We start from the raw sequence: 72,089 nt of genomic DNA, 5'->3' as shown, positions 1-72,089 counted from the left end.
TCCCGCGCCATTATGATGTCATAGAACTTTTCATCATGCCACGGGACCTTTAAGTGATACGTATATGCAATTTCTTTGTGATTTCCTTATTTTCAGGGTTGTTGGGATCTAATAATGATGTTAATGATGATTGTTAAATAACAAAAAAGATTCCAGGGTCATATAATAATCTGTGAAGATCGAGATGCAAATGTTACCATAACCAGTTTTCTTAATAAGAAACAACATCTTGTTCCTAGACGTTACCACTGATTTTTTTTATATATATGAATGAAAGTGTAGATGAATTATTAAGCTGTAAGGTTACCTGAAGGAGGCCTTCAGGAAAGCTATTGTCTAAAGGGACAGGAGGAATTACTTTGCATCTTGTGACTAAGGTTACCATTATTGCAGAGTAATCATGAATAGCTTACTTGCTTGTGCTGTTATGAGTAGATTTAAGAGCACATGGATGTAAGATCTCTAAAAACTCTTTTCCAGGATAGGTGATGTGAATTCATAGTAAATGAAAAAATAAAAACAAAATTGAATGGTTTAATTATGTTCTCTTATTTATTGCTTATTGTTTTTGTTTGTTTTTTAACATTGGAAATTCAGTCTTACCCTGAATAGGGAGGAGTGGAATGAAATTGATCTAGTTTTAACTAATTTCACATCAACTGAATTTTATCAATGTTCTCAAGTGTAAACATCTAAGAACTAAGAATTATGAGAATTATACAAGTTTGCCTTAAAACGACATTAGAGAATTATATGAGCATGTCTTAGAGCGACCTAAAATTTAAGTAAAATTGAAAAGAAAATCTATATTTGAAAAATTTGAATACTGTTAATATTACGAAATGTTAACCAATCTCAACAAGTGCATAAACAAGTAGGATGATTATAGATCATTGTGAGATTGTTTTGAAGTTTTTCAATTACTGTAATTCATGAGAAAAAGAAGATTGAAATTAAATGCTTTGTATAGTCATAAAGATAATGCATTCAAAAAGAATATTTCTCTGTTCATGGGTTGTGTTATTATTTAAAAAACCTAGTACATGAAAGAATATTGATTGCAGATTATGATAATGTAAAAGAGAAGTTATAATTTATTAAGGTTATAGAAGAGTCACAAGTGATCATGGGTCCTTCGTGCCAGGTGGCGAGTCCGGTGGTACAGTTTACCGAGGCGTGAAAGTTCGAACGCAAGTGCTTGGCCAGCAACTGCCAACCTGCTGACAGCGTACAGTGACATCGTTTTCCAGATGGTCGTGGTTGTTATAAGCATGGTCGTGGTTGTTATAATCATGGTCATGGTTGTTATAATCATGGTCGTGGTTGTTATAATTATGGTCATGGTTGTTATAATCATAGTCGTAGTTGTTATAATCATGGTGGTGGTGGCTATGATCATAGTCGTGGTTGTTATAATCATGGTCGTGGTTGTTATAATTATGGTCGTGGTTGTTATAATCATGGTCGTGGTTGTTATAATCATGGTCGTGGTTGTTATAATCATGATCGTGGTTGTTATAATCATGGTCGTGGTTGTTATAATCATGGTCGTGGGTGTTATATTCATGGTCGTGGGTGTTATAATCATGGTCGTGGTTGTTATAATCATGGTCGTGGTTGTCATAATCATAGTCGTGGTTGTTATAATCATGGTCGTGGGTGATATACTCATAGTCGTGGTTGTTATAATCATGGTCTTGGTTGTTATAATCATGGTCGTGGTTGTTATAATCATGGTCGTGGATTGTTAATCATGGTCATGGGTTATTTATAATCGTATTCATGATTCATTATAATCATAGTCATGGTTGTTATAATCATGGTCGTGGTTATGAGTCCTAGTTGGTTGTTATAATCACGGTCGTGGTTTGTTATAATCATGGGCGTGGTTATTATAACACATGGTCCTGGTTATTATAATCTAGGTGGTTGTTATAATTATGGTAGTGTTTGTTATAATCATGGTCGTGGTTGTTAGAATCATGGTCGTAGTTGTTAAAATCATAGTCGTGGTTGTTATAATCATGGTCGTGGGTGATATAATCATAGTCGTAGTTGCTACAATCATGGTCGTCCTTGTTATAATAATGGTCGTGGTTGTTATAATCATGGTCTGGTTGTTATAATCATGGTCGTGGCTGTTATAGTCATGGTCGTGGTTGTTATAATCATCATGGTCGTGGTTATGATCATAGTCGTGGTTCTTATGATCATAGTCGTGGTTGTTATAATCATGGTCGTGGTTGTTATAATTATGGTCTTGGGTGTTATAATCATAGTCGTGGTTGTTATAATCATGGTCGTGGTTGTTATAATCATGGTCGTGGTTGTTATAATCATGGTCGTGGTTGATATAATCATGGTCGTGGTTATTATAATCATGGTCGTGGTTGATTTATAATCATGGTCGTGGTTTTATAATCATGGTCGTTGGGCGATTCATAATCGTGGTTGTTATGATCTGGTCGTGGTTGTTATAATCATGGTCGTGGTTGTTATAGTCATCATGGTCGTGGTTGTTATGATCATAGTCGTGGTTGTTATCATCATAGTCGTGGTTGTTATAATCATGGTCGTGGTTGTTATAATTATGGTCGTGGTTGTTATAATCATGGTCGTGGGTGTTATAATCATGGTCGTGGTTGTTATAATCATGGTCGTGGTTGTTATATTCATGGTCGTGGGTGTTATAATCATGGTCGTGGTTGTTATAATCATGGTCGTGGGTGTTATAATCATAGTCATGGTTGTTATAATCATGGTCGTGGTTATGATCATAGTCGTGGTTGTTATAATCACGGTCGTGGTTGTTATAATCATGGTCGTGGTTGCTATAATCATGGTCGTGCTTGTTATATCATGGTCGTGGTTGTTATAATCATGGTCTGGTTGTTATAATCATGGTCATTGGTTGTTATAGTCATGGTCGTGGTTGTTATAATCATCATGGTCGTGGCTGTTAGATCATAGTCGTGGTTCTTATGATCATAGTCGTGGTTGTTATAATCATGGTCGTGGTTGTTATAATCATGGTCGTGGTTGTTATAATTATGGTCGTGGTTGTTATAATCAGGTCGGGGTTGTTATAATCATGGTCGTGGTTGTTATAATCATGGTCGTGGTTGTTATAATCATGGTTGTGGGCGATATAATCATAATCGTGGTTATAATCATGGTTCGTGGTTGTTATAATCAGGTCGTGGTTGTTATAATCATGGTCGTGGTTGTTATAATCATGGTCGTGATTTAAATCATGGTCGTTGGTGTTATAATCATAGTCATGGTTGTTATAATCATGGTCGTGGTTATGATATAGTCGTGGTTGTTATAATCACGGTCGTGGCTGTAATCATGGTCGTGGTTGTTATAATCATATGGTCCTGGTTGTTATATATCATGGTCGGTTGTTAGAATCATGGTCGTAGTTGTTAAAATCATAGTCGTGGTTATAATCATGGTCGGGTGATATAATCATAGTCGTGAGTTGCTATAATCATGGTCGCTTGTTATAATCGTGGTCGTGGTTGTTATAACTGGTGGTGGTTGTTATAATCATGGTCGTGGTTGTTATAGTCATGGTCGTGGTTGTTATAATCATGGTCGTGGGCGATATAATCATAATCGTGGTTATAATCATGGTCGTGGTTGTTATAATCATGGTCGTGGTTGTTATGTCATCATGGTCGTGGTTGTTATGATCATAGTCGTGGTTGTTATGATCATAGTGGGTTGTTATGATCATGGTCGGTTGTTATAATCATGGTCGTGGTTATTAAAATTAGGGTCGTGTTATAATCATAGTCATGGTTGTTATAATCATGGTCGTGGTTATGATCATAGTGGTTGTTACAATCACGGTCGGTTGTATGATCATGGTCGTGGTTGTTATAATCATACGGTCCTGGTTATAATCATGGTCGTGGTTGTTATAATTATGGTCGTGTTTGTTATAATCATGGTCGTGGTTGTTAGAATCATGGTCGTAGTTGTTAAAATCATAGTCGTGGTTGTTATAATTGGTCGTGGGCGATATAACTCATCGTGGTTATAATCATGGTCGTGGTTGTTATAATCATGGTCGTGGTTGTTATAATCATGGTCGTGGTTGTTATAACTGGCGCGGTTATTAAAATCATGATCGTTGGTGTTATAATCATAGTCGTGGTTGTTATAATCATGGTCGTAGTTATGATCATAGTCGTGGTTGTTATAATCACGGTCGGCTGTTATAATCATGGTCGTGGTTGTTATAACTGCTATGGTCCTGGTTGTTATAATCATGGTCGTGGTTGTTATAATTATGGTCGTGTTTGTTATAATCATGGTCGTGGTTGTTAGAATCATGGTCGTAGTTGTTATAATGCGGGCGTGGTTGTTATAATCATGGTCGTGGTTATTAAAATTATGGTCGTGGGTGTTATAATCATAGTCGTGGTTGTTATAATCATGGTCGTGGTTATGATCATAGTCGTGGTTGTTATAATCACGGTCGGTTGTATGATCATGGTCGTGGTTGTTATAATCACATGGTCCTGGTTGTTATAATCATGGTCGGGCGATATAATCATAATCGTGGTTATAATTCGTGGTTGTTATAATCATGGTCGTGGTTGTTATAATCATGGTCGGGTTGTTATAATCATGGTCGTGTTGTTATAATCATGGTCGTGGTTGTTATAATCATGGTCGTGGTTGTTATAGTCATGGTCGTGGTTGTTATAACTGGTGGTCGGGCGATATAATCATAATCGTGGTTGTTATAATTCGTGGTCGGTTATAGTCATCATGGTCGTGGTGTTATGATCATAGTCGTGGTTGTTATGATCATAGTCGTGGTTGTTATGATCATGGTCGTGGTTGTTATAATCATCGTCGTGGTTGTTATAACTCGCGGTCGTGGTTGTTATAATCAGGGCGGTTGTTATAATCATGGTCGTGGTTATTAAAATTATGGTCGTGGTTGTTATAATCATAGTCGGTTGTTATAATCATGGTCGTGGTTATGATCATAGTCGTGGTTGTTATAATCACGGTCGTGGTTGTATGATCATGGTCGTGGTTGTTATAATCGACGTCCTGGTTGTTATAATCATGGTCGGGTTGTTATAATTATGGTCGTGTTTGTTATAATCATGGTCGTGGTTGTTAGAATCATGGTCGTAGTTGTTAAAATAGTCGTGGTTGTTATATTGTCGGTCGGGTGATATAATCATAGTCGTAGTTGCTATAATCATGGTCGTGCTTGTTATAATCATGGTCGTGGTTGTTATAATCATGGTCGTGGTTGTTATAATCATGGTCGTGGTTGTTATAGTCATGGTCGTGGTTGTTATAATCATCATGGTTCGTGGTTATGATCATAGTCGGTTCTTGTGATCATAGTCGTGGTTGTTATAACTGGTCTCGGTTGTTATAATTATGGTCGGGTGTTATAATCATGGTCGTGGTTATAATCATGGTCGGGCTGTTATAATCATGGTCGTGCTTGTTATAATCATGGTCGTGGTTGTTATAATCATGGTCGTGGTTGTTATAATCATGGTCGTGGTTGTTATAGCCATGGTCGTGGTTGTTATAATCATGGTCGGTTGCTATAATCATGGTCGTGCTTGTTATAATCATGGTCGTGGTTGTTATAATCATGGTTGTGGATGTTATAATCATGGTCGGTTATTATAATCATGGTCGTGGTTGTTATAATCATGGTCGTGGTTGTTATAATCATGGTCGTGGGCGATATAATCATAATCGTGGTTGTTATAATCATGGTCGTGGTTGTTATAATCATGGTCGTGGTTGTTATAGTCATCATGGTCGGTTGTTATGATGATAGTCGGTTGTTATGATCATAGTCGTGGTTGTTATAATCACGGTCGTGTTTGTTATAATTATGGTCGTGGTAATCATGGTCGTGGTGTTATAATCATGGTCGTGGTTGTTATATTCATGGTCGTGTGTTATAATCATGGTCGTGGTTGTTATAATCATGGTCGTGCTTGCTATGATAATGGTCGTGGTTGTTATGATCATAGTCGTGGTTGTTATAATCATGGTCGTGGTTGTTGTAATCATGGTCATGGTTGTTATAATCATGGTCGTGGTTATTAAAATCATGATCGTGGTTGTTATTTTCATGGTCGTGGTTGTTATAATCATGGTCGTGGGTGATATAATCATAGTCGTCGTTGTTATGATCATAGTCGTGGGTGTTATAACCATGGTCGTGGTTGTTATAACCATGGGCGTGGTTCTATAATCATGGTCGTGGTTGTTATAATCATGGTCGTGGTCATTATAATCATGGTCGTTGTTATTATAATCGTGGTCGTGGTTGTTATAATCATGGTCGTGGTTGTTATAATCATGGTCGTGGTTATTATAATCATGACGTGATTGTTACAGTAAGGGTCGTACCTGAGACTACCACAGGAAGAATAAACCCCACACCTTATCTCAATAAACCCAGATTAACCTCACCTAATCAACAGGATTAGAGACCATTAGGATTGTACCACCAATAGCGATACATTTCACACTGGATTAATAACAAAACATTTAATCACATTTCCAATAGCTAATGTCTTATGGATATCTTATCAAGTTGGGAGTCTTACATGTCTATATAATTATGTTTTATTCTTTCAAATATTTATAGTTCGTTGTGTATTGTATTGTATGGTATGGTATGGTATGGTATGGTATTGTATGATATTGTATCCGGCTGACAGCATACAGCGAATGAGGGTGCGCCAAGTCCATAGACTTGCATGGTTCATTAGGGTGCGCCAAGTCCATAGCCTTGCATCGTTTTCCATTGTAAATAAAATGGTTAATTAATGCCTTCCTAAAGAAACTATCGACATGGGACCAGGTTTGTTCCACTCTACGAATTTTTTGCGATTTTTCCACCAACTTTGATGAAAAACGATTGTGCCGTTTTGGCTGCCCAGAACAGACAGACAGACAGACACACGCCTAGTCCTATAGTATATTAGAATATAGTAAAAAAAAGGGGCCCAACCCCCCATAATTGTAACAAAAGGTTTCACAGATGGTTTAAAGTCATGAATTATATAACAAAAGTCCTCTTCTATTGGATGACAGGAAAGTCTCAAAAACTGTCATTTTCAAGATAGTCGTCAGTCAGAAATTTTTTTTAAATTTTCTTGCTTTCAATGTAGAGTTCATTTCAAGTCAAGTCACAGTATTACTGTATTTTACGGCATATAAGATGCACAGCCATATAAGACACACCCCATTTTAGCAGGAAGTATTTAGGAAAAAACTTGTGTATTTTCTTCCCGTATCCATAGTTTTCTTAAAACAATATATACAGTACCAGTAAATGTGGAGAATAAATAAAAATAATACCAATAAATAAATTAAAAAAAAAATACTCTACTGCCAAACCAGTAAATAAAAACCAAATGAAAGTTTAACACAGTCGCCATTTGCATAGTGATATCCCCGTTAACTGGAACAATTCGTGCAGAGCACTTCCGGGAATGAGAGATTTCAGAGTAACGAGACGACTCTCCCAAAACCGGAAAACAAATATCCCTCATCCCCGAAATTTTCCGGGTAATGGAAAAATGTTCTTGGAAGTTCCAGAAATTGCCCATTACATCATTTCTCGAAGCTGGGAAAATATCCCTCATCCTTGGAATTTTCCAGAATTTTCAAGGTAACGGAAAGTTTATCTCGGAACTTCCAGAAAATGTGCCTGATTTTCATCTTTCAAACCCGGAAAAAAGAACTCCCCCAACCCTGGAATTTTCCGGAATTTTCCCAGCATCAGGAACATTTTCCGGAATTATCCGGAAAATATGCCCCTTGGAAATTCGTTCCCAAAACCGGAATTTTCTGGAAAATTCCGGCTTTGGGAAAGATTTTCCTAGAAAATTTCACTTTCGGCTATCGGAGAGTTATGCTGTATAAGGGGTGGGGATGCTTAACAAAAACTTTCAGTACCGAGAAGAGACATGGCGAGAACACAGATGTTATTTATGGGTCACTGATAACTTGATGCTGTAGTGCAGAGCTTCTCACGTGGTTGTGGTATGAACTAAAAATCCCTAGACAGTTTAAAAATTATATTATGTTCAAATGATACACCTTTGGGGAATCATTGATGACTGACCCACCGGTGATTTTTCAAAGAAAACGATCTTAAAAATTCCCCATAGTTAAAAAGTGGTTATTTTTAAAGAAAAAACAAGCGGCAGCAGTGTTGTTAGAGAACCTCAACAAACCTAACTAAAGAAACCTACCTAACCTTACCTAACTTCCTAGCCGTTGGCATATTAAACTTACTGTGATATGGTGTAATTTTTCGTTTTTTATAGCATGATAGCAGCTGCCCAGAGCATGTGGATTGTGGTCGTACACTGGAGTTGCTCGGAGCGTCAATATGATTGGCTGTTTACATGTGGGGATAAGGCATCACCTGAGCATAACCGCCGATAAGACAAAGTGGTGCGGGCCTTAGCTGCCTAATTATCAACCAAACGAATTATTTTCCAAAGAAACGATTATCTAACCAAAGCTCACTGATATAAAACATCAAAACGTATTGGCTGCACTTTACCGTACAGCAGGAATGTAAACAATACCTGTGAGGTTAATCCTGGGTAATGATGCAGTTTACAGCAACCACAGAATTATATAAATTCGCTGCACTCAATTGATAGAACTATTTTTTTCTATGATCATTTTCTTATATTACACTTCCGTCCCAAATTGATAATAAGGAAGTTACTGAATTTTAAAAAGAATAAAATCAGAGCACCTGTTGCCCCTACCCTGTTGCTCAAATTTCGTTTGTACGTTCGCGTACCTCCCGTGCATGTGCCGGGGGGCAGCCACCAATCAAATCGGGGGTGGCCCAGGCCAATCAAATCTAGGATGGGAGCGGCAGCCAATCAAATCCAATAAAAAATCTCAACTTTTAATTCAACCAATTAGCGTTCAATATTCGGTGTGCGTGCTCGGATGCGGGACATTTTTAATCAGTTGAATAACGAGCTGGGTGCGATTTCGATTATTGGAAGTTTAGAGAATAGAGGAACCCACGACGCATTCTGGTCCCTGACTCAGACTCTGACCCTGAATCGGAGTAAGGTAAGAAATACTGTAACGGTTATTTATATTCTCGTGGAGGCTGACCACGCGACTCTAGGGTTATTACATAGCGTTTGGGGGTCTGGGGTCGGGGTCCCTGGTGGGGGGTTAGGTAAGGTTTAGTTTGGTTATATGGTATAAGTTAGCAAGTACAGAGTACCGGGAACTCAGAACACGCCAGCGATAGAGCTATTATGTGGGGGGGGGGAGGCTAAATTACAAATGAGTGATTTCCGACAAAAACGAAGGTCAAACTTGAACTAATTGCATCAAAACTCACCAGAAAACCATGTAATGATTGTTTATCAGACCACAGCTTACAGCCCAGAGAAATACAACATATATAACAGTAAGTAGATGCCCTCGTGGTAACCCACATAAGTTGACACCCTACAGTGACCCAGGAGACCTGACCCCGGCCACATAGTACTTGAGTTAACCGGGTGATATGACCTACAACCACACCTTTCCAAGACACACCCAGCTTAGTGTTAATTGGGAGAAGTCATCTGCCGGCTAGTGACCACCAATATATAGGCCTAGCACCCCCTTCCACCGGGGACTCCTGATTCAGATTCCATTGAGACGCCTCCCACAACACTATCGACGGAAGACGGAGTCACGCTCGTCATTAGTCGAGGTGGGTAGGGAGACTTCCCTCCCCAACACCGCGTCTCCAGCTAGCAGAATCTCCCATAGGAGACATAGTCCAGCGGCACCTGCTAGTCCTCCCTCAGGTCACGTGAATCTTTGTCAGAGCTATCCAAATGGTGAGTTACTTACGGTGGGAAGTGTATTCATTTCATGTTTGTGTCCGAGAGTCAGTGTCTAGTAACGTAAATATAATGTTCTAGTGACTTCGATATAATATTCTATTAACGTGTCTGTGTCATTGAGTGAATAATAAATAACTGTACCATTAAAAGTGGTATTTAAAGAAAGGTGTCCCCTAAGAACGTATATATGTTTACAGATAAATAACTAACCGGCCACGCTACCCAACTTCCTAACTTTAGCCTACGACTAAATATTCTATCTATGCTTACATCTAAATCCCCCCATTACAACCACGTTTTTTCTTAAAATTCCATGGTTGTTGTAATATGCTTATTTCCCTAATCCTGTGCATATTCTTTAATTTCCTCTTTCTTGGGCATTATTTTATATTTTAAATATGTAAAATTATGTATCATTATAAGGCTTATCACTTGTAATTGTCCACTAATAACAAAAAAGGTAAAGGTGTAGTTTAGGGCTAACACCAGGAGTTTGTTGATTTTCGTTATTTTTGCTTTACTCATTGTTTTGGTGATTTTATGTATATTAAAAGAAACGAAAAGTTTCTAGTATAATTTTAAGTATTTTAATTTTTGTTTTATTTACTAGAGTAAATAAAACAATTCTCCTCCCGGCGCCATTTTTGTTGTTTACCTCGCTGAATCCCTCTTCAAGAGACGTTTCCTATAATTGATGGTGAACGCTTCCACGAATTCCTCCTCGCCATTGCTCGTGTATATCAACCAAAATATTAAGGTAAGTTGTTTAACACATAAATTAACACACTAATGCATAGAAGCTAAAACCTGACATACCATACACAACCTATGGGTATGTTAGGTCAGGTTCTATTAGGTTCTATGTATTGTCTATTCCATTTCTGTGTTAATTAGCATGCTATTAGTGTGTAGAAAAAAAATCAACCAAATCAACAAACTCCTCCTGGTGTTAGCCCTAAACTGCACCTTTACCACCCCCCCAAAAAGAAAATTATATATATATATATATATATATATATATATATATATATATATATATATATATATATATATATATATATATATATATATATATATATATATATATATATCAGCACAAAAAATGGCAAATATAACGAAATATCATGAAAAGTTTGTAATAAAGACCATAAATTTATTGAACTTACATTTCTGAAGGAGCAGAGGTGATTGCGTGTCAGTATTTGGGGTAACATTCAGGGCTTTAGCCAACATTTCACCGAAGAGGGAGGGGCATCAAGGTGGCGCAGTTTCATCTTCATTATAATTTTCACTGTCATTAACAATATTTTCACCTGAGTTATCTCTTTCGGATTCACCTGTCATTTGTCCATAACGAAATATTTACTTTAATAACCATTGTCATCATCTATCGCCTCGAAAAATCCATAATTTCCCGTATCAGCCACGGCTGGCAAGGCTGATGATGGCGGTACACTCGGCAGGTCGCTCATATATTATGGAACAAACGCACTTATATCACTTTGTCATCTGCTATATGTTGCCCTGTTTACTTATTTTCCTTTAAATATATATAAACTGTGTTATTTGCCTTCAATAACTTAAAAAAAAACGTCAAATACACCACACACACACTTCGTATTGTGTCGGCACCTCAGACGTTCTCCTAATGTTTTCAAATGGTACGGCCTACATAATTGGTTAAGTCAGAAATGGCGGACATGAGATTTCTGAACTGGGGAACACGACATCTCTCTTCACTAGAGCGGGAAATTTGAAAGAAAATTTTGAAAACCTCCCATATCTTGAAAATTGTATATATTTTTAAAAATGTTCTGTTTTTATTAAAAAAAAATTCCTAGTTAACTTACAATGACAATATTCTTTTGGCACTTACAGTATATGTAGTCTATTAAGCACTATCGTGCATAAAAGTCGTGTCCACTACCCAGCCAGTGAGGTTTCGAATAGCCTTGAGTCTGAAGTTTCGAAACAGCTGGGAGAAATGCTATGGTCGGCCAACAGATGTCGCCCACTGTAGTGTGTGTGTGTGTGGGGGGGGGGATAGTGGAAGTGGGGGTTAGTCTAGTAACAGGCTGTGTGTAGGGGGAGCATAACATCGTGAATTCCGCAATCACTGATAACAATAAAAATGTCATGAAGATAGTTAATATTATTAAGCATGGTGAGACATGTGCAACGGGTAAATAAAAGCACTACAATGACCATATCTCTGCCGTTCATGGCTACGACGGTGAGATTGATGGGCACACCAGTAATTAATTCTCCGTGACTACCAGTAATGGTAGTCATGGAGAATACACAAGTTGTTACCAAGGTTGGCGCCACCCACACCAGGGGAAGAAGGTGATATCGAACACTGAAACATGCCGAGTCTCATTCCTACTATCGTCGTCACCAACAGGTAAGTCACATTAATTTGTCAGCATAGCCCATGTCGTTCTTATACTTTTGCAGGGTGTCCCATGAGTGACAGCAGATATTTGTAGAGGTGAAAGAATATGTGATATTGAGTTGAAAATCTTCTATACAAAAGCATTTTTCGGTTTACTTTAGGCGTGAGGTGGGTTGTAAAAATTACGCAGGGCAAAAATTTTGTCATGTTATATTTTATTTTTCTTACCAATTGCAGCCATACTGTGTGCTGTTGTAATCTTTATTGGTGAATTACATAAGGCCTATTAATAGCGTGAAAACCCGTTTGAAGATACTGTAATGTTCCATGACTTATATTAAACAACATCATACGTTCACGAGTTTCAACTCCGCGCCTAGCCTCCCCCCCTGCCTCTACCCACCCTACTATTAAACCTCATAATTTGAGCATCGTGGGTTACCACACCTAAACACACTCCCCCTCCACCATCCCCCCTCCTCCCTCCCCCACCTCCTCCCTTCATCCCTCCCCCAAGACTAACGTCAATCGAACATTCCATCCCATCACATTACCTTCCCCTGCATTCCCCAACCCCCTTCCCCCTATTTTACCGATGGGGACGAATTGGACAACTGTAATGAACACTCACAGAACCGACGACATGGCTCCTCCCCCTTGTATTTAGAGTTACTGGTAGTGTTGTGATAGCACCGAGTATGAACTTATTTAAGACCAGACTTGACCATCACTGGCGTAAGTTTAGATACATTCCAGAACCAGTGAATATTCTTTGTAAAAAAATTAATTTTAAATGAATTATTTATAGGAGATAAGTATGTCATAGCTGAAAATTGTCAAAGAAATATGTAAAGCAGTGGAAAACCATATATTTTGATTATCGGCGAGGCTAACTACCTATAAACAATTAATATTTGACGATTGGCAAAAGTCCTGGGAAAATGAACCAACAAGTCATAAGCTAAAAATGATCAAATTATCAGTTTATCCTTGGTCATCATCAAAACAATCTCTCGACATCACGAAACTATTCTGAATCGTCTAAGAATTGGGCATACGCGATTGACGCATGGCCAACTCATGTCTTCCCCTAATGGAGCCCCACCTATATGCTCCAACTGCCGAACACAAATAACAGTCCAACATATTCTCATTGAATGCCCTATTTATAATCGGTATCGAACAATGTGCTTCACTAACCCTACAATGTAAGATATTTTAGCAGAGACCCCAAAATTTTCCCTAAGTTCAGTTTTGACCTTTTTGAAATACTGTGATCTCCTCCAAACAATATAATACTAAATTATAGAAACACAAATATATGTTAACTAATCCCTCTGGCCAGCCCTAGGAGAGACTCAAATGGGTGTCAGTGGTCTGGTTAAACTAAATCTTGATGATGATTATCGGCGAATGTTCACTACAATCGCAGGGGTGGTGGTGGAGGTTTGGGGAGGGGGGGGGGGATCCATTTGCAGTTCACTATGAATACATGAAATAGGAAGGGTTTCTTGGACAGTTGATCCTAAAAGATTTACCAAAACGTTATGTCAGAGTAATAATACTTAACCTAGGTGTTACTAATACCATTAATTTACTCTAGTATATAAAAGCCTGCATCAGTTACCACAACATAATATAACTCTGCCATTTCAGATATGCCTGCAGGACGAGCAAATTCGTCGGCAGTGATTGCTGAGCGAGACCAAATCATCGGGATGTGGAGAGCCGGAGCAACTGTGCCGAACATTGCTCTCGAAGTGGGGGGGAGCACCAAAACTATTAGGAGGTGGATCCGCCGGTGGGAGGACGAGGGCTCAGTGGAGACGAAACCTCTAAGCGGGAGGCCACGAGTAACGTCGGCAAGGATGGACGCCATGATCGTGGCAGCTGCAACGGCATATCCAATGCGAACATCAGTGGAGCATACAAGAAATTTGGGCCTCAACTGCCATCACATGACGACGAGACGTGAAGCCGGGATCGACTGCCATATTCCAGCTCACAAAGGGTGGCTAACACCTACTCACAAGGAGTGTCGACTCGGCTTTGCATTGGAACACCTTCCACATAGAGAAGAATACTGGAGAACCATTATATTTACCAATGAAACGGTGTTCAGGTCAGTGGGAGCCGAAGCAAGGCAGTGTTGGCGGCCCCCCAGAGAAACGCATTCAAACATCGCGCAGTGAGTGGTAGGGTGTCAGTGTCATTCTGTGGGTGGATGTGGGCACATGGGCCAGGTGAACTGGTCAAGATCCATGACCTTTTCACTGGTGAGCAGTATGTAGACATCCTGGAGCAAGTGCTAATTCCTACAGTCCGGGCTATGGCAGTTCCAGCCCCCTACACTATCAGGCTGGTTCATGACGACAGTCCCATTCATACCAGCAACATAGTAAAGGACTACCTCCAGGATCACCCTGAAATTGAGGTCATCGACTGGCCAACACTAGGATGTGATATTAATCCGATTGAACATATTTGGGCCATGATGAAACGTGATTGGGATATTGGGGAGCAGCGAACTTGTGCAGTAATACAGGCCAAAGCTTACGACGTGTGGGAGAGTATACGTCGACGACCAGGGGTGTGCCTGAAGCTGGTCGACTCCTTCCCTAATCGCCTTGATGAAGTCCTGAATGCAATGGGTGGCTGGACCAAATACTAAGATGTGTGTATTGGTGTATTGTTTGGATTTTAGTATTGTTTGTAAATACAATTAATATATATTAACTCACCTACAGTGTTATCTTAAATCCATGTCCTTAATGATGTCTTAAACTATATCTCATGAAAATTCATAACAAAGTAACTTAAGAGCCACAAATTAGGTATTGTGTGGTATACAATGATCTGTATGACACGTCGTGGAATGTGTTGTCTTATAACACAATATAATTATATAGTTACAATTGCTACCATCATTGAAATGCTTATGATGTTCAGCACACAATATTAACGGTAACTGAGCACACTCCAAAATATATGAAGCTTGCATATTGTGGTGGGGTGTTTAAACACTGGAACTTGGAAGAATTGGGACTAGATTAAGTCTGAATACTATTTTACAATACTGATAACTTTTTCATTCCACTCTTTTTAACATAAGTATATAATTATATAATAGTGCATATTATCACAAATATTTATTAAGCAAAGGATGGGTGGAATATAAATAAATATTACCATAATCTCTTTGTCGGATTAACAAAAAAATTGTGACGTGGTCGCTTTGTAAAACTAGCTGATCCTTGAATATTTCACTTTTATCCTAAATATATTCCATTCTTTAAAGTATCATTGTGACCTGAGCGGCAATAAGCACCCAGGACACTGCACCTGTTCCATGAATTCGTAACCATAAAGAAACAACTGTAAGACAAAACGTAATTAAGAAGGCAGCTTGAAATTAAGGAGGTATAAATAATAAATAAACCTGCCTCACATCCAGCCCCCACCTCCTCTATCCCCCCCCCGCCACACACACACTACAGTGGGCGACATCTGTTGGCCGACCATAGCATTTCTCCGAGCTGTTTCGAAACTTCAGACTCAAGGCTATTCGAAACCTCACTGGCTGGGTAGTGGATACGACTTTTGTGCACGATAGTACCTTCGCCAATTTCGCCCCTCTAACAACGTAAATCTTCCATCTTTCACTGTGAAAGAAATGTTAAATAATTTTTTTTAGTTGCTGGTGTGTAGAAACGGCAATTAATATTATTTACTTATAATATAAATACATTAAACCATTACAGTACAACACGTCTACTTGTTTAGATATTAAGTAAAATCTCGGCTTTGATTTACCAAGATCAAAATTTAGTTTAGTCTCCTCTCCAACCACCCAACGAATAAATTTCGTTTTGCTTTTGTATTGCAAGATACCGAATGGCTATTTTTATTTGATGAGCTATTATTTTAGTGTAGTTTTATATATATTGTAGAATTGTATTGATTAAATTTGAAATAATTGTAAATGGATATCATTTTGTCACAATTTGCATTTTTTTTTAGCTTTCTGGCAAGATTCAGACCCGAATCTGATTTTTATTTTCATGAGACGTATCACTGATTCTGGCTTACCGAGGCATAACCTATTCAAAACGGTACAGTACAGTATAGTAAAGTTTGCGGCTAAATTTACCTCGACAGGGCGATATTTAGCGTAATATCACCTGAGGATTAACCGTGCAAAGTCACCTGGTATGTTACATTAAGGTAAGTTAGGTTTATCTTTAGCCTTAAGCTTAAATTACGTTAGGTTAGCGTTAGTGTTAGGGTGGTTAATTTGTTGGTGAAATAAACTGGGGTGTCTAATGCTCAGGCGATCCTTGGATTCTACTTGTTTGATATAATTGTGAATGAATTATATTTGGTGATTACAAACGAGAAAATATTCCAGAATGTGGTAGAAATTTTTTTAGAAATAATTGTCAATATCTGAACCACCACAGGTAGATACCACATACTGTCAGAAATGTATTGGTAATTTTTACCCTTAACCTGGCCTATATTTATCTATCCAAATGAGTACTTAACTAATATATTCAACTAACCTTTTTTTTAATATTAATTTGAACTGTCCTTTATACCAACGGATAATAAGTCGATTCAAAAATTAAATAGCTTTTGAAGTTTACTTTTTATGAAAAGTTTTGGGTTCCGTAAAACTATCTCTCATGCAGAATATTGTCACAGTAAAAGACGCTAAAAGTCTGAGCCATGATCATGCACATTTTGGGGAAATTAGTTAGAGCGTTCAGGAGGAAATAGGGTAATGGGTGTTCCCTGGTTAGTGTTTGAATAAGCAAAACTAATTAAACCAGGTAAAAAGATCACACCTGTGGAATGTTTGACAATAGGGTGAGGTGTTAGGTGTTTGATAAATTGATGATGAGTAGGAAGACAGTTCAGGGCGTAACAGAGAATGAAATGCAAATAACTAGGGAGCAGTTCGGTAGTGGGGAAGGTAAGGTATGGGTGTGGTGCAGTAAGGGGAGAGGGACAGACAGATGTGATGGGGGAGGAGAGGGTTGGTGGAGGTCACATTAAGGGGGGTATATTGAAAGAGGAGGAAATGAAAAAAAAAGATAATCTAGTCATTTACGAAATAAAGTTTGTTGTTTGTGTGACAGTTGAGCGAGTGTTGGGACGGGGAACAGGGTAAGGGAGAGGTACCGGAAGGTGAGGGAGAGTTGAGAGAGTGACAAATTAAACAAGGAGCAGTGGTCAGGGATGGACGGGTCGTGGGGTGTAGGGGTCGTAGGGTGCAGGGGTCGTGGGATGTTCTCGTGGGATGCAGGGGTCGCGGGGTGTAAGGGTCGTTGGCTGCAAGGGTCGTGGAGTGTAGGGGTCGTGGGATGTGGTCGTGGGCTGCAGAGGTCGTGGGGTGTAAGGATCGTCGGCTGCAAGGGTCGTGGAGTGTAGGGGTCGTGGGATGTGGCCGTGGGCTGCAGAGGTCGTGGGAGGTAAGGGTCGTGGGCTTCGGGGGTTGAGGAAACGCAGCATTCTCCTCCATAGAATTGATGATAACGTCCGAGGCAGCCTGAGGCCACCCAGCTGTGAGTAGATGCCTAACATTACAGCTAAGGGAGTGAAGGTAGTTAAATATAAAGCCGGGAAAAAAGCTTAGTTTACATGGGTTCAAAGATCAAGGTTACAAGTTAGTTTATCGTGCAGTAGAGTGCACGATAATTTTTACGGGACCACTTAGTGCAACATAAGCGCCAACACTATGAGATGAAACAAGAGGACAGAAGCTGTCAGTATCATTTCTTGTCGGCAAATATATAATTATTGCAAAGGTAATTTCTATATATCTACATGACAATTTCTGATATTGTACAATGAAAGTAAAAGTATAAAATATGGAGTTACAAAAAACATTAATATTTAGACAATAGATAATTTTTAAGAGATGTGGAAGGGAGCGTCAGGGACTGAGAGTACCCCACAGGGGTTGGCATTGGTAGCTCTGGGTGTCTTATGCTGTATCTCTGATTATTCCGGAACTGGAAATTATTATTGTCAATCAAGTGATTGACAGATATGTAAACAAATAGGGCACAGCGGTTAAGTGTTAATATCCTCGAATTTTAACTTTTCCAAATTAGCAAATTGTTCGTGTAAAAATAGTTCCCAAGACAAGTACCCAACACTGTGGCATGTGTGGGAAAGACAAGATGAATTACAACTATCTTAAATTTCATCGATTTCCCAAAGATAAAAAAAGGGTAAGTTAATATTAATATATAAGTGTTTTGTGGGAAGTTACTTTTATAACCACAATTCTTGTTGGGTTAATATTCGTTTTAGGATATGACCTTGAATTTCTTGAAATGAATATTTAAATCTTGCAAAACACAGTGAAATTCACCAGAAAAACAGCTAGGTATCGTGCCAAAGTCCAGGTCATATAAAACAAATATTTACACAGTGCAGAACTTAGATGGGTACTCAAAACTACTCTGATTGTATTATATAATATATATTGCTATGGCGAGGTATAATTTGGTATTATAACTTTTGTAAACTAGGTGTTTTGATTATTTTCTATTCCAAGCAGAAGTTATTTTGGTAAGTTTAGGGACATTTTCTTGTATGTATGGAAGTATTATCTATGTAAGAATTCTCTAGAATGAATTGCATCAATTTTTTTTTATGATTCATTTCATATTGTAAGCCTCGATCAGAGTAGAGCGTTCTAGAATTTCCCAGGCCTATCTAGGTTGTGCTCGGGTGTACTAGGTCACAGGGGCAGATCCAGGAATGTCAAAAGGGGGTCCAAGAAGTTGTGGGTGGCGAGCACAGCTTTCCCACTCAGCTGGGGGGTTTGGTGGGGGGGGGGGTGCTGTAAGCCCCAACCCCCAGGAAACCTTACCTATATCATGGGCATATTTAGGCCATTTTGAAGCCATGTGCACTTGAAATTAGGAGACATTCTGAAGTCAATAATACGGGAATTACTTTTTACCATACAAAAAAGCCTGAGTACAATATTGCATTAACGAAATGGAAGTGGAATTTTCTTTTGTAAAGAGGGGGGTCCGGACACCCAGGACCCCCTCCCCTGGATCCGCCCCTACTGAATAGATTGGGTTTAAGTGGGTACAGGCTGTACAGCGCGGCCCACGCCGCTGCCAGGCGCTCAGGCAGACAGTTGTGTGTTTGCTGTCGACAGTGTGTGTGTACTTCTTCAAGTTATCTCGTGAGTTTTGTTACATGATATCATAATTGATACTTAATAACGACTAGATAATATATTTAGCAATTTCTCAGTTAAAAACCGTTGAAAGTAAGTGGGGTCTAGTACTACCAGTGAGATTAAAATTATTAACCAACAAAAAAATTCCGCCTCACCAACCTTGAAGACAGTGGTGACTTCTGTCCTACTATTTCTGTTTTGATTGTCTATGTAATGCTGAATCACTGTGAACTTGTATATTGATTTTCCGAATTATCGAACTCCCAATAACTAACGCTGAACGTCTAGTATCCACGATCAGTATTTTTCTCGGCCTCTATATTCATACTACTTCACATCATTTTAATATTCACTAATTTACAATATAACAAGTAATAATGGTAATCTCTTCTTATTAATGAACGAAAACGAATACACAGTAGTGAGTAGGCAGATGTGAGTATCATCATGACTCATCAGTGATAACATTGTGCCAAGTGACCATCGCGCACCCAACTCACAATGGCGGGTGTTAACTGAAAGTGTATAGTCCCCTTAAGTTATAATTGACCACATGTCTTCTATTGAGTTTACTGTCTTTGGTGGTAAGCGATTAAAAGTATAAAATAAAAACACAGCAAGGATGGAGGTTGTGGTCAGTTGAGTCTGTGTAGTCGAAACCTATTCCTTTAATATCTATCCTCGTGAGTTCAATACTCTTTACTGATACTCAACAACATATAAGTAACACTGGATCACCTAGAGGTTAACCCTTAGCTTATTTAACCTTAAAAATAACCACCCTAACGCGAACCAATTCTAATCCCCAGGAAGCGTTACGGTATTTAATCATAAGATGAATTTATATAGGATCTGTTATAATCGAACTGTATAGGAGGGCGAGGATGACCTTGTCATGAAATACTGTATCTTATCTATGAGGAACCAAGTGTCTGTATCAGTGAGACCCACCGATGTGTTTGATTAATATACTGTACTCTTATACTATGTGTTGTGCTTCTATTTTGTTATTTACATCTACTCAACTGGATAATTTTGTGATTAAGAAGATTTGTAACCAGGTGAGATGGTTGGGTCATCTTATCCTATGACCTGACTACGGACAGCAACTGTGCTTAGAGATGGCACAGTCAATTTCTTTGGATTAAGAAGATTAGTACGGGTCACTGCCTTATGACCGGAACATTGTGGACCCCTGCTGTCCCCTAGGGACTTGATCTCACTCTCCTCTACAGTACTGTATATATTAGCCTTCTCAAGTATTTCTCCTTAGTCTGTACTCACCCCTGGAGATGTGAAGTACACGAAAGCTCTTGGGAACTTCTGTTGTTGTAGTTATCAGCATACTAAAAGCAGTCCTAGACTCTGTTATATTTCACACAAAGCTTGTTCAACGAGCTTATGGCGCCCTGAACCTGACCACCTAAGTGATACGGGTAGTCCCCATTAGAGGTTCACAGCGCCATAAGCTCGTAGAACAGGCTTTGTGTGAAATATAACAGAGTCTAGGACTGCTTTTAGTGTCCTGGTGGTCTAGAGGTAGCGTTCCCCGGTCACAGTCGTGGCCGTGGGTTCGAATCCTGGCGGGGTGAGGTGTTGATTATATGTAGAAGTCCGCGTGCTTTATTGGGCTAATCAAATATATATAGATCCTCGTGTTTCGAAGCCGGATTTGGTAAAACGTTACTCTGACCACCTAAGTGATACGGGTAGTCCCCATTAAATGTTCACGGCGCCATAAGCTCGTTGAACAGGCTTTGTGTGAAATATAACAGAGTCTAGCACTTTTTTTAGTATCCTGGTGGTGTAGAGGTAGCGTTCCCCGGTCACAGTCGTGGCCGTGGGTTCGAATCCTGGCGGGGTGAGGTGTTGATCATATGTAGAAGTCCGCGTGCTTTATTGAGCTAATAAAATATATATGGATCCTCATGTTTCGAAGCCGGATTTGGTAAAACGTTACTCTGACCACCTAAGTGATACGGGTAGGCCCCATTAGAGGTTCACGGTGCCATAAGCTCGTTGAACAGGATTTGTGTGAAATATAACAGAGTCTAGGACTGCTTTTAGTATCCTGGTGGTCTAGAGGTAGCGTTCCTCGGTCACAGTCGTGAGCTGTGGGTTCGAATCCTGGCGGGGTGAGGTGTTGATTATTTATATATATATATATATATATATATATATATATATATGTGTGTATAACAAAAGTTCCTGTATTTGTGAGATATTTCTTTAATAACATGAATATATCAGCCAATATTGTCTTAAAATCTTGATATCTCCAATAACGTCTGTATCATTTATGTATTTGTAACTAACGTTTTTCATTTTTCCAGCGACAGCAAGTGTAGGCAGCGATGTTGGCGGAGGTACTTCTGTTGTTGTTGTTGTTACTGCTGCTGTTGTACTACTCGAACAGGGATTCCAAAGGCCTTCCTCCAGGTCAGTTTACCTTTTGGATCACCTGAAGATTAGGCATCCCAACTAATCTACCTTTATGATTTAACACTAACGCTAACCTAAACTATCCTAGCTCCCTTGGTATAATGTTAGGTTAGCTTAGTTTACCGTTCCGGTGGTTACTCTTAAGGTGAAATAACTCGGGGGCGTTAATATTAATTTACCGTTCTGGTGGTTACTCTTAAGGTGAAATAACTCGGGGTGTTAATATTCATGTGATTCGTTTGTTCGATGCATATATATAATTTCAAATAAAAAAGTCGTCTTATACTTACAGTGCCTTATGTTCTGAAACCCATGACGTAGAATTTTGTTATGTTCCCCGTTCAGACATGAACCTCGAAGCTTCACTGTCACTTCCCAAATTCTTCGTCAAGGGTTTCAAGGGTTTCGGAACATAATGCTAGGGGTACGTAACACGACTTCTTTCTTTGACTGTACCTAGCTGCTTGATTCAAACTAAATATAAAGCACAACAAAATATTCTGAAAATAATGTCACGTACAGTATAAGAAACCGGTATTATTTCACTTGTTGTCACCCAAAGATTTTTGAGAATTTTATTGTTGCAACCAATAGTTTACACAATTCTAAGATACTTTTTTTCTATGACGTTTCCCTCGCAAACGACTTATACTCGTTTATATCGGGGGTTGGTGTGGATGGAGGCCTGGGGGGCGGAGCCCCGGGTTAGGAGGCTAGGTTAGGTCGTTTGCGAATGAAACGTCATAGAAGTAAAGGATTTCAAAATTGTCTAAACTATTGATTGGAACCATAAAGTTCCCAAAATTCTTTGGGTGGCAATAAGTGAAATTTTACCGAAACCTCTTGTCAACAGTTTAATGTTTAATTAGAACTTCCAAGAAATACTTAATGAAATATGCAAGTGAGTCCTCTTGTGAACATAGTATATGTGTTTCCAGCGAAATTGAATAAGAAAGATAAAAGTTGGTATGGTAATACTTCAGATTTCAGGTATGGCGAGGGTAGTTAAACATGCAGCAACAGTTTTTTCATAATTACACTTAAACATTAATATATACTGTACACAGAAACAATTGGATAAGGTTAGGTCTTAACAAGACTCTAGTCCTACGCCAGGTATAGTTAAATGCACAAAGATTTAAACGGTGACAAAATAAAAGACACATTAACAAGAGCACTGAGGTGGATTTGTATATTGACGAGCATTAGTACCTGAGTTCAGAGTCTCAGACATGGTATCTCTTATAAGAGAGGCGTAACAATCACTGTTCACTGGTGAGTTTTCACTAATAGCACCAAGGCTGAAATGATCACTTTGACGAGATAAAATGCGAGAAAGGACATCGCTGTAGATAGCAGATACGAAAAGAAAACCGTTTGCTGGAGTTCAGTAGTTGATAATTGAGATCCACACACAGGCTGAATGGGTGCTGGAGAGTGAAGTGATAGAGGGAATGAGTGATTGAATAATGATGATCATGCCGGGGCTTCTATACCCTGGTTTTGGTGGGTTGTGACGTCACATTTAATTTACGCAACGGTGATTGGTCGAGAAGTGACGCTCTCTAGGGCGACAGCTTCTTGCATGGTGGGAGGTGGGTATTTTACTTTCCCGCGAATTTGTGGTGGCGAAATGTGACATTAACTTACAGGGAATATTCATCGTGTGAACCTTCAGAATCTGGCAGCTCTTTACCTTTAATTCTTTAGTGTCATTTGGGTCCACCAGAGCATCGCAACTCCTGAATATCTCTCTGGACTTCTGCTCACTCCTACAAGTCTCTCCGTCCTCCGTGTATTGTTCAGATTTCTTTATTTCTCATAAAACTTTTCTTTCACGTTCTTGTTTACACCTGTTTGTCCTTCAGGTATCTCATTAACCCTCATTTTCTGCTGGTCCTCCTCGACTCCCAGATGTTTCTTGAATTCGAAGTAGTTTTCAAGTCCACTTTGACCTTTATGTGCTTTCGCAGGTCCCCGCCGGTACCCCATCATCGGGACGATCCCCGTCACCACAGCCAAACAGGTGGAGGAACTCCGCCAGAAATATGGCGACATTATAAGGTAACAGTCGACTTGTTTATATTTACTCCATTAGGGTTTTTATAAAAAAAACAACAACAACATGAAATAGCCATTATTTCATTCGATATAATAGTTCAGCATCAGCACCAGAAGTCAATCTAAATTGTCAGTGCAAGTAAAGACTTTGAGTAGAAAGGACATTTGGTGAATATGTCATATTGTCTCGAATAAATGTGGAAAGAAATATAGCAGACCTACATATTTATCGAGTGAATGTGGGCTCCTGAGGCCTGGCTACTACCACCACAAACTACTACAACCTCTATCATTAACTACCAATACCACCACCACATTACTTGCTTACCCACTTGTTTATGGCAGTATATCGTCGTGTATGACGACGTTGCTCCAGGTATATGAATGATAGGGTTAACGCCGATAGTGTTTGTGCCACCTCATGTGGCTATGAAGGCCGATACGAGAGCCGCACACTTTGCCGCATGTTGGACAGGGGTGTTGAAGGCCAAGAAGGGCGGCTCCAGCAGCTCTTTGGTGTCATCGGACGCACCTCCTGGAGGTTGTCCTCCAAGTGCTTAATACCGCTGGCACAGGTGAGCAGCCAGCCTCTCGAAGCTTGCAGGTTGCATCTCGCACTTCTTTAATAGATCCTTAGTATGGTCTTTGAATCTCTTATGCTGTCCGCCGGAGGACCGGTTGCCTGCGTGAAGATGGCCAAAAAGTGTCTGGCCAGGCGAGGCATTAATGTTCGGGCATTCAGACCACTTGTCCGAGCCAGCGGAGGTTTCGTTTGGCAAGGATGGATTCCATACTGGTGGTGTGAGTGTGTAGAAATATTTCATCATATCCAGTCTTCCCCGGACAGCCTTAGGATGTGTTGCAGGCACCTGAATGGAAGGCTTCCAAGATCTTTATGTGGCGCCTGTATAGAGTCCAGGTCTCCGACCCATAAAGCAGTGTGGAGACGCAAACTGCATGGTAGACGGCTGCCCTGGTGCTCGTCATGAGGTTGTGGTTTTGAAAGTCCCTTGACCTTAGGCACCCGAAAGCGGTTGATGTTTGGTTAATGAGGGCCTGGATGTCGTACTAGATTGTGTAGTTTGGAGAGAGGATACTACCAAGGTATGTTAAATGCTGCACGACTTTGAGTTTTTCGCGGTCGAAGGTGAACACTTGGGCCCAAGGAGGTGGTGCAACACACTGAACGATTACCTCAGTCTTCTTGGGACTGTAATGACTTTTAGACCGACGGCCCTGTAGATGGCTGAGACCACATCGAATGCACGTGGCATGGCCAATGGGGAGTGAATAGTAGGGAGCAGTCGTCTGTATATTGTAGCTCCAGGATCTGTTGTATTGTGTTTTTTTGTGTGATTGGTGATGCATCAAGTCAAAAAGACTCCCGTCAAGGCTGTACTGGAGGAGGAAACCCTCGTTTCGTCAAGTATGTTATGGGAGTGGCGAGTCAGGACAACCAGGATTATTTAAGTGCCAGAGATCACGATTGATTGCGTCAAAAGCCTAAATCTGGTCAATAAAGGACATGAAAAGATCCTTATTTTTCCCTCGACATTTCTCCTAGATTTGTTTCACAACGGAGATCAAATCCGTTGTACTGCAATCTTTTCTGAAACGGCATTGAACTTCAGGGAGAACGTTTTCGGTCATGTGCTCTGTCGAGTATCTTCCCGGCGACCGTGAGAAGGGATATAGATACTGTTCCCACAACTTTGTTTTCTGCATCCAGTGATGAGCGTAAGCACTGATGAGTGTGGTGCATCAATCCTTGACCAGGGGAATGCACCAGGTCATCAGCCTCTCCCTAATTCCTATACGAAACTCAAGTGATGTTTTGTAACAGGGAGGTTTTCACAGCGCAGTCCACTCCACGTCGCGATCGTGAGTGGTACGCGGTGTCTGTCAGGACTGTTATTACTAATATTATTATAACTTTGGTTGCGTAAGAGGAATGTCCTGGCGGCCGCAGCCTGCCGCCCAGGAGCTAGCGGTACAGTCAGTTGCTTAGGCCATCAATTTTAGGTTCTTCCAGAACAGGGGTGAGTAGTGCAAGGCTGCTCAGACGCACGGAAATTGTTGAGAAGTCTCGCTGTTCATCACGTGCAGGTCCGGTAGGGCTTGGCATGATGATGATGAAAGGATGAAGTGAAGTGTGGAGCAAAAGCCTACACAGTGAGTGGATTTGAGTGGGGGTCAGGGTGCGCGAAACCTACACCCTGTCCAGTGCCTTCGGGTGGCATGATGACCTCCTGCTGTCCAGAGTAGCAGAACCCTGCCAGAAGCCCGACCTACACCTTAACACTCTCAAAATGCTGGCATACCAGGCGCATTGCACCATCCTGTGGGAAAACTCGCTTGCTCACACCACCATCACGACACCAACACTACCACCACCAACACTAACACCACCGCCACCACCACACCTACATCACCATCATCGTTCATCACACAACAATACTAGTAGAATGATTATGTTTATTTTTTCAGACTTCGATCCGGTAATTGGGAAAGCATCTTACTTTGCAACTACAAACTTATTAAAGAAGCTTTTTCTAAGATTGAGTTCAGTGATCGACCCATGCTGAAAGTTTTTCATTTTCTCTCAGAAGGAGAAGAGGCAGGTGGGTTTCAGTGCCTTCTTTTAGCAGACACATATCTACCTCTTAATCCTCCCCGCCACCACTAACATCCTCCTACCAAATACAGGTTTCCACAATTTGATAATGAATAATTCCCATCTTTAAAAATGTTATTTCAACAGATCAAGATGATTATTGTCATTATATTTTATTTGGTCATGTGATACTCCAGGCTGATAAAAAAAATTTTGGACAGGAAACGGCAAAATATTGTCCAGAGTCCTCAGAGTATATAGTAAACTTGACAATATCTCCTCACAGATCAGTCACATAATCTCAGAAAACCGGGGTTAAGACCCAAAAAACATATTGTTCTGCTTTCCCACATGCCCTTCCTTTGCCTAGACGATACTAACTAACCTTGCCCATGGTGCCAAAGGTGTGATCTTCAGGAGCGGGCCGTCGTGGCTCACACTCAGACGGTTCTTCCTGCGTCACCTGCGTGACATGGGAATGGGTAAGACCCGGATGGACGATGTTATCCTGACGGAGGCTCAGGAACTGGTCGATGATATCCGCAATTACACTGAGAAGCCCACACACTTCCCTCCTCCATCTCTCAAAATCGCCATCCTTAACGTCATCTGGCAGCTGGTGGCAAGTGAGTATTTTTACACAATAACATCTTACGGTACTGAATCCCAGCAAGTTTTTGTGTATTTCAGTAAACCTGTCATATGCTGTAACTCCGAAAATATTGAGAATTGACAGTTTGGTCATTTAGTCATTTATCTTTATTTATGTCTCAGGAATATACCCCCCTTATTTATGAAAGGTATTTACGGAACACCCTGTATAGATATCTCTCCACTACGCAGGCTAGTATTTGTCGTGTAACGTGCTATATTTAAGGCCAATCATGGGTATTATTGTATTATCATCAAAGATTCCTTCAATAGGTCGACGATACAACATTCACGATGAAGAAATTTCGGAATTCGCCGGGTTTATTAGCAGTTTCCAAGACGACCTGGCAATAATGGTTCTTTTTGACATCTTTCCATGGCTCAATTATCTACCAAGCGCCATCCGGAGACGACTCGTCAATGAAGATAAATTAGACTGTGGAGTAAAGAAAGCCAACAAATTAATGAAGGTGAGGCTTTTGATATCATTACTGGTACACCCACGAGATGACGAATTTATAACTTGAGATATCTGTTTTGATAATATTTTTATAAATAAAGATGAGGTGGAAAGTAAAAGTACAGATTGGGATGAGAGTAAAAAAGGATTATTAAAAAAATTTCTTCTGCCTTCAGGAGTTCACACTTGATCAGTTGAAAGCTATCATATTAAACTCTTTCGACGTATCGAATTCAGAAGTTCAAGTAAAAGCGAAACATCTTATAATTAAAAGAAAATGTGTTTAAAATCTAAGGACGACATATTCGTATATATTACGGCCGGATATCCCTACACAGATGAAGCTACAGTACAGGGACGAGAGTATGTTATGTTATTCTAAATCTGGTCCTTTCAAGTCTATTTGTAGAAGAACGTGATCTACAAATTCCAGTATTTTCAAGCCCAGCGATCTCTCTCTCTCTCTCTCTCTCTCTCTCTCTGAAAGTTTTCTCTCACAGGAAATCATCGAGGACCACAAATCTAGCTTGGAACCATCCAGTCCCCGGGACGTGATTGACGAGTACCTGCTGGAGATGGAAGCCCAACAAGATAATCCAGACTCAGTGTTTACTGGTAAGGATTCTGCCAGCCTGTTAAGTATAGTGGTCTCTCTCTCTCTCTCTCTCTCTCTCTCTCTCTCTCTCTCTCTCTCTCTCTTGTAGGCGTCATAAATCTAATGCAACTTTGATTTTTCGTTATCTCCCCAAGAGCTAGACTTAAGGAAAGGGATTTTTGACCTATTCGCGGCGGGCTTCGACACGGCCTCCAACATGATACTGTGGGTGTGTCTCCACATGGCCGACAAGCCTCACGTCCAGCAGCGCATACAGCAGGAAATGGACGAGGTGGTGCCCCTGGACACCTTACCTTCCCATCAGCACAGGTCTCAGTTAGTACAGCCTATTGTTCTTGGTATATTCTTCTTATCAATTCACGAATCATATCTAAATTATATAATTATATAAACGTTTCCGTGCTAAAAATGGACGTAAAATATTTTTCCTCATAAAAACTAGCTTTCCTTTGAATATGGGTACACTTTATTTGAAAACCAATCCTCTAAATGCTAATTACATGCTACGTTAAATGTATTGTCAAATTTGCAAGAGAAAGAACAAACTCTTGTACACAACCTTTCAAATTAAATCATAGAGGCATAGTATTACACCTTTAAAACTAATGTTGCATATTACTCATACATCAGACTGCCCTACCTGGACGCCACCCTGCATGAGGTCCATCGCGTGGCGTCTCTTGCCTCAACAGGTGTGCCCCACTGTGCGGCTCAGGACATGTACCTTGGAGGATACCTTATTCCCAGGGTAAACTAAAATGCAAATGTTCGTCATGATGGAATGTGGGCTCTAGTTTGTCAAGTATAAATACCAGTCACATAAATTTTACAATTAAATGTTTAATGTATTGGTAAAGTAACAAGAAAAGGGGAATTGTGTATGGTAGGGATACTGTTATATGCAGGTGACGCTATACTACTGTGAAACGCAGCAGCGATATTATGCCACCTGCGAGATATGAGGTTAGTTTATTAATGTAGTGTTGTTTTTGGTTTCACTTTAGTTCTTTGAAGAGTAATGACACTGATCAAATTTATGCTCTGAATAATATAACTATGAAAATTTTAAAATCTGGTATTAACATAAATATCGTATTTTAACCCCAAAGTTAATAGACCACTGGAGTGGTAAATTATGTTAAAATCGAGATAGTTCACTCTGTGGTTTTTATCTATTTGACGATTTGGTACGGTACAGGTATCAAAATGACAACAACGAGTCCTTTACACACTATTCTATAATTATATTTGTTTGTTATCCTACTCAACCTTTTATTATTGAAGGTTTGAATTATTTTGACTTGAAATTCTTGCAGGGAACGATGGTGAGCGGCAGTATCGCGTCGTGCCATAGTGACCCCCAATACTGGGACCATCCTGAAGAGTTTAGACCAGAGAGGTTCCTGGATGAATCTGGCAAGCTCAATGTACCGAAGGATGGTTTCTTACCATTCGGAGTCGGTAAGTTTAACAAGAGAGAGAAAGAGAAAGAGAGAGAGATAGTCATATTTCTGACAAGATTCGTTTACACTGTTAACATCATAATTTGTAATGTAATTGGCGAGTGACTGATCTATTATTTCCAGGTAAGAGGAGGTGCCTGGGGGAGGCCCTGGCGAAGATGGAACTTTTCAGCTTCTCGGCTGCGCTTCTGCAGAACTTTACCTTCTCCCCGTTGGAGAACTCCAAGGTTGACCTGGACTACCGGCCGTTACCCAACCAACAATTCCCAAAGCCCCAGGACCTCGTCATCACCGTCAGGAAGTAATTAGTACAAGCAAGGAGGAAGAGTAGTTCATCAAAACTTCCACCCAGCAAAAGAAAATGGCATAAGGCAGTGGTGGAACTTAGGCGAGTTGATACATACAATATTCATGTCAAAGGTGCGAGGAGTGTCTTTGGTAGGGAAGGGGAAAATTCTTAAATGTCCAACAGTCAAGATACAGACACAATAATAAAAATCTCAGAAATGTTTCAAGCCAGATATTCAAACGTCGAAAAATGGATAAAGAAAGTGTCAATATGTTTAAATGATTTACTTTGGTGAAGTGTATCATTTATATCCTAACTTATTATTTTAAGATATTTTAGCAATGTTCAGTGTTTTATAATCTACCTGTACCGTCTATGTACATTATGCATCTGTATTTTCTAAATACACAATGGTTCGATGTAAACTTGTATGACGATTTTATTAAATAAATAATTATCTATTAATCCCCATCTTAAACATACTCTAAAATCGCATTACATAATATACTCTTCGCTGTTATACTACACAGCGTTTTATTTCAGTGTAGGTATAATATTTGAGTTTTCGTACAGTATAACCACTACTATGTTTAACATAATTCCAAACATAATGTGGTCTTGAATGAGAGCAACCTGCCATGTTGGAATGTTATTGACGGTGGAAACACTCTTGTTGTATCATAAAAGATGTTCATACGGTTTCTATTCGTGGTGTGATACAGTTCTAAAGTTCTATATGAAAATTACAAAAGATTGACCCGCGGTTTAAATTAAGAGACGTAAGAAAAATGAAAATCGAGTCTTACTTATATTTTAAAACTTTTTTCAGTATTCGTGGATTCCACACACACACACACACATATATTATCAGTACAACTGTGCCCATGACAACTTTACAGTCACTTAACGAATAGTAAACGTAAAGCTGGCGGGCAACTGAAAAGGTACAGGGATAGTCTTAAGACAAACCTGAAAAAGTGCCACATCGACCCCTTCATCTGGGAGACGATTACTCTACACCGCTAAACTTGGAGGACCACCACACGAGTAGGTGTCAATATTTTCGAATTAGCTCGATTGCATACCGAGGCAGACAAGCGCCCCTCCCGCACTAGATGTAGCCCTACACACGTGCAATATCTGTGGAAGTCCCCTGCCGGTCACGTATCGGCCTCTCTAGTCACCTCAGAGCTCACCAACTGTACTGACCACGGTCGTACATATTAAATAACATAAAGTCAGACGATTATTTTACGCTCAGTAGCCCATAAAACATGTAGCTGTGACTTTTTTATCGAGTCCCCCAGTTGAGACATACGTTTTTTCACTGCTTCAGCATGCCTGAGTCCTCCGTTTTCTCTCACGTACCTCAGAGACTCAGATATTTCTTAATACCTCAGATGGTGTTCAGAGATTTGAAATTGAGAGTGAATGCATATGTTTTACATTAAGTTAGATTTCTGATTACAGATAAAGTGTCATGGTCACATTGACTGCTGGTCTGTTTTAAACCTGTTGATTCTTATTATACTTCACGCCCGCAAAAAATCCCTTGGAAGAAACGCGTTTTTCCCTCTCAACGTTTTACACCAAGGCTCCCTCCGTAAGTCCCGTAAGTCCCGCCTTGTGAACACCATTGTCAATACGTAATATTACGTATATTCTACTTTCTCCTGGCAAGCTCAATCTTGAATTAGTTGGTGTAAATCAACTTAGTAATTCGCTAGACCCGCGTCAACTGAGGGTCATCTTTGAATGTGTAACAGTGGGTTTGTAAGTAATTTTTGTCATTGTGTGAGTAGCCACCTCTGGCAACTCACGGGTATAAAAACCCATGCCGAGGAGGGAGACAGCCTCCCATAATGCTTCTCCATGTCTCAGGTATGTAGGCGTGTGTTCCCCGCCAATATAGCCATTCAGTTTGACTTAGTCAATTTTGTGAGTATCAGTGTTCATGTTGTAACAGTAAAATTGTCTTTTATTCAGTGTAAGAATTACTGGTAACATAAATGTCGTCTGACGTTGCGAGACGAAAGATTTGTTGTGATTGAGTCATCACGGTGCCTCCCATGACGCTTGTCCAACTTTGTCTCAGATCCAGTGTGTGGGTTATTTGAACACCCCACCTGCTGCCCGGAGACGGTGGATACCTAGCAGTTAGCTATATGGGACGATGTCGCCGATTCGGCCGTATTAAACTGATCCAGTCAACATCGTGGGGCTAGACCCCAGACTCTCGCCACGTGTTCGACTACCACCAATCATAACAGTGGTCGTCAGTTGTGAGACGCCAGTGTCCTACCCTGGAACACGCCGTACAGTTATATGGTCCACAGTGTTTGTTGTATATGATTGGGGATAATTATCTGGAATATATTTATCCCATGTTGGGTAGTGAACCCATGTAATTTGTTGGTATCAGTAATAACGTGTTGTGAATGCATCTCATATGTACTAAAAACAGTCTAGTGAAGTATCAGATGTAAGTTTGTCTGGTAATGTAATGCAATGCCATGTAACACCAGTAATGTTGTAAGAAGCGAGAATATCTGATGGGAATTGCAGTTGAGTAAAGCACCTTGGAGTTGTATGTTAGTGCCACCTTTTTCCCTGCTTTAATTTCATATTAATAAACCATTTATTAGAGTATATTAGGGGTATTCATTTCACCTCGGTGTCCACCTTTATTTTGTCCAAGTGACCTTGATACCAGAATTACAATACCCATGTGCCTACCCTCACCATACTACCAAAAGAACTGAGGTTATGAAGTAACCATGAACTGAAATTTAGACAGAAAAATTGAAGGAAATAAGACAGAGAGAAGTAAGAACATAAGGGTGGCCTCGGTGGTTCAGTAGTGAGTAGAAGGAGAGCCCCCGCCTTTACAATGGTGGCACGGGTACCTAATAACCATTTCACTGTAACTAATGAATATTTCAGATTGCTAATAATTTTGTCTGTATTTCTCTAGTGTACAGTGTAGTATGTAATTCTGTGCTAATTAAGTAGGAACTTAATTACTTCATTGGGTCCTAATATTGTTGTGTGCAAAGAGAGTCAAGGAAATGTGGAAAAACATTTTTTTGTGGTTTTACGGAGAAGTTGAAATAACAGGCAAGGTAAATACTTTACTTGAAGTCAGGTTAGAACAATTGCTTCAAGGAAATTAGAAATCTTTTTAAAGTAAAGTGTACAGTACTTGAAATGTTCAGTGTGTTGAAGTGTCTGAAAAACAAAGGTCAGCTACCTAACTTGTATTTTTTTTATTCTTTTTGTGAAATCTCAGGAAAGTGTTGGTCGTATACCAAGGTAATAATTTTTTAGTGCCTTCCTACACTGGTACCATAGCAACTGTTGTGACCACTGGAGTTAATATTTTGATATTTACAGACAATGAGCGAACAGTGAACAACTGCCGTGTTAAGAGTGTTGTGGGCAGTGTTCATTTATGAGTGTCACCGGAAGGCCACAATTGTACTAAGGTTATGTAACTTAGTGTTATTTGAAATTGTGACATATATTGGATGTATTTGTAGTAGTTTCAAATGAAAGTGTTTTAGTTCTCAGTTGACGTCAGTTTTGACAAGTGAATTTATTGGTATAACAAGAGTTGTGTTACATTTCCGAGTATATTGTATTTTTGTGTTGTTTCTATTAGCTTATAATTTTAGTGCCAAGGGCATTAGTTTCTAGCAGTGTAGACTTATAGTCATTGTCAGTAAGTGTGTTTTATGTTAATTTGAGATCTAATACATGTATAATTTCAGCAATTGCATTGATGGATTGAGGACTCTGTGGTGATATGGACATCTATAAAAGAATGCAATCTTTGAAAATGGATTGTTGAAAGTACATGTAAGGATCCCCAATTGTGAGTATAACAGAGTACAGTGTGAAGTGATAACAGTGCTAAAATCATTGCAATTGAAAAGACAGTGAATACTTGTTGAGTACCGAGGGGACAGTCTCGTAAAGTATTACAATATTGTCAATTATTTTTTTGTGAGAATGACTCAGTAAGGGAAATGTCTATGGTTCTTTTTAAAGTTGGTTGATTTTCTAGAGTACAGTGTAATTTGGGATGAGTTCATACAGTGTTGCACCATACACAGTGTCAATAGTAAGTACCCTTGCCTTGAGTTTACACAGTGTGTCTTGAAAAGTGACAACAGAGTACAGTGATGTTTTCCTCGTGTATTGTTCAGTGAAGCCCTAAAGTAAAAGTTCACATATCCAGTATTATCACTGGGGGAGTGAGTAATATTTAAGCAGTATTTCAAGAGTTTTTGTGTATTAGAAGGTCAGTTAGGCAGTAATCCGATTGTATTTGAAGGTGTGCACTGTGCCCGTGTTGTGTAGTTACAGCGAGTTGTTGTGACCTCCAGGCATGATGGCCGTCACAAGGGAACAGTTCAGGGCAGCCCGCTCAGAATCTGTGTCCGATAAGTTGATGTGTAGAGTGGAGAAGTACGTCGGTGGAGTCATGTTCATTCACAGGAATGACACCCAGGTCTCACCACCAGTTGTTTCATAATTTTTTTTTTTTTTTTTACGGGAATTAGCCCACCCGGGCACAGGTCAAACGACCCACGACGGAGCCTGGGGGGCGAAAAAAAAAAAGAACGGAAAGAAATTGTAAATATAGAAAAAAAGGTTATACTGTATTAATCTACACCACGAAGATGCCGGAAAACCAGCTTTTAAAAGTGAGACAGATTGTAAGAGCATGGAAACATAGAAGAAGGCAGAACATTCCACAGTTTGGCTGTGTGAGGAAAGAAGGAGGTACTATAACGGGTTATTCTGATGTGACCGACGTCCACAGAGAAACGGTGGGGCAAGACGTGTGTTACGAACCCACGGCCTTGCCGGCGGTACACAGGATGCCAAATCCACCAAACATTGCCCGTTAAAGTACCTGTAAAAGAGAGAGAGTGAAGCAACATTACGGCGAAGAGAAAGGGAAGAGAGATTGTAAACTAAAGGAGGAGAGTTAATAAGACAAAATTAGAGGAGAATAAGGTGCCAAAGAGGTTGGCTTTGTCAGGGGGAGAGTGAATGGCCTGATGGACAGGGAGGTGTAGAAGGGAATAAGAGTAAGGAATGCCTCTCTTACTAGTTATGTGAGACACTGGCATCAGTGTTGCCGAGATATCTTTAAAGGGTTGTAGACCTTTAAACTGGAATGCATTGGTTGTTGATGTGCATGGTGAAGAGTGATGTTTTGCATATTTGTGTTGCAATTTAGAAGTACAACTGGAAAGTGAGAGAATGTGTTGTTGCCTTGTATCAGTAAGTTGTGGAAAGTGAGTATGTTGTTTGCCCATATGAGTGTGGAATGTTTGTGAGTATGTAGGTATCTGTGAATTTTATTTTATTTTTATTTTTTTTTCTGGAGAGGGATTGGAAGATGGATTGGCTGTTATGCAATCGTCTGATGGGTATCTGTTCCTAGTTTGAGTAAAGATACCAGTTGTGAGTTCTCAAGTTTTGTGTGTTGAGTCCTAGCTAGGCTTGTTGTTGTGTATAGGAGTAGTGTTCGTGACTTTTAGGTGGAGTCGGTCGCAAGCATGGCACCGATTTCCGCTAAATGGCAAGTGCCATAAGTACAGACAGTTTTTTGGTTTGGTTGTGCTCCCATAAGGACCGTTTCGTATTGTATTGTATTCTTGGGAATATCTCCGCTCGTTCGGGATCCCTTGAATGTTGCTGCCTCTCGCGAGTAGGAAATGACTTTTTGGTATAAAGTCAAACAAATCATTCCTTCGGGTCGATGGGGTCCTAGTTTGAGAAGTCTAAGTTAAATCTCAGTGGTGTCGAGTAAGCATTTGATCAATCTCCTCAATGAAACTTTATTGATATGAGAAGCTGTATCTCCAGAGTGTGTATTGTGTAACAAATTTTTTATGTTATGTATGTAACCTCATTTTTATGCTTTTTCTATATCATTACATTATTCTCCTATGTATGTGCATTTACCTGTATTTAGTTGCCTTATTCACTGTTGTCAGTGATAATAGGTTGTTTTTTTAAACTACTGTTTATCCCATGTATGTAACCATTGTGTTCTTGTTTTGTATGCCGTTTTGTACCAGATGCCTGTAATAGTCCTGAGGTGTTGTTATGAGTGTATGTAGTGTGAAAATATGACAAAAGGTAACAGTTATTTAAAGAATCTGTGTAACTACTGTACATGTTTGGCGAACGCTACCGCATAATAAGAATCTTGGGGAAAGGGGGAGCTTTGTCATGGTCACATTGACTGCTGGTCTGTTTTAAACCTGTTGATTCTTATTATACTTCACGCCCGCAAAACATCCCTAGGAAGAAACGCGTTTTTCCCTCTCAACGTTTTACACCAAGGCTCCCTCCGTAAGTCCCGCCTTGTGAACACCGTTGTCAATACGTATATTCCACTTTCTCCTGGCAAGCCCAATCTTGAATTAGTTTGTGTAAATCAACTTAGTAATTCGCCAGACCCGTGTCAACTGAGGGTCATCTTTGAATGTTTAACAGTGGGTTTGTATGTAATTTTTGTCATTGCGTGAGTAGCCACCTCTGGCAACTCATGGGTATAAAAACCCATGCCGAGGAGGGAGACAGCCTCCCGTAACGCTTCTCCAACTTTGTCTCAGGTATGTAGGCGTGTGTTCCCGCCGATATAGCCATTCAGTTTGACTTAGTCAATTTTGTGAGTATCAGTGTTCATGTTGTAACAGTGAAATTGTCATTTACTCAGTGTAAGAATTACTGGTAAGGTAACTGTCATCTGACGTTGCAAGACGAAAGATTTGTTGTGATTGAGTCATCACCATGCCTCCCATGACGCTTCTCCAACTTTGTCTCAGATCCAGTGTGTGGGTTATTTGAACACCCCACCGGCTGCCCGGAGTCGGTGGATACCTAGCAGTTAGCTATATGGGACGATGTCGCCGATTCGGCCGTATTAAACTGATCCAGTCAACATCGTGGGGCTAGACCCCAGACACTCGCCACGTGTTCGACTACCACCGATCATAACAGCGGTCGTCAGTTATGAGACGCCAGTGTCCTACCCTGGGACACGCCGTACAGTTATATGGTCCACAGTGTTTGTTGTATATGATTGGGGATAATTATGTGGAATATAATTATCCCATGTTGTGTAATGAATCCATGTAATTTGTTGGTATCAGTAATAACGTGTTGTGTGTTGTGAGTCTATCTCATATGTACTAACAACAGTCTCTTGAAGTATCAGATGTAAGTTTGTCTGGTAATGTAATGTAATGCCAAGTAACACCAGTAATGTTGTAAGAAGCGAGAATATCTGATGGGAATTGCTTAGAGTATATTAGGGGTATTCATTTCACCTCGGTGTCCACCTTTATTTTGTCCAAGTGACCTTGATACCAGAATTACAGTACCCATGTGCCTACCCTCGCCATGCTACCTAAAGAACTGGGGTTGTGAAGTAACCATGAACTGAAATTTAGACAGACCAATTGAAGGAAATAAGACAGAGAGAAGTAAGAACATAAGGGTTGCCTCGGTGGTTCAGTAGTAGTATAGTCGCCGCACTTACAAAAGCATTCAAGGTGTATAGAGTATATATTGAAAGCATCATATATCTTTATGTGTAGAGTACATAGTGTTAAGACATTGTGTTTTGAGTACCCCTCCGCCAGCTATAATCAGTATGTTTTCTCGTGAACTTATGGGACAGCAATTCAAAACTGAAGTCATATCCTTTTGATCTATGAACATTAGAGAATCCGATGAGAGTACTGAAATTGTTGTCAGTTTTGTATTATGAAAAGTGAAAAGTCTTCTGAAATGTAAAAAATCTACTGCTTATCACCAGGACCTAGCGGAAAATTCTCGTTATCTCAGTTGTTTAGCTCTGCCCACAATGCACTACTATTCTGAGTACTTGACATCAGTTTAATTCTTGCCTTGGAAAGCTCGGACACTGCTTAGTTTAAAAAGTTAATCTTAGGAAATTAATGTAAGCTCATAGCCCGGTTTTTCACAAGCCAATGTATACTACTGTACAGTAAAGTCGTCTGATGGATGAATATATCCGTAAAAGTTCTAATATAGTAACTCAGGGGTTGAGAGAAGCTGGGGGAAGGCAGGAGTACTCACTCTGTCAAGCTCGCTCTTCTGTGTAACAAGTATGTCCAGTACTCTGTGTACCACCTCGTCATATTAAGTGAATTTGATTTAGTTGTGCTTTGTTTGAATATGCAAGTGATCCAGTAATGTAACTTTGATGTCTTAGTAAAGTGCTCATGCGCCATCAGCTTACGAGACGTATTTTATGACATTCGTGTCAATTCACTCTCTCAAGCTCGCTCTTCTGTGTAACAGGTGCCTGATTAGACCACGGGTGGTCGTTGTATGCCAGGACGACGTCCAACACCAGTATGGAGATGGTTGAAGGCGGTTAAGATCTGATTGCATCGCGTAACACGGTGGTGAGGTGAGCTGAGATCTCACATACAGCCAGCCACTGTTGATATTTCACATGTGGAGTAAACACGACTAGCTCACAAGCTTTGTTATGAGTCCACAACGATAAGTAGAGTTACTTGTTGGATGTGTTATTCATTCGAGCGTCCAAGTATGTAATTTCAATTGTAGGGGTGTATGGAGTGAACAAGTGAATGAGGGTCCCCACTTTTCTCCTCTGCAAATGTACAAGGTAGCTTAAGGAGGCTATTAGTCCTGGAGCTAGTCCCAAGAGTCCTGTTAGTAAGAGATAAATTCTTGGGTAACCTGTATTGGTGGTGCTCAAGAGTGGTACATGTAAGATTATAATGTTGTGTCTCATTATTAAGTAACCAAGTAATGCTGGATGTTGAAAGGTGTATCTAATAGAGAGATGTACACTCGGAAACCATATTCTCTAGCCCACCTGGGTCGGTGCTGGAGGTTAGTACAGAGTCCTTTCTGGACAGGGGCCCATTCTAACTATCACGAGGCAACACACGTTCGAACAACACAGTCATAGTACGGCTGTATAGATGATATTTTGTATAAATAATGTATATGGCATTTTATACTCTGTATTATCTTCATTATATATGAACACGAAGAAAAAATTACCATAGGTTGTAGTTACGAAAGTATGAATGGAAATAAACACTTCCAAACCACCCAGTGAATCCACATGTCGTTTACAGCACTTGTGGCCAGACCACGATGATTCCACCACACCCCATCTATATCTTTTATTCCCCATCATTCGCGTAACTATATGAAAAATCGTGTTTAATTTAACTACATATTTCAAAAACCTTAAATTACATGTGGATCAGTCACTCCTCATTTGACACACTTATAGTGTAATACTTTGACCTTCCCATGGGGAAAGGGAAACAACGGAGCACCTTAGCTTTCGTCTTTATTCAAGACATTTTCAGAGGCAACTGTTGCCTTCAGTTGCCTCTGAAGATGTCTTGAATAAAGACAAAAGCTAAGGTGATCCGTTGTTTCCCTTTACCCGTGTGATTTTATCAAGATTTATCTTATCCACGTTCACGTTTTCATTGTGGATCTACAAAGTAGTAGTAGTGGTGGTAGGGGTGGTAGGGGTGATGGTGTTGGTAATGATGATGTAGTGTCGTGGTAGTGCTAGTGATGGTCTTCGTGTTGGTGGTAGGGTATTAATAATGAGTTGGAGAAAGGGGCCATAACGCAAGAAGAATCATTTGCACTAAAAATAATTACCAGTAGCGGGCAGAGAATAAAAAAAAACACCTTTTGTAAAATAGCTTCGTTGGTGGATGGAGGAGTCAGTGTTTTCTAAATACAGTATTTGCAAAAATCATTCCAAAACAATATTTTTAGATTTATAGCAAGTAATTCGGCAGCTCTAAAGTGGAAAGAACAGTGATAGGTTTTTCACAAATGCACAGTGTTACCCAGCGTTCAAAACCAATTTTATTTAACTTGGTTACCCTCTAATAAGTTTTAAGAAAACCTACAACTGCTGTTTGTTTTAAAGAAAACGAATAGATTATGTGGGCAAACATTACAAAATAATGGTTGCTGCTATAGTTCGAGAGCACCTACAGTACATTCCCTCTACAAGTTATATATAGCAAATATGCTAATGTTTAAAAAAATTAAACATTGAATTTGCTGAATTAAGTGTTCTGGTCTGAATAACTAAAACGAAGCTGTTTTATCATTATGCTACAGTCAGGTGACTCTGATTCTGTCAGAGTGCATTGTGACGGCACAAAGTGTGATCTCATTTAATACCAGACTTGACCAACACTGGCGCAGGTACAGATACATTCTTGAGCCAGTACATGCCCAGTACTTACCAATAGTACATTAAATAGAGACGTGACTGACCACTCAAGAGCAGTAGCTGATAACCTTTTAATACATTTGGTACAGTCACCTTAAAAAGTCATTTCGCGAACCATAAACCCCGAGATTCAGACTCTTGAATCCGAAGCATTTATGGACAGAATAATGTATCAGTGTCTACTGCTTCGGGTTCACGAGTCTGAATCTCGGGGTTCGTGGTTTGCGACAGGACTTTTTTGGGTGACTGTACAACACATTTTGATGTACATTATAAGAGTTGTTGAACATAAATTATGTTTCTAAAAAAAAATTTGAATTTGAATATATGAATTTGTTGTTTTTGAAAGTAGAGAATTTTGCTTAAAGGGACATATTCCGTTTTGTGATGGTCTTCAAGACGGCTACAACTCATCCGGGCATAAAGTCGTTCTTGTACCGCATAAGTGTGACCGAAATACTGTACCACACGTAACACCTATGAGCGAGAAAGATTAAAGATTTCAAAATAGATGCCAAGTATATTGATAACAATATACTAGAACTTTATTATCCATAAATAAAAGTAATATCAGAGAAAACAAAATACAGTACCTTTTTAGTCAGTGTTAAGTATTACGTGTATCTTTCAGTGTAATGGACACTGACAGATTCTTGTAGTAAAAAAATTACGAGATAAATTGTTTCCCTTTTAATGAAAACCGGAACATATTGTTTTTATGCACAATTTCCTAATATTATTAAGAAAAATATAAATATTAACGTGCTCTACCACCGTCCAATCAGTTTAACATAAATTGTAAGCAAATTTCTGGAAGCAATACTTTCAAACTCTATTCAAGATCACCTGGAGAAGCACAAGTTGATCACTGATTCCCAACATGGCTTCACAAGTGGGCGTCATGTCTGACCAATCTATTAATATTCTTTTCAGCTGTTTTCGTATCAGTGGAGGACGGGCACGATTATGATGGGGTATATCTCGACTTGAGCAAAACCTTCGACAGAGTCCCCCACGAAAGACTAATACGAAAAGTGGAGGTTCATGACACCGGAGGAGTTATTCTAAAATGGATTAGGGGCTTCGTTACAGGACAAGAAACAATGGTTAAGCATTAATGGCACAATATCAGATTGGGGAAACGTCAGTAGTGGCGTGAATTACACGAAAGCGCTTGGGAACTTTGTGTTTAATGTGATATACTGTATATATATATATATATATATATATATATATATATATATATATATATATATATATATATATATATATATATATATATATTTCATTAGCACAATAAAGCAAGCGGACTACATATAATCAACACACTCATCCCGCCAGGATTCAACCTACGATCTTTAATTGTGACCGGGGAACGCTACCTCTGGGCCACCAGGACACTAAAAGCAGTCCTAGACTCTGTTATATTTCAACAGCCTGTTCAACGAGCTTATGGCGCCGTGAACCTCTAATAGGGACCACCGTGCGCCAGGTGACAGGCAAGTTCGAATCCTGGCGGGGTGAGTGGCTATATATATATATATATATATATATATATATATATATATATATATATATATATATATATATATATATATATATATATATATATATATATATATATATATATATATATATATATATATATATATATATATATATATATATATATATATATATATATATATATATATATATATATATATATGGCATGAGCGGCCGTTTCCTGCACAATGGCACCCAGTCTGAGTTTTTTCCCTTCCAAATGTGGGTAAAATAAGGATGTGTATTCGCACCAACTCTCTTTTCTATTTCCTGGCTGTCTTCCTTAATCGTGCCAGTGTCAATTTAACCGGTGTGGTGGACATCCAGTACCGAATGAATGGACTTTTCAACATAAGACGACTCCAGGCAGGAACAACGGTGTCAGCCGATTCTATCACTGCACTTCAGTATGCAGACGACCTCACCCTTGTCGCTTACACTGCGTGCGACCTACAGGAGATCCTAAACAATTACGTCGTCCTTGTGGTTAATATATGTAAGAATCAGATTCTCTGTCAGCCTGCCCCTGGTTCAGCCACACCTTCATCATCCATCCAGCCTAACGGTACTACCCTCTCTAATATTACGCACTTTCCGTACCACGGCTCGCATCTGTCTATTCAACATCGAACGAGATGTGCATCTCAAGCATTTGGCATACTCCGTACCCGTGTCTTCAGCTGTAGGGAGCTGAAATTATCATCAGAGTTACACATATATTGAACAATGATCCTTAGTCTACATTTCACCCCCTGAGTTCGCTGGGAAGAAAAAAGAACAAATGCCAGTATCCTTGCTGACACCAGTTGTAGGAGCATCAAGGCTACCATGTAACTCGCATGGACGACAGTAGACTGCCACAGTCACCTAAGAAATGGTAAATGTAACGCTGGTGGGCAACGGAAAAGTATAAAGATAGTCCTAAGTGAAACCTGAGAAATAGCTAAGTCGACTCCTTCACCTGGGAGGCGATCAATCCACACCGTAACGCTTGGAGGAGTACCACACGAGAAGGTGTCAATACTTTCGAGTTAGCCCAACTGGAAATCGAGGCAGACAAGATTCAGTGCCGAAAAGACGCCTCCTCTCCAGCACTTATTGTACTCCTCCACACGTGCAACATCTGTGGATGGCCCTGCTGGTCCCGTATTGGCATCTCCAGTCACCTCAGAGCTCACCAACGCAGGTGACATCCTTAATAACTTATATCATTGTATCATTGCTGGAAGATCGTCATACTCGATTCATAGTGACAGCAGCAGTAGTAAAGGGACGAGACTCGAGATAATGTCCACCATTCCTTCCTACCTTTTGTCAAATATTTAGTTGATTTCTTCCATTTTACTTTAATTTTTCTTTATCTATTTTAACCTCGTATATTCTCTGACAGTCTTCTCTCAGCCAATGACCATTCTGCATTTCTCAATATTTTCTTCTAATATCTTCCAATATCACCAACTCTTCTGAGCCTCGGGTTTTCATTCTTGAGGCTTTAAACAGAATCGACCGTGTCTCTCAATACAAAAAAAAAAAAATCATTGAAATATCGGTTCTTCTTCTTCTCCTTCTTTTCTTATTTCGTTATTGTTATCTTCATTCATTTTGTCTTTTATTCTTCTTTCTGAATGTCAGGATATCCAAGTATAACCCCGAACATCCTTTCCAGTTCAGGGGACTTTTTCTTAAGGAAGGTTACGGCTTGGACTGAGAGTTTCGTCCCTACATTAAGTGGTCATTTTGGTTTGATAAGGCGCTTTTGTTCTTATCGGAAAGGAAATTTTTTAGGGTGGGAAAATAAGTTTCATGATATTCTGGAGCGTTTAACTGGTTTTTGTAGTTACGTCACAGGAAGTCTCATTATTACATAGGGTTCCTCAGGGCTGGTATTAAAGGTTTTTAGTCCTTACATGACTCGTGACAAAAAGTTTGAACCCATTCCTGTTACTACTTTGCAACCACACAGCCACAAACTGGTGGTGTATACAGTATTTCATGGAACTCGTTAGTTGACGCCAAATCACCAATATTGAATCGTCGGGTCATGTTTTATTGACAATAGTTCGAGTTCTTCGGGATGACAGAAAATATATCTATCAAGTTTAAAGAGAGTCGGTGAACTGCCGAGAGAGAGAGAGAGAGAGAGAGAGAGAGAGAGAATTGCCTGGATTTGTCAGTGTTTTTCATCCAATAAATTTTGGCGAAAATGAGACACTCATTATTCTTAAGCTTAATAGACTGGTGTGTTTACAAGAAGCTGAGATTAGTATTAGCTGGGATTATTTGCGGCTGAGATTATGAGTGGTTAAGATCACTTGTGACTGAGATCACAACTCGCTGATATTACCTTTGCCTGAGATTACCGTTGGCTGAGATCATTAGTGGCTGGGATTACCGCTGGCTTGGATCACATCTATAGCAGAATTTACCGTTGACTTAGATTAACATTGGGTGAGATCACTTCCAGCTGATAATAACACAGACTAGGATTCCGGTGGCTGGGATCACAATTAACTAAGACTACCGTTAACTGGGATTACAGGAGGATGGTGAGCCCCCTCCCCCCCCCCCCACCACCACAGTTTCCTTAGAGATAGAAACAGTTATTAAAGATGAGCTCTACCTACGAAGATGGCTGCCACATTGCTCTGTTGCCAAGGCTTCAAACCCTTAGAATTTGTTAGTGTATTTTTCTGGAATTTCTTTTTATTTTTCCTTTTGAATTTTAATAAAACTTTGCTGGTGTGTTGAATACTGGTTATTAAAGAGATCATTAACGTTGGCAAGTGAACATTTGGTAATTAGCTTGTATACATGCATCGTCTATATACCCTGTAATTGCATAACTGTATTATTATTTATATACATTCTGAATCAATGGAAACTTATCCACCGAACAAATGTCTGCCTGTCTATTTATCTGTCTATTCTTTGATGGTGGTGGTGGTGGTGGTGGTGGTGAGGTGTCATGGTGGTGGTGATGATGTGGTGGTGGTGGTGTAGGCGTGGTGGTGGTGTCTGTTTCGTGATGATGGTTGTAGTGATGGAGTTGGTGTTGGTTGTGTTGTTATTGTTGGTGATGGTGGTGGTGGTGGTGGTGGTGTTGTTGTTGGTGGTGGTGTTGTTGTTGTTGTTGTTGTTGGTTGTGTTGTCTTTGGTGGTGGTGGTGTTGGTGTAGTGGTAATGTTGGTGTGGTGGTGTCTGTTTCGTGATGATGGTTGTAGCGATGAAGATGGTGGTGGTAGTGTTGATGTTGTTGTTGTTGTTGTTGTTGGTAGTGTTGTTGTTGGTACTGGTGGTGGTGTTGATGTTGTGATAGTGACGTCGTGGTGATGTTAGTGTGGTGGTGGTGTTGGTGTCGTGGTAGTGATGTCGTGGTGGTAATAGTGGTTAAGGTGGTGTTGGTGTCGTGGCAGTGATGTCGGTGGCAATAGTGGGTGGCGTTGGTAGTGCGTTGGTAGTGCTGGCAGTGCTGGCTTGTGCTGGAAGAAAGCGCCTGGTAGTGCTGGCAATTGCTGCAGCGCTGGTGTGGTGCTGGTGGTGCTGGTGGTGCTGGTAGCATTTCGCGTGGCGTGCTGGCGTGCTTAAGGCACTGCTGGCAGCGTTGGTGTAGTTGGTGGTGTTGGCGTGCTGGTGGTGCTGGTAGTGCTGATGGTGCTGGTGGTGTGTCAACAGTGCTGGTGCTGGTGGTGCTGGTGGTGCTGGCATTGGCAGTGCTGGCAACTGCTGGCAGCGCTGGCGGTGCTGGTGCAGTTGGTATGCTGGTAGCATTGGTGGTGCTGGTGCTTGCTGGCACTGCTGGCAGTGCTGGCAGTGCTGGTGGTGCTGGTGGTGCTGGGTAGCATTGGCAGTGCTGGCAATTGCTGGTGCAGCGCTGGTGGTGCTGGTGCTGGTGGTGTCGGGCAGCATCAGTGGCGCTGGCGTTGTCGGCACTAAGCTGGTGCTGGTGAAGCTGGTGGCGCGGTGGTGCTGGTGGTGCTGGTAGTGCTGATGGTGCTGGTGGTGCGCTGGCAGTGTCAGAGTGCTGGTGATGTTGGCGTGCTGGGTAGTATTGGCAAAGTGCTGGCACTGTTGGTAGCGCTGGTGGGGCGTGCTGGTGGTGTTGGTGCTGGCACTGCTGGCAGTAGTGCTGGTGGTGCTGGTGCTGGTAGTGCTGGTGGTGCCGGTAGTGCTGGCGGGTGCTGGTGGTGCTGGCACTGCTGGTAGTGCTGGCAGTGCTGGTGGTGCTGGCTAAAAGCCGGGCAGGCGTTGCTGGTGTGCTGGCAGTGTTGGTGGGTGCTGGTGGCGTGTGCTGGCAGTGCTGCGGTGTGCTGGCAGTGCTGGCGGTGCTGGCGGTGGTGGCAGTATCGAGCGTGCTGGCGGTGCTGGCGCACCGCTGGTGAAAGTGTGCTGGCGGTGCTGGCGGCGCTGGCAGCCCTTGCGGTGCTGGTGGTGCTGGCGTCAAGGCGGCGCTGGTGGTGTGCTGCAGTGCTGCGGTGCTGGTGGTGCTGGTAGTGCTGGTGGTGTTGGTAGTGCTGGTGGTGTTGGTGGCGCTGGCACTGCTGGCAGTGCTGGTGGTGCTGGTAGTGCTGGTGGTGCTGGGTGAAAGTGCTGGTAGTGTTGGGCGTGGTGTTGGTGGTGTTGGTAGTGTTGCTGGAGTTGGTAGTGCTTGGTAGTGTTGGCGGTGCTGGTGGTGCTGGCGTAGTATTGGCGCGCTGGCAATTGTTGCAGGTTGGTAGTGTTGTTGGTGCTGGTAGGTGCTGGTGGTGCTGGTGCGTTGGTAGCATTGGCGGTGTTGGCAGTGCTGGCGGCAAGCAGTGGTGCTGGCACCGTTGGCGGTGCTTGGAAGTGTTGCGGTGTTGCGTAGTGTTGGTGGTGCTGGAAGCTGTTGGTGGTGTTGGCAAGTGCTGGCAGTATCGCAGTGGTGTTGTAGCGTTGGTGGCGTTAGCGGTGCTGGCAACTGCTTGGCGGCGCTGGGCGGCGCCGTCATTGCTTCCGGCAATGCCGGCGGCGCCGGTGGCTGCCGGTGGTGCTGGTGAGCAAGAAGTGGTGCTGGCGGCGTCATCAGGCTGGCGACGCTGGCGGCGTCGGCAGCGTCGGCGAGTGCTGGCGCTGGCGGCGTCAGCGGCGCGGTGTTTGGTGTTGGCAGCGTTGGCAGCGTTGGTGGTGTGTTGGTAGTGTTGGTAGTGTTGGTAGTGTTGGAAGTGGCGCTGGTAGCATTGGTGGTGCTGCGGTGTCAAGTGGTGCTGCTGGTACCGTTAGTGGTGCTGGTGGTGGTGGCACTGCTGGCAGTGCTGGTAATGTTGGTGGCGTTGGTGGTGCTGGCATTGGTGGTGTTGGTGGTGCCGGGCAATTGCTGGTGGTGCTGGCAATTGCTGGTAGGGTTGGTGGTGTGCTGGTAGTGTTGGTGGTGCTGGTGGTGTTGGTACGTTGGTAGTGCTGGTGGTGCTGGTAGATGCTGGTAGTGCTGGTGGTGCTGGTAGTGCTGGCAGTGCTGGTGGTGTTGGCAGCGCTGGCAGGAAGTGCCGGCAGTGTTGGTGGTGCTGGCAGTGTTGGTAGTGCTGGCGGTGTTGGTAGCATTGGTGGTGCTGGTGGTGCTTGCGGCGCTGGCACCGGTTGGCAGTGCTGGTGGTGCTGGGTAGCGTTGGTGGTGCTGGTGGTGCTGTTGGTGTTGGTAGGTTGGCGGGTGCTGGGCGCGGGTACTATTGGTGGTGCTGGCAGGATGGTGGTGCTGGTGGTGCTGGCAGTGCTGGAAAGTGCTGGTAGTGTTGGTGGTGCTGGTAGTGCTGGCAGTGCTGGTAGTGCTGGCAATTGCTGGCAGTGCTGGCGGTGCTGGCAACTGCTGGCAGTGCTGGTGGTGCTGGCAGTGCTGCCTGCGCTGGCAGTGCTGGTGGTGCTGGTGGTGCTGGTAGTGTTGGTGGCATTGCGTAGTGGTGGTGGTGTTAAGCAGTGCTGGTGGTGTGCTGGTGGTACAGGTGCTGGTAGCGTTGGTGGTGCTGGCATTGGTGGTGCTGGTGGTGCTGGCAGTGCTGGTGGTGCTGGTGGTGCTTGCTGGGGCTGCAGCTGGTAGTGCTGGTGGTGCTGGCAGCGTCGGTGCGCTGGCAGTGCTGGCAGTGCTGGTATTGCGGTGCTGGTGGTGCTGGTGGTGCTGGTGGTGCTGTTGCTGGTGCTGGCAGTGCTGGTGGTGCTGGTAGTGATGGTGGTGTTGGTGGTGCTGGTGGTGCTGGTGGTGTTGGTGGTGCTGGTGGTGCTGGTGGTGCTGGGTGATGCTGGTAGTTGGTGGTGCTGGTGGTGCTGGTAGTGCTGCGCTTGGTGGTGCTGGCAGTGCTGGTAGTGCTGGTGGTGCTGGTAGTGCTGATAGTGCTGGGCTATGCTGGTAGTGTTGGTAGTGTTGTTGAGGCAGTGTTGGTGGTGTTGGTGGTGTTGGTAGTGCTGGTAGTGCTGGTGGTGCTGGTGGTGCTGGTGGGAGGAGCCAGTGTTGCTTGAGTATTATATTAGGAAAAAAACATCCTAAATATATAGGAACATTGCCCGATTTATAAGAAATTATTTGGCAGCATTAAATGGAAAAGAACAGTTATAGGTTTTTTAGATTATACTCAGCAATCATTATATATATATATATATATATATATATATATATATATATATATATATATATATATATATATATATATATATATATATAGGTATATACTGGTCATCAATAATATATCTATGATACAAACATTATCACACAATAATATCAATAATTCTGTCATCATTGAATTCAATGGTGGTGCTGCTTGGACCACTGGCGATGACTGTTAAAGTCGTAGTGACCATTAAACGGCGAACCGCCACCACCACCATCACAAGTATCACCACTATCACTACAACCACCACTATCACCAGTACTATCACTACAACCACCACTATCACCACTACTATCACTACAACCACCACTATCACCACTACTATCACCACCACCAGGAACAAGAACTACCACCACTACCACCAGTTACAAGAGCAACAGCAGCAACAACTGCAGCATCAAGCCCAGCAACACCCAGCACTCCACCACACTTTAGCAACGCACCATCACCAGCTTTGTCATCGATTCCCAAAACATGCGCAACTCGACGCCTGGCTGACGTCGTTGCGAATTTAGTATACGGACGAGCAGGAGAGAGGGCTGGGAGAAGGGGAAAGAAATATAATAGGAAGGAGGGAGAGAGGAGGGACGGCAAGAGAAACGGGGAAAATAACAGGAGGGGGGGAACGGAGAGATAACGAGGGAGGAAGGAAGGGGAAAAGGGAAAGGGAGAGAATAACATGAAATTAGAGAACAGAGATAGGGAGAGATAACAGAAAGGGCAATCACAAAACGAGAGAGAAAAGAGTATGTATACAAGAAGAAGAAGAAGAAGAAGAAGAAGAAGAAGAAGAAGAAGAAGAAGAAGAAGAAAAGAGAGATGAAGGTTAGACTGTAAAACCCTAATCCGCACATCAGGAGAAGAAAGAAAATGATAAGAGATATAGACTAGACTCTAGAGAAGAGGGAATGTGAAAGGAAAATCAGTGGGACGAATGATGACAAGGCTAGAGCACCCAAATGTACATTATCAGGGAGAGAATGGGAACGGGGATAAACGACGAGAGAGAGGATTATAACCGAGTAGAAGAATGAGGGAAGGGTAGGAGGAAGGAGAGAGGGAGGATGGAGCTGAGTTGTACCACCTTAATTTGGATCTTAGAATGAAATATTGACGACGCGTGGAGCGGTATTGCTTATCCATCATCATTCCTCGCTCATATAACCATGAAATTTGGGACAGGAAAGAGCAGGTTCCGGGATCCCAACATAAATGCGACTAATAATAAATGTAATTATAAAGATACTCCATGCCTATACAACTAAATTATCTGTGTGTAGGTCTGTTCCAGGTAACCTTCCAAAAAATTAAACATTAAAATACAATACACACCTCATTAGAGAGGTCTTCCATCAGAGGATGCCATTAGGTTAAAAAGTAAACTGTAGGGAGAGGCGCAAGGGGCGTGTGAAAGGTGTGGTGGGGACGGATACTACTTGGAAGACGAGAATTTCCTAATAATGAATAACACAAAAGGTACACACATCCTCTCGTCCAACATTCTAGCGTACCATATGGAAGTGAACCCCAATTTCTTTTATTTTTTTATATCTTGACATTTTATCCACCTCTCTGTGACTTCAGCGCCATTTAATAATTTTGAGATAATGAACAAACAAAACACAATAAGATGCCTTCAGTGGTTTAATTTGGAGCCGTGAGTTGGCAACCTCGAATGGATATCGCCAATGTCATATTATGTTAATGTATTTAAAACCTTAATGGGTATCTCAGTATCGCTTTAAGGTTCAATACTTGTCAACAGCCCTAAGATTAATCCTTTGAAGCACAAATTACCAATTCTGTTTTTTTTTTTTTTAGTTTTTGATATCTCCAGTTGCTGAGTTGGTGGTCCGTTCCCGAGGGAACCCCAGTCCGCCCAGACATGAGAAGATAACTAATTTTACTGCTACACTGCCACACTGTCTCCTTCTGTACCTTACTTCTTAAAGTGATACATGTTTCATCAATATATAAATGGTGTTTTAATATATTTATAGCCCTCTTAAAGTCCTTTGAAATGTCCTGTTCACTGTAACCTTTGATCTAATGATGTGCGAGTCAAAGTATCAGAAATAGACTATTGCTATAATAATTGTTTATTATTATTATTATTATTATTATTATTATTATTATTATTATTATTATTATTATTATTGATTATGTGATGTTAAAAATAATGTAACTTTTGCACTAACAGTAGACAACATGCATTAAAAAAACAGATTATGAAAAGAAATGTATCTTAAAAGTAGAAACAATAGAAGAGGAAAATCAAATATAACAAGAACATCGACAGGCTATCATAGTGCACCCTTACCGAACAGCAGCTCCCAATATACGTTTTGGGGTGTCTGACCTCTCACCCCCACAAACTTATTAACAAGGTGAAAATAACGATTAAAACGAAAGGAAACTGGATATGTTGAGCCAATGGTACAACTTTGTCGAGTTTCACATTAATTGGCTCTGAATTAAAGGAGTGAATTTTACAGATGAGTGTTTGTAAGAAGAAGAACAACAACAAAAACAACAACACCACCAATAACAACAACAAAAGTAACAAAAACAATAAGAATAATAAGAACAAGAACAAGAAGAACAAGAACAAGAAGAAAAACAACAACAACAACAAGGAAAAGAACAAGAAGAAGAACAAGAAGAAGAACAAGAACGAGAACAAGAAGAACAAGACCAAGAAGAAGAAGAAAACAACAACAACAACAACAAGACCAAGAAGAAAAACAACAACAACAACAACAACAACAAAAACAACAACAACAAGAATAAGAAGAACAAGAACAACAACAACAACAAAAAGAAGAACAAATAGAAGAACAAGACGAACAAGAAGAAGAACAACAACAACACAATATAGATCTCCCATCTTCGTGGATATAAGGCTAAGTAGAAAATAATGTACAACAGTGTTCGTATACAGGGCACTGAGTTCTTGGGGTCGTAGAGACGATGTCCCTTACCTTGTACGTGTAAATAAGACGGTAGGGCTTTACCCTATGGTGACGAGTTCATTGCCTCAGGACTAAAAGCTTTTTTAATGGCATAAATCTAACTTTTTTTCTTCCTTATATGGGTCAATCCACATAGAGAAGATAATGAGGAGAAATGTAGAGGGAGAAATGAAGGAAGTAGAAAGAAGAGGAGGAGAAGGAGGAGGAAGGGGAGGAGGAGGAGAAGGAGGAGGAAGGGGAGGAGGAGGAGAAGGAGGGTAAGGAAAGAGCTGAGAGGGTAGGTGCAGGGTGAAATAAGTGAGGTGAGAAAGAAAGAAAAAGAGGAGGAGGAGAAGGCAGGAGAAGGAAGAGAAGGAAAAAAAGGGCATAAAGGTGATGGTGTTGTCAGAAGGGAGAGGATTAATTGCTTAGAAGAGATAATTAAATGAAAGTAAGTGGAAGACAGGAAATGTTGCAATAGGAGAGAAGAGTAAGTTGAGTCTCAGAGATAGAATAGAAAAAGAGTCAATATGAGGATGGTGGGGGTGAAAGTCCCGAGGTACAGCCCCCTTCACTAGTACGTTTACAGGGGTTTGTCATATAAACATTCCACAAATCATTATCTTTTATGTTTTTTTATATTGTTTTAATTTGATTCCATAGTATGTTTACTATTGCTAGTTTCCTTCTATGGAATGTAAACAAACACAGGCCTGCCACACAGCAGAAATCCTGACGAGCCCCTGTAAACGTGTAAAGCACCTACCCACAGTTTCTTTGTCAGTAAGGATTCAATTTGAAAATTAATAGAGTAGCGGAAGTGAATAGGTGAGATAAAAGAGGACAGTAATAAAGTAAAGAAGAAAGGGAGAAAGAAAGACTGAACAAGCCAAAGCGAGGAATCATGAAATAGAGTGTGAGAAGATGAAGTAAGAGGGTTTAATCAGGTTAAATTACTTCGTCTAGGTGATGGAAGGAGAGAAAAGTGCAGAAGTTCACGACGCAAAATACTCTAGATAAGACACTACACTACACTACACTACAGTACACTGCACTATAATACACTACACTACACTACATTATACTACAGTACACTACACTACATTGTATTTAATATTAAATGAATGGAAGGTGTTATTTTTAAGACTGAAGACGCCTGATTGAGAATATTTTGTACTGTTGTAGGTCTTATGATGCAGAAAAAACACGCTGTTGCAGGGAATTTCTCAAGGTATAAATCAATATCATTAGGATAAGTAGCTGTAAGATGGAACACTGGCAACCAAGGCATGAGTGAATAAAGAGAAACGCAATTTATTAAAAGATGCGTCCTTAATACAGGTTAATTACTGCAGACGAGATAAAAGGTAGGCGTCTGAAAATAATCTGTAAACAAAGCTCTTATGTGGTCCCTCTTGTTAAGGATACAAGACGAAACATTCTTATACAGTTTTCCACCTTGCCACAAGCGATGTTTCTGAGACAGCAACTTCCTTTATTCATATTTTTCAAAGCCAACACTGTATCAACTAAATGATCATTAACCATAGATGTAGTGAGTTGGGTAAACGACTAATATTATCCATCATCATTAGGGAATGATATTAATTTCATTCACAAGAAAACAAATTACTGACAACGAATGGCTGAGTAGATCAGTAATTGACCATCACTGTACGAGAAGCCCCATGAGGTCATACCTAGAAATACTCATCACTGTTCTGCTGGAATGAAATAACTGCACACATTTATTGCGTACTCACGCACGCACGCGCATTACTGCTACTAGTACTTCTTTTCCTTCTATTATTAATACTACCACTACTACGACTAATACTACTTTTTTTTATCGTGGCCTCCAGCCTCCCCCCAATAGCCACACCTTCGCCGCCTTTTTATTGCCTTGAAATTAAATATCCTAATACAAAAGTAGCTACCCTAGCTGTGTTGAGTTAGTTAAGCAGCAGATCTATACGGAATTCAGTGACTGCTGCCTCATAGTCAATATCTGTGACCTTTGTCGGCTTTGGGGCCGACGATCTCGTTCCCGAAGGCAAATCAATGCAAACTTAAGCAAAGAGAAGGACAGTTGACATATCAACCAGGCTGCAACGTGGCTTCTGAACTGCTGCTTCTGTTCAGACAACACCTCCGCCAATCTTGCTACGTCCCCAAACTTGTTAGTGCTGAAGATGGCTCTCTAAGCGTCTGCATCCAGGCCTGAAGGGTCTGCCCCTCCCTGTGTCTTTTATGCTTTTTCCACACCATTCCCCGTTATTTTCTCGAACATGACAGCATTTGGAGGGACATAGGCACCCGGCAACCCGATGCCTTCCTCCGCACTTGCAGTGGGATGTGTATTGGATGCAATCCTAGACAAGGTTCTTGAAACTCCAGAGCACGAGCAGTAGGTATATTCAATAAGTGTACACGACTTGGCGTGATAGCCGACCGATACAGGAGCGAGCACAAGGGACCCCGGGCCGAAGGTAGGCCGAGGCTGATCTGAGGGATGTTGTCTAGCCGGGCAAGGAGAGTTGCTAGACATCACTAGGACAATAACTGAGGTCCTCTAGTTACTCGACTAGCGCGGTACAGACATAGTATATCGGGGCCTAGTGAGTGAACATAGGCATTAGACATAAGCATAGATATCAGACATGGTATAATGATATGTAGTAATACAGACATGTGAATAAATGGTACGATGAATGGTAACAGAGTCTTGGCGTCAGGCGTGTTCACATATCTATACACCTCCCTCCCCCTTTACGCTCGTAGTGCAATCTCGAGCGGTCTACGGACTCTTTTTCCATGAGTCGGGGGGAGCGGCGAGGGACAATGGGAGGATCAACTGACGACCTTCGTTCCTGGTCTGGGCAAGGGGACACAGGGGACGGGGAGGAGGGTTCGTCACTAGAGGATGGCACTGGGCGGAGATGGCGTCTGTTTCGCCACCACACACGACCACTGGGGAGGCGGACTTGGTACGAACGAGACTCGCCACGGCCCATGACGACCCCGACCTTGTCCCAGCGGTGTGACGTCGGGTCCTGGATTCGTACTTGCTGGCCGACGGTCAACCTGGGAAGGGGGCGGGCGTGGGCGTCATAGTGGCTTGTCACTTGGGCCATCCGGGCAGCCTCACTGCGGTCGCACTCGTCCGCCTTGATCTGCCATTCATCTAAGAAGGACTGGGGGTGGGCAGGCACACGAGTACGAAGGGGGCGGCCATACAACACCTGGGCAGGAGAGCGTCCGGCAGGGGTAGGGGTGTTACGGAGTTCTAGCAGGCCCCTGTCGAACTCCTCGCAGTCCAGGTTCCCCGTTGGTGCTGTCTTGAGGATGAGGTATTTTACGGACTTTACCGCTGCCTCGGCGTGGCCATTCGCCTGCGGGTAATGAGGGGAGGTGACGATGTGGTGGACGCCCCAGCGTTCGGCGAAGCTCTTGAACTCGTGGCTATTGAACGGGGGCCCACCGTCGGTTCGGAGGCGGAGAGGCACTCCGACTTCCCGGAAGAAGCGACAGAACATCCGGATGACCCTGGAAGAGGTGGTGTCCCGACCGCAGGGAACTACCACGGGCCATCCAGAGAGCCTGTCGGCGACCACCAGGAAAGACTTTCCGGCCACATTAAAGAAGTCGGCGGACACGGACTCAAAGGGCCGCTTCGGGAGGTCATTGCACAGGTACGGCTCTTGTTGCTGGCTGGGCTGGAGTTGCTGGCAAGGCTCACAGGCCTCCACCATGCTCTTAATATCGGCGTCAATACCAGGCCAGAAGACGGTCTGACGGGCTCTGCGCCTGGTGGCTTCAACGCCGCGGTGGCTGTCATGGAGGCGGGATAAGGTGCGCCGGCGGAGGGCAGCGGGAACGACGATCCTGGGGCCGTACAACACCAGCTCTCCGTCCGCATAGAGGCTATCCCTTAGCTTCCAGAAGGGGAGGGCGGAGGCGTGAATGTCGTAGCGGTTGGTGGGGAATCCAGCGGAGACGTAGTCGAGGAGTTGGGCGTATGCCGGGTCTTGAGCGGCGGCGATGCGAAGCTCCTGGAGAGTCCTATCGTCTTCGATGGGGGGCGTCGTCGTCGTCTTGTCAGCAAGAGAAGTGGCTGTGTGTGTCACTAAGGACCGAACGCGAGCAGCGGCCGTGGTACAGTCGACTTCATCTTCAGGTGTGGGGCGACTAACAGGGGCTCGGGAGAGGGCGTCTGGTATGCACAGAAGCTTCCCGGCGCGCCACACAGCTGTAAAGACGTAAGGGGCGGTCTTCTCTTTGAGGCGTTGGAGGCGAGGATTTTCGATGGCGTCCAACGTGTAGTGATTGAGGATGGGTATGAGCGGGCGATGGTCCGTCATGAGGGTGAAATGCCCAAGGCCGAACAGGTAAAGGCGGCACTTGGCCATAGCCCAGGCGACTGCCAGCATCTCTAGTTCGATGGTGGCGTATCTGGTCTCCGTGTCCGTCAAAAACCTGGAGCCACACTGAACTAAGCGCAGTCTACCCTGGCCGTGGTCTTGAAGGAGGGCATATCCGAGGCCGTATAGACGGGAGGCGTCGGTCTGGAGGACCACTGGTAAGGACGGGTCGAAGGGTGCCAAGGCTGGTGGTGACAGCAACGCCTTCTTAACATTCCTGAACGCTAGGTCGTGGTCAGAAGTCCAGAGGAAAGAGCGCTTGGGGCTCATGAGGGGGCGTAGAGGTTGGGCTGATGTGGCGATTTTAGGGGAGAAGTCGGCCAGCTGATTTACCAGGCCCATAAATGAGCGAAGGTCGGTCAGGTTCGCTGGAGTAGGGAAGTCCCTGATGGCCTTGACCTTCTCCTCATCAGCTGAGATCCCCTCTGGCGAGATGTTGTAGCCGCAGTAGTTAACTTGGGAGGCGGCGACCACAAATTTATCTTTGTTCAGGGTGATGCCATGGGCACGGCATCTTGTGAGCATCAGATGAACTCGGTTCAAGTGGGCCGGGAGGTCATCGTCGAAGAGCAGGATGTCATCTACGACCTTCACGCAGTTGGTGACACCCTGCAGGGCCATATCCCCACGGAGGCAGTACGCATCCCCCGTTGCTGCGAAGCCCATGGGTCCGCGGCAGTGTTGGAAGCGGCCGTGGGGCGTGATGAATGTAGTGAGGTGGCGATCTTCTTCCGCCAGGTCGACTTGCCAGTACCCATGTAGTGCATCCGCCGTGGTAAAGAACTTTGCAGACGGGGTGACGCTGCGGACTGCTTGAATGGGCGTAGGCGATGGATGGGCGGGACGGGAGACCTGCGAGTTGAGATGGGTGAGGTCCACTGTGATGCGAACACCTACAGGCTTGGGTGCCAAGACCATAGGGTGGCACCACTCGGAGGGCTCCTCACCGGCGTGTCTGATGATCCCCTGCTGCACCAGAGAATCGAGCTCCGCCTTCACCTTGTCCCGTATGGCAAAGGGGATAGGCCTGGGTGTGTGGATGGCGAAAGGCGTCGCGCCAGGCTTGAGGTGGATTCTCATCGGGGGGCCTGTCATCTTCTTGAGCGGCGTCTTCTGGAGGTCGGACTTGGAGACGAGGACGTCGCTGAACTGGCGAACAAAGAACTCCCGGGCGGCAGCAGGTGTGGTCATGGCTGAAACAGGTATCTCTGCACACCTGTTGAGGTGTGTCACGGCGAGGATGGGCTTTGGGAACTCGGATGAGACGATGGCCAAGTCCTGACAATGGCCGCATGACAAGAGAGGGGTTTGGATGCCCTCGTGGACGTGGACTGTGGCAAGGCAAGACTTGGGACCGAGCTGTAATGTTGCCTTGAAGCACCCCAAAGCTGGAGACATCGGGGACCCGTCCGCTGTGAGCACGTCGTTCCTGGCTGTGGGTGACAGGCTACTCCTGGGGACGTTGAGGGCGTCCAGGTGTGTTGGTCCAATCACCGTGATGTCCGCGCCCGTGTCAGGTATCATCAGGAGGTTGGAAGAGTTGGTGCCGTAGGACAGACGAACATTGACGGGCTTGGGGGACCTGTCACTCGAGGCATCGTCCACGCGTAGGCATCCTTTGTTGTTCTCGGGAGACGGTGAAGAGACATTTTGACCTGGGGATGGAGGCTTCTTGGTGGACCCGCAACACTTGGCGAAGTGTCCTTGCTTGTTGCAAGCGTTGCATGAGACCTTGTTGGCGGGACATCGAGGTGTGCGGGGCCAGTGGCCTTGAAATCCGCAGTTTCGACATGTACTATCAGCCGCAGGGCACTTTCCTGGACCGTGCTGGCGCTGACAGCTTCTGCAGGATTCGGGAGAAAAAACTGGTGACCGTGACGGGGGCTGTGGAGGGGGCGCCGTCTGCATCTGGCGTTGATTCCTCTTGTAGGTGGAGACGGCGTGAACTTGAGATGGCGATGAGTGTATAGCTGAGGCAGCCTCTCTTGTGGCCTCATACGACCTGCAATGGGTGACGAAGTCGGTGAGGGGGGAGGCGGCGTCGAGGGTGAGGAGTTTCTGAAGCAGGTCCTCGTCACGTACACCCATCAGCAAGATCATCTTGAGCTGGATCTCGGCACAGGTTACAGGATCGCCTGTACATAGGTCCACCTCGGCTGCTAGGTCCTTAAGTCGTGCATAGAAGTCTGAGAATGATTCCCCAGAGGCTTGTTTGCAGGATAGCAGTTCCCTACGACGCAAAGCTTCATTGCGGAGGCCACGGAAATGACTCTGCAAGGCGTCTAAGACCTCTTTCACTGACATGGAGGAGTCAGGGGGAATGGCTAGCGTGTGCTCTAGGAGGCGTTGAACATCGAGGGAGATGCACGATCTTAATTGGATGAGTTGTTTCTGAGGGGGCATTCGGTCGAGGTCAGACATGACAGCAAAGTCTTCGAAACGACGTCGCCATTGACGGTATACTTGATATGTTGCATCAGATTGAAGGGGTGGGGGGCTGGTAACTGAAGACTTGCTGTGCAGGGGTGTGCTCGAGACGGCAAGCGGTGGGGGAGGCACGGAGAGGTCGACGAAAGTTGAGACTGGAACAGGTGGTTGAGAAGGCACTGAGGCATACCCAAGGGGGATAGGTGCCGTGTGAGGAGGCGTTGTCTGAAGGATAGATGAAGAGGCTGAAGCTGGCGAATTGGTTGTGGCAGCTGGTGAAGTCGTCCTCATTGCCAGCAATTCCAATAGTGTCAGGAGTTTGTGGTTATCAGCTTGGTGTTGTTGTTGAAGTTGGAGACGGTAAGCTGATTCCTCTTGACGTCTTTGGGCTTCCTTCTCTTGGGAAACTTGTAGGAAGTAGATTAACTGACGTATATCCTGGCTCCCATCCTTTGAATTTGGCGCGCCCGGCGTGTGAGGCTTCGTCTACCTCATAATCCTCATCTAGATTTCCCGGCAAATCGTCGTGGTCAGACATCTCGTGCTTGGTGTGGTTGCGATGGGAAAGACACGGAGAATAAGGTGAAGTGCTATGTTTTCGTCAATGTACTTGCCTAAGTGTAGGAACTGGTGGGCAAGTAAAAGAGTACTGACTGTAATATTTGTGAAGTGAGGGGAGACGGCTGGCAGCGGTGTATCCCTCCGGGCGCCCGGGCCGGGCTGGTGGTGACTCGGTGTGGGGAAGGCAGTCAGTGGCTTGCGGGCCTGTGCGGACGGGGGGTGTATGCCGGAGGTGCTGTCTTGGAGACTGGGCTGAAGGCGTTTCTGCGACCTGTAGGGCCGCAGAGACATAGCAAACAGACATGAAAGGCACTGCACTTCACTTAGGGCACTTCACAAGGTCACAAAGCACTGTAAATCCAGGGGCACTGTGGAGTATATCTTCTGGGCGGGAAACAGAGAGGGCCGGGAGACGGACTAGGCCGGGAGACGGACTAGGCCGGCTTTTGCAACTTGTGAACTGTCGTGTTGGAGCTACTCAACTGCGCCATGTATTGGATGCAATCCTAGACAAGGTTCTTGAAACTCCAGAGCACGAGCAGTAGGTATATTCAATAAGTGTACAAGACTTGGCGTGATAGCCGACCGATACAGGAGCGGGCACAAGGGACCCCGGGCCGTAGGTAGGCCGAGGCTGATCTGAGGGATGTTGTCTAGCCGGGCAAGGAGAGTTGCTAGACATCACTAGGACAATAACTGAGGTCCTCTAGTTACTCGACTAGCGCGGTACAGACATAGTATATCGGGGCCTAGTGAGTGAACATAGGCATTAGACATAAGCATAGATATCAGACATGGTATAATGATATGTAGTAATACAGACATGTGAATAAATGGTACGATGAATGGTAACAGAGTCTTGGCGTCAGGCGTGTTCACATATCTATACAGGATGTTTCTCCTTCAGTAGTTGTAATGTCTCTGTTTATAGGCAGCACACCACCGGAAGATTCCTCTGTGAGAGATCTAATTGCCGAGGACACTTTTCCCACACTCATCTTGTTGCCAAACTTTCTGGTAACATCTTCAATGTTTTGCTTTCCATCTCCGATGAATTTTAGTCTCTCCTGACGTGTTCTTGCCTCGCATAGATCATCAAGAGTCCCTTGCTGCCACATTGTCAGTCTTCTCTTCATTGCTGTCACATTTTCTTTGCTCTTACTCTTTGCGTGTGTCCTTTGGCAGAATAGATGGGGTAATACTGCCAGTATTTGAAGAGCTAATGGGGTCAGGGAGCTATCGTGAGTGTGATTGATTATGAGGCGAATCATCTCCCGGATAATCTTTTGGGTAGCTGCACACTTGGGTGGTTTAAAGAGGTTAGCTGGCGACCACCTGACAACTTCTGAGTAGGTTTTTTAACCCATTTATCCGCATTTTCCTGCACTAGATGTAGCTCTCTACACCTGCAACATCTGTAGACGAACCTAGCGGTCCCGTATCGGCCTCTCGAATCAAAGAGCTCACCAACGAAGGTGACATCCTTAATAACTCGTATCATTATCATAGCTGGATGATCGCTATACTCGATTCCGAGTGGCTGGGGTATGTGTGTGTTTTTGCTCAGGCCGGAACCAGAAATGAACAACCTGTATTTGTGTGAGAAGTAACACACGATGTGTGGGTTGTAGGAAAGGGACCAGCTGTCAAAATCCCTATGGCATAGATCCATCACCTAAGGACGACATGTCAGACGGGCCCTAGTCCCTGGTTCTACGAGGTCCCAGTCTTTATTGGCCCTGGTGTAAATAGCTTCTAGTCATAATAGTGTTTTGTTTTGATTGGGCTTCTCTTAGCTCCGATCCTAAACAAACCACTAGGATTTAGTCCCAACATGACAAGGGCCCACTAGTACGAGACTTTAAATGGAAAAAAATATGCTTGTATTTTATAACTGTGAATATTACTTTATCTGTCTGTCTGTATTTCTCCATTTCCATTCGCTTCTTTCTATCAATCTAGTTCCATATCTCACTCTACACCTTTCTCCTGATCTCCTAATCACAAAGCAAACAAATAAAAATAAGAGCAACTCTTGCATAATCTTTTTCTTTCACCATTCTTCATTTAATGATTTTCCTGAATTTTTAACTTTTATCTTCTCTGTCTGCAGGAACACACTTTCCTGTTGTGTTCTCCACCATCACTCACTTTGAATTTTTATTTCATTTTGTTTTGTTTTGGGACAGCTATGCAGGAACGTGTACAGATGCTAGTATAAGTACAGATGGAAGTATATATTAAGATGCAGGCACAAGCAAAGTTGCAGGTACAGATGCAAGTACGAGTATAGGTCAAGTTACAGCTACAAGTAAAGCTACAGGTACAGTACTCTCTCTCTCTCTCTTTCTCTCTCTGCTCCCCTTACTCTCTCGCCCCTTTACACTACTTTGATCTATTCTCTGTTCCCCCTTTTCTGGCTACTACCCCTCTCTCTTTCTCCTTGCTTCCATTCTCTTGCCCACTCTCTACTCCTTCCCTCCTCTCCCTTCTCCCACTCCTCCCCCGTCATCCCTTATGTCTACCTCTCATTCGCCCTCCTTCTCTCTCTTCCATGCCTTTCACTCATTCTCTTCTTCCTCTCTAATTCCTGTTTCTTACACCCCCTTTCCATCATTTCCGGGTCTCACTCATCCTCCTCCCCTTTTCGTCTTCCTCCTCATCCTCTTCCACCCTCATCCCAGCATCCTCCCTCATCCCTGCATCCTCCTCCTCCTCCTCCTCCTCCTCCTCCTCCCGTCTCTCCGTCCCCATCCTTACCTCTTCCTTCTCCTCCTCCCCCTCCCTCATTAAACTGTCTCACTCTCATTCTTCCTCCTCCGTCTCTCTCATCCCCGTATCTCCTTCTTCTTCCTCATTCCTCATCTCTGCCTTTTATTCATCCTTCTGTTCTTTCTCTCTTACCCCTGTTTCTTACTCACCGTTCTCCTCCTCCTCCTCCCCCGCAGTCCTTCGTTCAATATTCATCAGTTTTATTCATAGCGACGATCAAGATTTTTGTTTGTTAAGCCAGACAGTGCTGTGTATTTTTAGTCCGCGGCTACAATAGATTCAAGACAGAAGTATACACAGTATACATATAGTGAAAAATACGCACTGTATACACAGAGAATTGAATATGTATACAGTACTCTGTTTATGGGGATTAAAATATACACACTACCTACTGTACATATAGTAAAATATATACAATATTTACATATGGCGCGCACGTGCGCGCGCACACACACACACGCACACACACACACACACACACACACACACACACACACACACACACACGCACGCACGCACGCACGCACGCACGCACGCACGCACGCACGCCCTTCATTCGTTATCTTTCACACTGCTGGAACACAAACACTCTGCTCTGGTACTTCCTGTCCACAACAAGTCCCACATCAGATATAAATCTGACGCTTTACTGAAGACAGTGTCACAGGACACCATGCTCTTTACTCCTTCCCCCAAAATGCTGCATTTTCTACCCACTCTCTCCATCTTTATCTTAATCTTCCCCTATTCCTCCTACCGCCCACCCCTGAATGATACACTCTTTTTTATTAAACTTTCATTTCCCCTTCTCTTAATGTGTCTATACAGTACTTCCCGCTTGATTCTCTCTCTCTTATGCACCATTTTCCCTTCCACATCTCTTTTATGTTCCGGAGCTTAGTTGGTAGAACATTTGCTTCGATTCTCGAGCAGATTGAAGGAATGGGTCACCTCCAGATACACTAGCCCTTGTACACTCACCAATAAATAAGTACATTATCAAGTGAGCTTGTCGATGGTGGAACAACCCATCGGTGTACGAACATTCTGGGGAGGTCCTTAAAATTTCACAAGTAAAAAAGACATCTTGACAAGACTCATTTCACCAATCGCAGGAGCTGAAAACACGTCTCATACGTTACAACAATACACAAATGTTTCATAGGTCATCCGAGTTACCATAATGTTTCCTTAACGAGTGTCTCTCTTCCTTCCCCAGAGAAACGACCTGGAATGATATAGCTTTCCGGTCTGGGATTGCATTTGCAGTAGATTACCCTCATAAACCGCATTTAAGAGGAAATTGAGACGAGTTTCCTTGCTTGCATTCTGAAAACGAATTACCAAGATATCGCTGCCCGGGGAACAATAAAGTGACATGTCTTAAAGAAATAAGAAAAACTTCGTAATATTTCATGTACCTTGGCTTACTGAGATGTGGAATTACAAGAAAACTGTAGAATTTGTTTTGGTGTAAAGACAACCAAGGATGAACTAGTGTCATCATCAGAACAAAGAGAAAAGACAATAATTATAGAGAAGTGTATCATTCTCTATGCTCTATATAATCTGATACTGCGGATATAATGCAGTGTCCAGACGCCCTCATTAATCTGAGGAAGTGGGGAGCATAGAGAGCTACCTGGCGCTGGTAAAATAGCATTGTTTAATTGAAAATGACTCACATAAATACTGATTTTAATGAATTCTTCCAGCTGTTATTTTAAAGCTGTGTATTGACTGTCATGCTAGCCATATGTATATACTGTATATGTGTGTGTGTGTGTGTGTGTGTGTGTGTGTGTGTGTGTGTGTGTGTGTGTCTGTGTGTGTGAGTGTTGAGTGATGGCTCATGCTACAGTACAAAACAGTTCAACAGGAGGTTAAATACGTCAATATTGCACACACAAAAAACAGACTTATCTCTCAATATGAAATCTATGTAACATGATTAGGTTAGGTTAGGTTAGGTTAGGTTAGGTTAGGCTCTACATCATTAGTGAACTCTCTGCATCATGGTAAGGTAAAGCTTAAGAAACCCGTTAAATATCCTTTCCAACCAGCACCTTTATGTCTCCCACATGCAAGATACGTTTAACAGCCTCCATTAAATATAATCATTTATATTGTCATCTAGCCAAGAGTTCTCCGGGAGTCCGTCTCTCATAGGAACCAGACGGCGGAGGGGACGAGCTTGCAGGAGCAGTTGTAATGTTGAGAAACACAGTTGGGTGAAGTTTACACGAGTATATATCATATACTCGTGTGTGTACAAGGAGGCAGGCAAGCAGATAGATAGATATATAAGATAGATAAGATATATAAGATAGATTAGATAGATTAGATAGATAGATATATAGATAAGATAGATTAGATAGATAAGATAGATTAGATAGATAGATAGAGATAAGATAGATTAGATAGATAGATAGAGATAGATAGATAGAGAGATAGATGTTCGTGATAATGTGTTACCAAAAGCACGTAAATATACCACAAACATATTTTTAAAACAGTAAACTTTTTCTTAGTAAACAGATGAAAAATAATGTTTCGTGACGGATGCAAAATTTTTGAAAGGGAGAGCGGGAAATGCAAATGCCTTAGAAACAAAAGGGGAGGGGGACTAGAAGGGAGGAAAGAGAAAGGAAATAAGAGAGAAATGGGAGGGAGGTGGAGATAAGGGAAATAAGAGAGAAAGGGGAGGAAGGAGAGATACGGGAAATAAGAGAGAAAAAGGAGGGAGGAGAGAGAAGGGGAGGGGGAAAAGAGAACGTGATATAAGATAAAAAAAGGAAGGGGGGAGAGTGAATGGAGATAAGAAAGATAAAAGAGGGAAGAGAGAAAACGGAGAGGAAGAGACAAGGGAGGGAGGAGAGAGAATGGAGAGAGAGGGAGGGAGGGAGAGAGAGAGAGAGAAGGAGGAGGGGAGAGAAGGAGGAGAGAGAAGGGAGGAGGATAGAGAAGGGAGGAGGATAGAAAAGAAAGGGAGGAGAAAGAAGGGGACTAAGAGGGAGGAGAAAAATAGGAAATAGGGGAGAGAAGGGAAGGAGGAGGGATAATGGAGAGAGTAGGGAGAAGGGAGGGAAGAGACAGAAGGGAAGTATGGGAGAGAAAGGAGAGCGGAGAGAAAATGGAGCGGAAGAGAGAAGGGAGGTAGGGAGGAGAGAGAAAGGGAGAGGAGAAAGAGAGTGTGTGTGTTATTGGAGGAAAGGCGTGAGCTGAAGAGTATGGGGAGAAAAAAGGGATGAAAGGGGAGCAGTGTAGAGAGAGAGAGAGAGAGAGAGAGAGAGAGAGAGAGAGAGAGAGAGAGAGAGAGAGAGGACTTAGTGGTAGAATTTGAAGTTGCATGACGTTTGGACAAACTGAAGATCAAAGGCTCCACCACCCCCCATTGAATAACCAAAGAAACTCTACAATCAGTTCTCCCTGTAATTAGCTAAACCCTCTGGTCCATTATCAATGCTTCCCCAGTTAAGCAAAATGCAGCTGACTGGAAGATCTCATTGTGTCACTAGTGCCCAAGTCAACGAGCCCACAATCCTTAAATGAGTTTCAACCCATTGCCGTCACCCCAATACCCAGCTTAATCTACGAAGGTTTCGTTTTTGACTGGGCTTAAGCTGATATTACAGGCGCCATAGATCCTCAGCAATTTGTCTAGCCAGCATTCTCGACAACATATACCGCCTTTTGGCAAAAAACGCAAGACGTTTGTGGCTGTCGCCTTCATTGATTTCACATAGGAATTTGACCTAGTCGACCACAATTTAATCATCAACAAGGCTATCGACCTCGGGATTCAGAGAATTCATATACCATAGCCTACATACTTATTTAATGACCGACCCTAAGCCGTACACTTCCAAGGGGCTGTTTACACCTTTCAGTTACTCACCTGTGGCGTCTCCCAAGGTACCATGATGGGACCGCACTGCTTTCTAATTCATATCAATGATGCCCACGAGAGAAACTTCCGCTACCGACCACAGCGACCTCCAGAATATATTGAATAGTCTGCAGAATTGGGCCACCAACAACCATGTCACCATCAACCATACCAAGACCATGGTTATGCAAGTCAACGCTCCTCTGACCTTATACCACCTCCCTCCATTACTTTGGTCCCCCAAACACTCCAGGTTGTGGACTCCACTTAGCTCCTCGATTTCACTATAGAAAACAAACTAAATTGGAAAACACAATTCAGTAGAATTGTCAAATCCTTTAGTTTTCGTCTCGACCTCCTCCCTCGTCTCAAGTCCCTCGGAGTTCCCGCACCCGAGCTCCTCAATGTGTACCCGACATTCATACTTCCCAAGCTTACTTATTCTTCCCCTGCCTGGTCTTCTTCCCTAAATGCCACACAAGGGAAACACCTAGAAAAAGTGCTATAATAATTTTCTATCAGACCAGAGCATCCAGCCCAAAAGAACAACAGCACATATAACAGTGACTAATGGAGCAGGTGTACATCCACTTAAGTCGACCCTCCCTACAGTAATTAAATGAAATTAAGACCTGACCCAACAAGGATCACGAAGTTCTCGCCACCGTATGATGGGAGAACAGGCGACATGACCCTATGAATCCATGAAACTGCCCTCTAGACAGCACTGCTCACCTGACCAAACACATCTGTACAAACACACCCAGATTAGTAATAATTAGGAGACGACACCTGCCGACCAAAGACATCAAATAAAAGGGCCTACAGTGCCTTCCATGAGACAGACAGAACTCAGAGCCAGACGAAGTCACACTCAGTAAAAAGTCCCGAGGTCGGGAGGAGGGCCTACCTCCCTCCCCAGCACTTAGTACCCAGCTGGCACAGTATCCCACAGGAGACAGAGTTCAGCGCCCGCCAAGACCACTCGCCCCAGCATTACCAGGCCCTGCAGTCAGAGTCCCCAGCTGCTGGATCACATGTGAGTCATTGTCAGAGCGATCCAGAGGTTATGGTGGGAAGTGTATCCATGTGATGTTTGTGTCTGGGAGTCATTATCTAATAACGTCGATATAATGATCTAGTAATGTGTCCAACTGTCCATGCCATTCAGTTAACAAATAAATAGCTGTACTTACAATTGTCGTTTAGAAGAATTCCTCTAAGAATATATATATATATATATATATATATATATATATATATATATATATATATATATATATATATATATATATATATATATATATATATATATATATATATATATATATATATATATATATACAGTGTATATACATAAACAGTTGAATAACCATTCGGCCACGCTACCAATTTTATTGACTTTGCAATCCCTATTACCATAAATTTTCACTGTACCTTCTTGATGACCATTTCAATCATTAACAGCGCAGAATACTGCATGCAAGATTATTCTCTCCCCTCCTACTCCGCATATCAGGAAGCTGTTCGACACCACTACCACATCCATCCCATATGAGCACATACTGATCGCTATAATAACAGCCCAATCCCAACCATTGTACAAATTATCAACAACTCGAACTCAACCAATGTTATCACACTCAGCCAATCTAACTTTTGCACTATTAATGTGATGAAATTCCCTGATGTATGGCCTTCTCCCCAACTTATTTGTATTACTTATGTAACTTGTATATTATATATCAATCCAAAGGATATTCCCAATAATGTAACTGTATATTTTTAGCCATTTTGGCTGCGATGTTCTTTCAATAAACCGTTATTTATTTCTTATATTATTATTATTATTATTATTATTATTATTATTACTATTCACACTACTTCTACTAACTTGGCTGTCACTCGGAATCGAGTATGACGATCATCCAGCTATGAGACAATGATATGAGCTATTAAGAATGTCACCTTCGTTGGTGAGCTCTGGTGGAACTCGAGAGGTCGACATGGGACCGGCAGGGTCGTCCACAAGTGTTGCACGTGTGGAGAGCTACATCTAGTGCGGGAGGGGCGGCAGAGCGTTTTTCCGGGGTTGGCGTTTGTCTGCCTTGGTATGCAGTAGGGCTAAATTGACAGTATTGATACCGTCTTGTGTGGTGCTCCTCCAAGCATTACGGTGTGGAGTGATCGTCTCCCAGTTGAGGGGGTCGATTTGGAACTTTTCAGGTTTGTCTAAGACTATCCTTATACCATTCAGTTACCCGCCAGCGTTACATTTACCAATCGTTAAATGACTGTAAAATAGCTGCTTTGGCAGTCTACTTTCGTCCATGCAGGTAACATGGCCAGTTAAACGTAGTTGTTCATGGATAATGGTAGCTCGATGCTCCTACAATTGGTGTCAACGAGAATACTGCCATTTGTTCTCTTGTCTTCCCAGCGAACTCGGAGACTGGAATGTAGACTGCATTGGTGAAGGTATTCAAGTGCCTTGAGGTGCCTCCTGTATGTGACCCATATCTCACTGCCATATAGCAGGGTGGGGAGGAACACTGCTCGATATACATGCAACTTTGTAGATAATTTTAGCTTCCTACAGGTGAAATCACGCACTCACTCAAGCACGCACGCACGTACGCACGCGCACACACACACACACTTGGTCACTACACAGAAGAGAGTTGTACCGACAAGACCTAATTAAAATAAACTAATCACACTAACGAACAATTTTCTAAATTTTAAATGTTTAAATTCTATGATATTAACACTTGCTGCTGCACTTTATTTGTTTATAAATCTGTCAACGACTTGATTGAGAGTAATTATTTCCAGTTCCGGTATAACCAGAGGTAGGACTCTACTCAAGACACTCAAAGCTACTAAGACCACAGCCCCATACTCTCCTCTCAGTCCCAGACTTCCTTAAAATATCACGGTGAGAAGGTGTGGAACATCTTACCTCCACCCATCGGAGCAAAGACTACGCTCCCTTCCTCTAATCATCTCTTAAAAAAATATCTATTGTCTAGGTATTAATGTTTTGTGTAACACTTACTTTACACTCTCACTTTTATTGTACCACTAAAACCATTCTGTCATTTATTGTCATGTAGATAGAAATTACCTTTGCAATAATTATATATTTGCCGCCGACATGATGATGACTGTTTCAATCCCCTTGTTTCACTTTAATACAACCCATGTTGCATTGCTTCCCTCACTTATCAGATTAATGTATATCAATTCCACTGTAAAATATGTATGTACTTATAATATAAATGTGAAAAAAAAAAAAAAAATAAATAACAGAAGTGCTAATCGTGGTAACATTCTCATACGTTCCTACTAACACCACATTACGAGACTATTCCAGTTGATACTGAATGTTACAGAATACTTTCTTGAGAAAACAGTAAAGTATATAATATCAGGTACCATTAAGCTCAGGCTCTGAATTGGCTCAGCCATGTCAATATTGTTATTATTATCCACTCTGTATCTGTATTTTTCTGGTTAAGTAAAATGACTAAGACAGTGTCTCTCGGCACTCCTACAGCTGTCAAGCATCACGTGTGACAAGACATGAGTAGGCGTAGGGAATCAGGGACTAAAACCCAAGCATCACCAGGAAGTTTGTTGAAATACAGTTACTGCAGAGCGACATCTGATGTACAGTACATTGAGCGGGTCTGGGCCCTACAGCGCTTAGGACGATGAAGAATGCAGTAAAGCATGAAGGCTGTTGCTGGTATTGCCCTGACTGCATAATCAAAATAAGCGAGGCGATTGCAAACCATAAGGGGATGGGAAACTTAGGGAAGAAAAAAGATGAAGCTGGATTCTTGCTGGTTGCCAAACTAGATGAAGTTGGGAACTAGATCCTCGCTAAGACTGAGGAAGTAGCTGATAGAATGGAGGGAATAGTGAAGAAGAGTTATACTCAGGATTTAGCAGGGCTACAGAAGGTGGCAAAGAGAATTGCAGGATCCGAACAGGTCCTTCAGCAGCTAGGGTCTCTGAAGAAGTATGTTGTAGATGATGGCAACTTGCAGACCTACTGATAAGGGAGAGGAGGAACAGCGGGAACGTTTTGAGTGCAGGAACAACATAATAGTGTTTGGAGTCCCTGACAGCCAGTCGGAGGAAGCTGAGAGTAGGAAACAAACACAAAACGTTGAAATTTGAGAATATTTGTACAGGGGCTCTGAGAATGTCAGGATCACAATAGTGAGTGAGGATAAGAAACGGGAAGTTATTAGGCAGGCAAAAAACTTAGCAAGTAGCTATGCATTTCGGAATATATTCAAACACCCAGATCGTACGGTAATGCAGAGGGAACAGCACAAAAAACTCCTACAGGGCCTGAAGCAAAGGTGGGAGAAGTCGATGGGGAACTGGGACGGGCGGGCATGGGTTATATACAGGGGGAGGGTAGAGGAAGCAAGAACGACAGCAAATGCAGCAGCTGCTGAAAATGGAGGGAGGCAGGAATCACTACCAAGATCATAAACGCTACCGAAAACGAATTCCAGTTTGAAAGTCATGTATACTAATACTGACACGTTCCTTGATAACAGAGAGGAGTTTAAAACAGTACTGAAGGTACACTCGCACCAAAAAGTATCGGTGCAGGGTGAGATCGACGAGTTCCGAAACGATACGTATATACTGTGATATTAGGGTGTGTCATAGGAGGGAAGATCAGCTAAAACTAATGGCCCATCACTTTTTTGGTAGATTTTAGTGTATATAAACAGAAAATAATTTCAGTTTCAATATTTTGCAACCTTTTGCTAGGTAAATTTTAGCGTGAAATTTTTCGAAAATCTAACGTACAGCTGCATTAGTGCATTACAATTAGTGAACATTGCTTTCTGACTTCATTCTTTAACAACCCAACTAACAACAAAAATTTTTTTCTGTTTCAGGTCTGATGCATTTATAAGTTGATAATATTTGCGATGGCTGCTTGTGTCAGGACGAGGAACCAAAATCAGCCATCTCAGTCACTATCTTGGGTCTGGGAAGGCTCCTGAAATCCGGAGTTTGCCTACATTGAGAGATGCTTTGAGATCACAGTGTTTAATCAGGCAAATCAGTGAAAAGAACCAAGAACTTACTCGAAACAAAGACATTGCCAGTGATATGACCAAAACTGTCTTGGCACAGTACACTCTGGCTAACGCTCAGTTCAAGCCTCCAGTCATAACAAGTCAGAAGAAGATTAGTGAGAGACTGCTAGCCAGTTGGGAAAAGGCAAGAGATATCTCTCTTGGGAGAAGAAAACTTGCAGTTAAGGACAGCTTTGCCAAGCAACTGGACCAGTTATTTGACATAATTACTTGCAAGTGCCCAATTGTTCTCTGTCCTGAGTTTGGATGCGATCGTGACTGTAAATCCGAGGCCCACATTTCCTGTATTTGCAAGCGTGAACTGAAGATTCCTGTGATCGAACTGGCATTTGTCAAAGCACAGAGAAGACTGGCAGTATAAGGGGCTCTCATGATTTCTAGCCAAAAGATGTTCGGAGTCAAGAGACAAGGAGGCTGCCACAGAGAGAGACAGAAGAGGAGAAAAGAGTTGCCGAGGAAAAGGGCTTGAAGGCCAGGGTGGGAAGTAAAAAGGCCCGATGATTGGAGTCAAGCTGATTCAGAGGTTAATGACTTCCCCATAGCTGATCCGAGTGCTGACCAGGAGAATGGTGACTTTGTCCCTAACCCAGAAAATAATGATCCCAAACCTTCCAGGCATAAGATTCGAAATAGGAAAGATATCCCGAGCATAGCTCTGGCCAGCATGCGACACCACACTGGTCTCAGAGAAACTGCAGAGATAGCAACAGCTGCCTGGATTGACGGTGGTTTGATAACACCTGATGATGTTCACCTGGTGATAGATCATAACAAAGTAAGGAGAGCTCAGGAGAAACTTGTCAGTAACCTAGAAGAGGAGTTTGATAAGGGGATAAGAGAAAATGGAATCAATTGTTTGTTCTTTGATGGGAGAAAGGATGACACTAAAGTGTTCAAGTGAAAGTTGAGATTCTGACAAGTTGTTCCCTGCCATGGTGAAGGAGGAACACTACTCCTGCTGCAGTGAACCAGGAGGGAAGTATTTGTGGCATTTCACTCAAGAGAAAGATGACATCAGGAAACCAGCTGAGATAGTGGCAGATAACATTGTGAACTGGCTCAGAGAGAGGAACGTAGACCAGACCCTGCAGGCCATTAGAGGACAGCACCAACACGAAACACAGGGGTGCGGGGGCCAGCAGTGGATAGAGTGAAGATTGGGAGTGAAGCTGGTCTGGATTGTTTGTGACCTATACCAACGAGTTGTCACTCAGACATCTGATCCAGGAGCTGGATGGCAAGACTTTTTCAAACAACAGATGGTCTGGTCCTCTTGGCAAGATGCTGGACTCTGCCACTGAGTTAGAAATAAATCCGAGCTTTGAAAAAATCACAGTTGGCCCTCCACTCGTTGAGCTTGCACATACTGTC

General features: G+C 42.5%; 1 protein-coding gene across 3 annotated transcripts; it reads left to right on the top strand.

Moving 5' to 3' along the window:
- The first annotated feature begins 19,389 nt into the window (after window positions 1-19,389).
- Window positions 19,390-32,748, top strand: LOC121875618 (cytochrome P450 2L1-like). 3 transcript variants are annotated; one of them, XM_042380207.1, is made up of 11 exons: window positions 19,390-19,504; window positions 21,835-21,940; window positions 23,917-24,007; window positions 26,492-26,625; window positions 27,023-27,244; window positions 27,543-27,739; window positions 28,230-28,344; window positions 28,480-28,654; window positions 28,976-29,093; window positions 29,662-29,806; window positions 29,932-32,748. In XM_042380207.1, exons 2-11 carry the CDS (start codon window positions 21,856-21,858, stop codon window positions 30,111-30,113), a joined length of 1,464 nt encoding a protein of 487 aa, XP_042236141.1. In that variant the 5' UTR covers window positions 19,390-19,504; window positions 21,835-21,855; the 3' UTR covers window positions 30,114-32,748. The 3 variants fall into 3 exon arrangements, with proteins under 3 accessions (XP_042236141.1, XP_042236139.1, XP_042236140.1); XM_042380205.1 differs by having other exon boundaries at window positions 28,480-28,660; XM_042380206.1 differs by lacking the exon at window positions 19,390-19,504 and adding an exon at window positions 20,544-20,562 and having other exon boundaries at window positions 28,480-28,660.
- The last annotated feature ends 39,341 nt before the right edge of the window (window positions 32,749-72,089 follow it).

Source organism: Homarus americanus, unplaced genomic scaffold (genome assembly GCF_018991925.1).
Source record: "Homarus americanus isolate GMGI-L3 unplaced genomic scaffold, GMGI_Hamer_2.0 scaffold22250, whole genome shotgun sequence".
In the NCBI taxonomy this organism is placed as follows: Eukaryota; Metazoa; Arthropoda; class Malacostraca; order Decapoda; family Nephropidae; genus Homarus; species Homarus americanus.
Note: the sequence above shows the minus strand (reverse complement) of the source record. Positions and strands in the feature narration are given on the sequence as shown.

What these genes read in the sequence shown, in the direction of transcription:
- LOC121875618 (XM_042380205.1), top strand. Translation starts at nt 21,856, where the DNA reads ATGTTGGCGGAGGTACTTCTGTTGTTGTTGTTGTTACTGCTGCTGTTG. An exon ending in TCCAGACTCAGTGTTTACTG is followed by an intron (nt 28,345 to 28,479) that starts GTAAGGATTCTG and finishes TATCTCCCCAAG; the next exon opens with AGCTAGACTTAAGGAAAGGG. An exon ending in GAGGATACCTTATTCCCAGG is followed by an intron (nt 29,094 to 29,661) that starts GTAAACTAAAAT and finishes AAATTCTTGCAG; the next exon opens with GGAACGATGGTGAGCGGCAG.